Source organism: Dama dama, chromosome 18 (genome assembly GCF_033118175.1).
Source record: "Dama dama isolate Ldn47 chromosome 18, ASM3311817v1, whole genome shotgun sequence".
In the NCBI taxonomy this organism is placed as follows: Eukaryota; Metazoa; Chordata; class Mammalia; order Artiodactyla; family Cervidae; genus Dama; species Dama dama.
The window spans coordinates 44,946,291-45,018,379 of record NC_083698.1 but is presented as its reverse complement, the minus strand read 5'-3'; the positions used below and the strand labels follow the sequence as shown (position 1 = coordinate 45,018,379).

The 72,089-nt window shown below is 37.9% G+C and overlaps 1 protein-coding gene across 1 annotated transcript; it reads left to right on the top strand.

Annotated features, from left to right (window-relative positions):
* The first annotated feature begins 15,528 nt into the window (after positions 1-15,528).
* Positions 15,529-53,693, top strand: NAMPT (nicotinamide phosphoribosyltransferase). Its single transcript, XM_061165230.1, has 11 exons — positions 15,529-15,772; positions 25,418-25,574; positions 27,058-27,161; positions 29,222-29,350; positions 34,231-34,389; positions 34,869-35,005; positions 38,362-38,587; positions 40,097-40,216; positions 43,793-43,933; positions 46,491-46,625; positions 50,753-53,693. Exons 1-11 carry the CDS (start codon positions 15,716-15,718, stop codon positions 50,861-50,863), a joined length of 1,476 nt encoding a protein of 491 aa, XP_061021213.1. The 5' UTR covers positions 15,529-15,715; the 3' UTR covers positions 50,864-53,693.
* Positions 53,694-72,089: the final 18,396 nt, after the last annotated feature.

Here is a 72,089-nt window from a genome sequence, read left to right as displayed (position 1 = left end):
GGACACAGGAAGGAGAAATCCAGATAGTAGTCAAAACTCAGTATCAAGAAGGTCATCTCATAATTGTCTGTGTGTGCTAGTCACTCACTTGTGTCCAACTCTTTGCAACCCTATGGATTATAGCCCACCAGACTCCTCTGTCCATGGAATTTTCCAGGCAAGAATACTGGAGTGGGTTGCCATTCCCTTCTCTAGGGGATCTTCCTGACCCAGGGATCAAACCCAGGTCTCCTGCATTGCAGACAGATTCTTTACCATCTGAACTACCAGGGAAGCCCCATAATTGTCTAATCTCAAGCTTAAACTGCCCAAATTGGACTCATTAATTTGATACTCCAAAACTCTTTTTCTGAAGTTGTCCACAATTCCTTAATGGAACCACCCAGCAGCGAAAGCCAAAGTCTAAGAAAATCATCACTGATGCTACTCTTCTCCATGCAACCCTTAAGAATCTCCTCCTCTCTTGCACACACATCTTAAGTCTCAACAAGGCCTGTTAACTCTATTTCCAGATATCTCTGATCTGCCCATTTCTTTCTCTTTCCACTCCTGTCACCTTAGTCCAAGCTATTAATACTCCCACCTCTCACATAGACCACAGTGGTTGTTTAGCTGGGTTCCCCACTTACTCTCTTACCCCTTACAGTCGATTCTGCATATAGCAACCATTCAATGCCAAGTTGATGAGAAGAGTTGAAACAGCCAGTTGAGACCATAGGATCAAAGCCTCATGTCAAGGATGACAAAGCAAATAGACAGAGCATGAATTCCTAAACCATTACCTAATTTCAGCACTGCTTACTCTCAGAGAAAGAAGTAAACTTAAATATTATTTAGGCCATTGTATTTTTGTTTGTTTGCTTCTTATTACAGTCAACTAAACTGACTGCATCCTAATACAGATTTTATGTGAAATAATGTACTTGAACATAGGACACGGTTTTAAGAGAGGTAATGTCTGTCCAGTGTTTCTCTGTCCATGGTGGCCCCTGTACATGGGGTACCATCAGCCCACAGGGAACTGTAGCCTGTATACCCTGGGTTCTAAGAACAGCAGGTAAGCAGTGATTCACGGTGAGATGTTAGAAGAGCAAGGCCAAAGTACAGTTTCTGAAGGGACATGAAATGTACTTCAGAAGGAGGGAAAAATAGTTCTTGGGTTTCCCCCTAATATTGTTTGCCCCTAGTAGGCAGAGATTCTATCATATAATTCTCTGTAAGCCCAACAAGATCTTAAGTATAGTTATGAAATGTTAAATGTATGCTCAAGAAATATTAATGAAATTGAATAAAAGCCTTTCTAAGATGCAGACAAACCTTTGAGCCCAGGCTGAGCTTGGCCTCCCTCTTTGTCAGTGAAAATTATGAGTATTTAACTCAATTATAATGCCTATATTTAATATTAAACCTCTAGGCAAAAGGTATTGCATCTTTCTATATAGCAGCTAGAATAGTACTACAAGAAATGCAGTGCTTAATAAATGTTTGGGAATGATAGTGCTAACAATTTATTGCGCAGAAGCTCTTAATTTTTTGAAGTCTCGGCATTAATGCATTGAAAAGCATCTAGATGGTACCTGAAAGCTATTATTGACAATATAAGAGCCAATACTGTGTTAGATTCAGAATAATGATACAGTGAGCATGTAAGATAAGTGTAAAATTGGAGAGTAGATGAATAAATGTAGGTGAGAGAAGTCATTGTATAGTGATTACTCCTCATAGATATTAATTATCACTATGGAAAAAAGTATAAACATTTTCACTGTGCTTTGATCAGTTTTGTCCCACTCTTTCCAACCCCATGGACTGTAGCCTCTGCCAGGTTCCTCTGTCCATGGAATTCTCCAGGCAAGAATACTAGAGAGGGTTGCCATTTCCTATTCCAGGGATCTTCTATCACGGATCAAACCTTCATCTCTTAAGCCTCCTACATTAGCAGACGGGTTCTTTACCACTGTGCCACTTTTGCTACCCCACAATTTTTATGAGACTGCAAGGAAGTAAACACGGCCTTTTTTTTTGCTCTAAAGTAGCAAAGTTGGGGACGGTGGGGGAAGGATGGGAGGAAAGGTGGAAGAAACAGGACTTTAACCTGCATATCCTGTTCGGGTTGATTCTGAGTACCAGGAAGGCAACTAGGAATTCTTTTTACTTAAGATTGCCTCGAGCTATTGGAAGAAATTATGAAGAGAACTTTGGGAATGATAGAACTACCTGGAATGCTGACATTATTACCCCCTATTAAGAAAAGAGACAGAAGGGGCCAAGTCTAGGTACAAATTCCTTCATGCAGACAGAGAATGAATTCTCTCTGATACAGGAGCCCCCTGAGGTACCTGATACAAAGATTATCATCTTCACCCATGCAACGGTCATTTAAAAAAAAAATTATTGGCATGTAGTTGATACATGATGTTGTGTTAGGTTCAGGTGTACAACAGAGTGATTCAGTTATACATATAAATAAATTTATCCATTCTGTTTTCAGATTCTTTTCTCATATAGGTTATCACAGAACATTGAGTAGGGTTTCCTGCGCTATAGAGTAGGTCCTTGTTGCCTATCTGTCTTATATATAGTAGTGTGTGTATGTTAAACCCAAGCTCCTGACTTACTCCTCCCCCACTACATTTCCCCTTTGGTAACCATACGTTTGTTTTTGATACCTGTAAATCTGTTTCTGTTTTGTAAATAAGTTCATTTGTACCATTTTTAAAATTAGATTTCACATATGAGTGATATCATATGCTATTTGTCTTTCTCTTTCTGACTCATTTCACTTAGTCTGATAATCTCCAGGTCCATCCATTTGCTACAAATGGCATTATTTCTTTCTTATTATGGCTGAGTAATATACCATTGTATATGTGTACCACATCTTCTTCAGTCATCTGTTGATGGACAGTTAGGTTCCTTCCCTTTCTGGGCTATTGTGATCAGTGCTACAATGAACATTGGGGTGCACATATCTTTTCTATTATGGTTTTCTCCAGAAAGCAACACTTAGAACTGGACATGGAACAACAGACTGGTTCTAAATAGGAAAAGGAGTATGTCAAGGCTGTATATTGTCACCCTGCTTATTTAACTTATATGCAGAATACATCATGAGAAATGCTGGGCTGGAGGAAGCACAAGCTGGAATCAAGATTGCCAGGAGAAATATCAATGCCTCAGATATGCAGATGACACCACCCTTATGGCACAAAGTGAAGAAGAACTAAAGAGCCTCTTGATGAAAGTGAAAGAGGAGAGTGAAAATGTTGGCTTAAAGCTCAATATTCAGAAAACTAAGATCATGACATCTGGTCCCATCACTTCATGGGAAATAGATGGGGAAACAGTGGAAACAGTGGCTGACTTTATTTTTCTGGGTTCCAAAATCACTGCAGATGGTGATTGCAGCCATGAAATTAAAAGACGTTTACTCCTTGGAAGAAAAGTTATGACCAACCTAGACAGCATATTAAAAAACAGAGATATTACTTTGCCAACAAAGGTCCATCTAGTCAAGGCTATGATTTTTCCAGTAGTCATGTATGGATGTGAGAATTGGACTAAAAAGAAAGCTGAGTGTCGAAGAATTGATGCTTTTAAACTGTGGTGTTGGAGAAGACTCTTGAGAGTCCCTTGGACTGCAAGGAGATCCAACCAGTCCATCCTAAAGGAGATCAGTCCTGAGTGTTCATTGGAAGGACTGATGTTGAAGCTGAAACTCCAGTACTTTGGCCACCTGATGCAAAGAACTGACTCATTGGAAAAGACCCTGATGCTGGGAAAGATTGAAGGAGGGAGGAGAAGGAGATGACAGGGGATGAGATGGTTGGATGGCATCACCGACTCAATGGACATGAGTTTGAGTCAACTCCAGCAGTTGGCGATGGACAGGGAGGCCTGGCGTGCTGCAGTCCATGGGGTCGCAAAGAGTCGGACTCAACTGAGTGACTGAACTGAACTGAACTTTCTCCAGATATATGCCCAGGAGTGGGATTGCTGGATCATATGATAGTTCCATTTCTAACCCCCTTCTTCCTTGATGGTGGAGCTTTCTTCCTATCCAGAAACTGAATATGCCAACATTCTTACCTTTTTATTCTCCCTTGCAGCTAGAGCCTGGGCATATATACAACTCTGGCCAGGAAGGCCCACAGAACGTCTTTTGGAGGTTTCTGGGAAAGGTTTTCCCATCTAATAAGAGAGAGGTGCACACGAAACAAAACCCCATTTTCTCTTCTTCCTTCTGCATGTTTTTGAGTGAGGTCATGATAATTAGAGCTGTGGCAATCATCACGTGAACTTGTGTGACACAAACACTTCTTTAATAACATTGAGGATAATGGGGAGGGAGAGAAAGAGCTAGGAATCTCTATATTTTTGAGTTACTGAACCCACTCTAAAAAAACCTACCCCAAGACTTCCTGTTGCAGATGAAATTAAACCCCTATTTCTTAAGCCACCTTTAAAGCAATTGTGTGACTCCTGTAACCGAAAGTACCCTACCTGAGAAAAGTGAGGGGAGGTCTTTTTATTAAAACAGGATGGTACCATGCCAGCATCCTCTAGGTAAACCCTTGGAAAGTTGTTCCAAGTACTGAGATGGGAGGATGACGAAAGCCAGAATTCTTTTTAAAGGCATATTACAAGTTGTAATCATTAGTGGACCATAGCCTAACCCCATACTACCATTTATGGAAGTACAAAGCCATCACATGAGCACAACTACAGGACATGTGGCTGCAGAAGGGCAACAAGCAGGCTGGAAGAGGCTACTATTCATCAGAGCAAATAGTAGAGAGAATGACCCCCAAACCCAAGAGTGATCAGTGCATTGAAATGAGTCTCTTAGAAACCTTGGGAAGGGAGGAGCTGGGATAATTTGGAAGGGGAAGAGAAGACTGTAAATGGTAAACCATTTTGTTTCTTAAGTTGTTGATTATCCCACAAGGTTGGTGTGACTTGGAAAAACAAAAGGAAATCTAGAACAATGACTTCTCATACAAGTGTCCATTGTATCATAGGTGTGGCTCGGCAGAACAGAACATTTAAAAGTCTTGGCAAGAGCCATAGGCTTTAATTAAATTGGATTACTTTAATTAAATAACATAGAGACATGCTGCTCAGTTTTCAGGGTGGCACCCCTGTTCATTCTTACTGAGTCTAGATGAATTTGAAGAGCAGATCAATTTCCTTTTATGCAACTGAGAGTATGAAATATCTGTGGGGAATTCAGTCCATGTACCCAATTCAGAATTTTAGGTTTTAGAGCATATCACAATGAAAAATGGGGACAGACTCTTTGGGACTGATATTTGGCCCCAGGATTAACATCCTGGACAGTTCATTTAGCTCTTTAGTTCAAAGAGCCTCTTGATGAAAGTGAAAGAGAGAGAAAAAACTGTCTTAAAATTCAACATTAAGAAAACTAAAATCACGGCATCCAGTCCAATCACTTCATGGCAAATAGATGGGGAAACAATGGAAACAGTGACAGACTTTATTTTCTTGGGCTCCAAAATACTGCAGATGGTGACTGCAGCCATGAAATTAAAAGACATTTGCTGCCTCAAAGAAAAGGTATGACAAACCTAGACAGCGTATTAAAAAGCAGAGACATTACTTTTTCATTAAAGGCCCATCTAGTCAAAGCTATGGTTTTTCCAGTAGTCATGTATGGATGTGAGAGTTGGACCCTAAAGAAAGCTGAGCACCAAAGAATTGATGCTTTTGAACTGTGGTGTTGAAGAAAACTCTTGAGAGTCACGTGGATTGCAAGGAGATCAAATCAGTCAATCCTAAAGGAAATCAGTCTTGAATATTCATTGGAAGGACTGATGCTGAAGCTGAAACTCCAATACTTTGGCCACTTGATGCAAAAAACTAACTCATTGGAAAAGACTATGATGCTGGGAAGATTGAAGGCAGGAGGAGAAGGGGATGACAGAGGATGAGATGGTTGGATGGCATCTCTGAATCGATGGACACGAGCTTGAGTAAGCTCTGGGAGTTGGTGATGGACAGGGAAGCCTGGTGTGCTGCAGTCCATGGGGTCACAAAGAGTCAGACACGACTGAGCAACTGAACTGAACTAAACATCCTGGACAAAGATGGAGTCCAAAATGTTTCCTAGCCTCTGATTAACGGGTGCTGTAGGTGAATGGAAAATTCACCATTGGGGAAAAAAAAAAAAAATTCACCATTGGGAAAGAAAGAGGTAACTAGTCCAGACTCAGATAAACTTTAAGGTAGATAACAGGTGGTTTCTTCCTGTTCCAAGGCAGATGGAACTGTGAGATAATAGATTCGGACTTTCTTTGGAGAAAACACTCTCACTCTGGTGTCATGGGGAAAAACAAGAGGGATAATGGTTAAATGAAGAAAAGAAACTAAATTTGTTTTTACTGGTGTTACTAGCCAACATTTGTGAAATATAACCATTGGGTCTTACAGTGTATCTGGCTGAGCTGTCAGTGCCACGCAGACTAAACAAAGTAGAGATGGGAGGTGTAGATCTCTTTTTCTGGAAAAGGAAGTTGGTCTTTTTGGTTTAGTTTTAAAATGGAAGGTACTGAATTAGGTTTGTATGCTAAGAAGTCAGCAGAAAGGAGGCATTTGAAAGTTTAGAAGAGAGAAAGGGTGATGACTAACAGGAATGGGACCTAAGGAGATGGGGGGCAGGGTGGTGAGGGGGAAGGGGTTGGGTCCAGAGCACAGGTTAGGGAGATTAACCTGGGGTAGGAGAGGCACCTCTTTCCTTGAGCCTGGAGAAAAAAGAAAAGATGTGTGGAAGTTTATATCTGTCAGGATCAACCTAGTTATGCTTCAGTAAGAGCCTCCAAAATCATCACGGGTTTACAAAGAGAAAATGACTTCTCACTCCCACTACACATCCAGAACCTGTTCGCTCTGATTTGGTTCTGTGTCACTCACATTTCAGGATTTAGGCTTATGGCTCAGTGCCTGTCTAGAATCCTGCAGTATTTATGGCAGAAAGAAAAGAGAGAATGGCAACTACATCTGAGTTCTTAAAGCTTCTGCAGGGAAGTGGTGCACATCAACTCAGTCCACATTTCATGGCTAAAAACTCCTTTGGTCATGACTGAGTTTAATAGGATGAGAACAAAGAAGAGGGACTTTAAATAAGGGTGAACAATGCAATAACAAGGGGCTTTGAACATGGGCAAGTGATATAATCTACCACCCCATCCATCCTGCTTTTGTTGGTAATAGAAATAACTCCATTCAGTCAGTAACTATTTACTAAATCCCTGCTATGTGCCTGGCAGTACACATGGCTCAGAGAATAGACCTCTAAAATAAAACAGACCTCTTCTCTTAAAAGCTGTTATAGTATAGGGAGTTCCTACTGATGGCTTGGTTTTTCTTACATAGGGAACTCTATCATCTGCTGAGAGGGAGAGAGTTGTTTGGGGTTAAGGAGTTTGAGGAGAGAGGTAAACATTTCCAAAAATGCTGAGCAAAATGGGAAAGAATGCTGAATGGGAGGAATAAAAGGATTGTCAGGCAGCATCACATTGTCCTGTCCTGTTCATAGATTCATGGCGGTGTGATGTTTCCTACTGGTGCTCAGCAGCCTGAATACTCTAAGGGCAAAAACAGTAAGGTTCTGGGGGCCAGCTAGGAAATAAGGGAACCAGAGATGATATTGACAGTAGAAGGAATGGGCCAGATAAGGAGGAAAGTGAAGTCCTTTGGGGCAAATGCTGGGCAACAAAGCTCTAGGAGGAGGATTAGTGAGTGAACTAGAAAGGTAGGACATACTGACAGAGGAAACAAGGCTACAACTTAAGCTTTCACAGGTGGAGCTGTTCTTGGTACAGAAAAATTCCAGGGTGTGGACATTGGGTTGGAGCCAATTGATTTTTTTTTTTTTACGTTTTAGTGTGATGGCTAAATGGGCCTCTTTTTTTTTTTTTTTTTTTTTTTCAATTGGAGTATAGTTACTTTGCAATGTTGTGTTAGTTTCTGCTGTTCAGCAAAGTGACTCAGCAATGGGGCTGGTTGATCTTTATCCAGGCCTTCATTGTTCCCCAGAAATTGTTCCTGCACTTAAGAGTCATATCCATATGCAATTTTATCTTGATGTAACAATCCAATGCTTAATATACTGGGGATAATGAATTAACTACCTATATCATTCTATTTCCCCAACTCCAGAACCCAGTCATTTCATAGCTGCTTTGGAAAAGAACAAAGGAAAATGTGACATTTCCTTTTGAAGTCTTCATACTTCTTCGTACATAACTATGTATACATGCTGTGCTTAGTCACTCAGTCGTGTCCGACTCTTTGTGACCCCATGGACTGTAGCCTGCCAGGCTCATCTGTCCATGGGGATTGTCCAGGCAAGAATACTGGAGTGGGTTGCCATGCCCTCCTCCAGGGGATCTTCCCAACCCAGGGATCAAACTCAAGTCTCCAGCATTGCAGGCCGATGCCTAACCAATTGAGCCACCAGGGAAGCCTAGTGTTTATATATTCTTATTTAACTTAATCATATTGGAACTGATTCTTTCTCCTGCTTCCTACTCAATAGCAAAAAACTTCCTTTGACATCAAGTTTCTATAAATGTTCAGCAAATTCAACAACTATCCTTTCTTTTTTTAAAAAAAAGTTTTTATTGGAGTAGAGCTGATTTACGATATTGTATTAGCCTCAGGTGTACAGCGAAGTGAATCAGTTATCCATATACATATATTCACTCTTTTTTAGATTCTTTCCCCATATAGGTCATTACAGAGTATTGACTAGAGTTCTCTGTATTACACAGTAGGCCTTTATTAGTTATCTATTTTATCTATAGTAGTATGACTATGTCTATTCCAAACTCCCAATTTATCCCTCCCTCCTCCTTTTCCCCCAGTTACCATAAGTTTATTTTCTAAGTCTGTGACTCTATTGCTGTTTTGTAAATAGATTTCCTTGTACAAATTTTTTTTAAGAAACCACATATAAGTGATATCATATATTATTTGTGTTTGTCTGACTTCCTTCACTCAATATGATAATATCTAGGTCCTTCCATGTTGCTGCAAGTGGCATTATTTCATTCTTTTTTATGACTGAGTAACATTTGATTATATGTGTGTACCACATCTTCTTTATCCATTCCTCTGTCCGTGGACATTTAGGTTGCTTCTGTGTCTTGGCTATTATAAACAGTGCAGCAATGAATATTGAGGTACATGTATCCTTTCAAATTATGGATTTCTCCAGGTATATGCCCAAGATTGAGATTGCTAGATCATATGGCAGTTCTTTATGTAGTTTTTTAAGGAATATTCATGCTGTTCCCTTAGTAGTTGTACCAATTTACATTCCCATCAACACTGTAGGAGAGTTCCCTTTTCTTTACCCTCTCCAGCATTTATTATTCATAGATATTTTTGATGATGGCCATTCTAACTGGTAATAAGGTGGTACTTTATTGTAATTTTGATTTGCATTTCTCTAATAATTAGTGGTGCTGAGCTTTTTGGCTTTTTTTTTTTTTTTTTTTTGAGCTTTCATGGGCTTTTTGGCCATCTGTATGTCTTCTTTGGAGAAATGTGTACTTAGGTCTTCTGCCCATTTTTTGATTGGGCTGTTTGTTTTTTTTATTGAGCTGCATAAGATGTATAGTTTGGAGATGAATACTCTGTCACTTCATTTGTAAATATTTTCTCCCATTCTGTGGGTTGTCTTTTTATTTTATGGTTTCCTTTGCTGTACAAAACTTTTTAAGTTTAATTAGGTTCCATTTGTTTATTTTTGGTTTTATTTTTATTGTTCTAGGAGGTGGATCAAAAATGATATTGCTGCAATTTACATCAGAGAGTATTCTATTTTTTCCTCTAGGAGTTTGATAGTGTCCAGTATTACATTTAGGTCTTTAATCCATTTTGTGTTTATTTTTGTCTATGGTGTTAGAGAATGTTCTACTTTCATTCTTCTTAATGTAGCTTTCCATTTCTCCCAGCACCGCTTATTGAAGCGACTGTTTTTTTTTTTCTGCATTCTATATTCTCACTTCCTTTGTCATAGATTAGTTGACCATAGGTACATGGGTTTATCTCTGGATTTTCTCTCCTGTTACATTGGTCTATGTTTCTGTTTTTGTGCCAGTACCATAATGTTTTGATTACTATAGCTTTGTAATATAGTCTGAAATTGAGATACCTGATTCCTCCCACTCTGTTTTTCTTTTCAAGATTGCTTCGGCTATTTGGGTCTTTTGTGTTTCCATACAAATTCTGAAATTTTTTTGTCCTAACAACTATCCTTTCTCTAAGGAGAGCAAAATGGTGCTTATCTCCCAATCCTGTAAAGTAAAATGGGAACATGGAAATAGAAACATAAGAAAACAAAATGGGAAAAAGAGAGAGGAAATATTTTAAATGACTTCAACAAAACCTATCTTTAGTTTTCTTGAAGTACAACTTATATACAATAAAATTCATCACTTTTATGATGAATTCAATTAATTCATCACAGAATTCAATTAATTCTGACATATGTAAACCATTATATAATTATTACCACACATGTCATTTCCTTCACCCCAAAAAGTTTCCTTATGCCCCTTTGCAGTTGACTTCCTTTAGCCTCAGGCTCTGACAAGAACTGATCTCTCTTTCATACTAGTTTTGCCTTTCCTTGAGTTTTATATAAGTGGAATCATATAGCATGTAGCCTTTCAAATTTAACTTCAAGAAAACCTTATATATGAAAACAGCTGATAGGTTAAGAAAGGCAAGAAAAATAACAAATTTCACCAGTCCAAGTGCCTATTGACTTTAGCTTCATCCTAAGTAATAATTTCCAAGAAACAAATTGAGTTATACTAGTACTATTACTATGTACTAGTTATATTTTGCTAAAACTCATTAAAGATAAATACATAATAACTGACATAAAAATGCATATCTGATTACCACTAATATGCACCTCATATTGCCATCAGTGATAAACCTTTCTTAGGAAAGTGCTGCATGGAAGGATCTCAACAGTCTAATTCTAACAGTCTTATTCTCTCAATCACTGATTTTGGCCATTGAGTCTGAAAGTGACCATCAGCAAAATTTATAAGTAGTTATGATATCCAAATTCACACACGTAGTATTATAACATGTACACATTTTCCTTACTTTGCCCAGGCAAATAGTTGGTTACAAGAGTGTAGTACAGTCAGATCACAAGCATACAATAGAAAGTATACCAGAACACTTTGTAATGGAAGGTCTATGAACAATCCATGTATGTGTGTTAATTCTTCTTGTACGTGACTTACACTTACTCTTAACATTTCTATTCTTGTAGACTAAGACTCAGCAGCTTTGTGTGTGTCTTTATGTGATTGTAGCAGATCCAACAAACAGTCATTAAAGAGTGCTTCAGGAGTTGACAGCACTGATAATCAGATTCATGAAAACCCATGTGTTTCTGTAGATAATGCATTTTCCTTATGAAATTAGAACTCTGAGGTGTCCCCAAAGGGCCACAGAAGTTTGAATAAGAAAAGGTCTAAGTTTAATTTAAAATTTCATTTTTAACGTTTTTAACAACTGTTGTGGCTTGTAAGGCTGGAGAAAGTTATGAAGCGTGACAGATAACCATTGTCAGGAGTTCCAGGTGGGTGCGTCCTACACCTACTTCTCCACTGTTTTACTTAGGTGAACTCAGGTCTGATTAGAATACCTGAGGCAACTTTGAAATACACAAGTGTGCCAAGGCTGAATGGAGGGGTGTGTGGAAATAGGAGGGGTGCAGGAACACCCACCTTGATCAAATGCATGAGTTGCAGCCCTTTTATAACATTTAGAAGGAAATAAACAAGGAGCTGGATGCCCAATTTAACCTGCTTCGACTAGCTATTTGGTAGGAATAGTAGATTAATCCTGGGTTTTGAACAAAGTCAGGGGCCCATTTGAGTCTTTGTTTTTATCATTATTTGTCATGTTGTGGAGGCCTATGAGAAACAGTTTTTCAGATCTCCTATGCTACTTGTTTTGATTTAGGTCTTACCTGAATGGTCTAGTGGTTTTCCCCACTTTCTTCAATTTAAGTTTGAATTTGGCAATAAGGAGTTCATGATCTGAGCCACAGTCAGCTCCCAGTCTTGTTTTTGCTGACTGTATAGAGCTTCTCCATCTTTGGCTGCAAAGGACATAATCACTCTGATTTCGGTGTTGACCATCTAGAGATGAAAGAGATGGGAATACCAGAACACCTGACCTGCCTCTTGAGAAACCTATATGCAGGTCAGGAAGCAACAGTTAGAACTGGACATGGAACAACAGACTGGTTCTAAATAGGAAAAGGAGCACGTTAAGGCTGTATATTGTCACCCTGCTTATTTAACTTATATACACAGAACATCATGAGAAACGCTGGGCTGGAGGAAGCACAAGCTGGAATCAAGATTACCAGGAGAAATATCAATAAGCTCAGATATGCAGATGACACCACCCTTATGGCAGAAAGTGAAGAAGAACTAAAGAGCCTCTTGATGAAAGTGAAAGAGGAGAGTGAAAATGTTGGCTTAAAGCTCAACATTCAGAAAACTAAAATCATGGCCTCCAGTCCCATCACTTCATGGGAAATAGATGGGGAAACAGTAGCTGACTTTATTTTTCTGGGCTCCAAGATTGCTGCAGAAGGTGATTGCAGCCATGAAATTAAAAGATGCTTACTCCTTGGAAGGAAAGTTGTGACCAACCTAGATAGCATATTAAAAAGCAGAGACATTACTTTGCCAACAAAGGTCCATCTAGTCAAGGTCATGGTTTTTCCAGTAGTCATGTATGGATATGAGAGTTGGACTATAAAGAAAGCTGAATGCCAAAGAATTGATGCTTTTGAACTGTGGTGTTGGAGAAGATTCCTGAGAGTCCCTTGGACTGCAAGGAGATCCAACCAGTCCATCCTAAAGGAGATCAGTCATGCGTGTTCATTGGAGGGACTGATGCTGAAGCTGAAACTCCAGTACTTTGGCTACCTGATGTGGAGAGCTGACTCATTTGAAAAGACCCTGATGCTAGGAAAAATTGAGGGCAGGAGGAGAAGGGGACAACAGAGGATGAGATGGTTGGATGGCATCACTGACACAACGGACATGGGTTTGGGTGGACTCTGGGAGTTGGTGACAGACAGGGAGGCCTGGTATGCTGTGGTTCATGGGGTCGCAAAGAGTCGGACACAACTGAGTGACTGAATTGACTGACTGACTGATGCTACTTGATAAATATACTAAATGCTAGCTATTAAATTGTCTTTCAAGGAAAGCCACTTGAAAATGAAATCTCTACTTTGTATTTTGTGATAATGTCATAGTTCTAAATCCTAATTAACTAAAAATTGGTCCTGCTTAACCATGTAGTTACATATTTGTTGTTGTTTAGTCACTAAGTTGTGTCCACCTCTTTGTGACCCCAGGGACTGTAGCCAACCACGTTCCTCTGTCCATGGAATTTCCCAGGCAAGAATACTGGAGTGGGTTGCCGTTTCCTTCTCCAGGGGATCTTTCCGACCCAGGGACTGAACCCACATTTCCTGCATTAGCAGTCTGATACTGCTGATGCCTAATTCTACCTTAGACAAATGGAGATTTTTCTATTGGTAATATGACTTCATTTTCCTCTTATCCCGTGGAGACTGCGCTGTGTTCAAGTTGCTGCTGTGAGTGCAGGCCTTATGACTGTTTCTGCATTTAACAAGCAATGTTAATTGCATATTTACTTGCACTGATATTAAGCCTTTTCACCTTAAAACTGTAAATTCAATTCAAAGACTGAAGCTTAAATTTTATGCTACCATAAACAAAGCCCACTTTGTAATCAGAATTCTATTCCCCCCCACACACATACATAGAACAATGGTCAGTTATACATACATGGATTCCAGGAAGCTAGGCAAAAAGCATTTGTCATTTATATAAATAGGTTATAGAAATTTTAAATGAATGAAGGAAAAAAGATCCAAATTAAGAGCAAAACGGATCATTTTTCTTCTCTGAATTGTACTCTTTAATGTATTGATAACAATCTCCCCAAATAAAATTTTTAGTATTTTAATATTAATTTAGTTTTGAAAGTAATTTTCCCTAATAAACATGAGTTAGGTCAACCAAAAAAAGCCTCGTTTGTTTTAAACCTTGTTGTTGAAATAATTCTAAATGCATTAGTATTATTCATTACCTTGGTGAGTGCCTAGGGATATCTCACCAGTCTGTAATCTTTGCCTTTACTGAATCTCCCTATAGATGTAGGCGATTGTCAGGAATCTATACTAACTCCGAGACATAGTCTGGACTGAAGTTGGTTTTAATTGAAGAGACCTCAGTGTTCGGACGATGAATCTCTCTCAATTCACAGCCTCTACCCCCATCCTCCATAAAATGAGACTTCCACTAACTTGAATGACAATTGCAAAGTTCATGTACCAGTTTTTATTAAGCTGGTTTTCCCCTGGTAACCTGTGTCTTGTAAAACCTAAATCTTAAAAAAAAAAAAAAAAAACTATTAATCATGGGGACAAAGGAAATCAGTTTTACGCAAAAATGCAACCGCGTATGAGAACTACGCAAACGGATGGTCCACGTTTGGCTGAAGTCATCCGACGTCGTTTCATTTGCTTTTGTATTTCCAGGTTGCCAACCCGTTTCCCAAAATTGAGCGATTACAGCGATGACACAAGTCTCGCACCCTGTCAAAGATTATGGCCCGTTGCCGATTACTCCTCGGCAAACTAGACTTAATGGGTCTTGTCCTCTGATTTATCTGTCAGGACTAAATTCAACACCCGAATTTGGGCGCAGGCTATTTTCTCGGGAAAAGTCAAAACACCCTCAAAGGATCAAAGAGCTCATTCACAGAGGTGGAGGAAAGTGGAGTCGATTCCTCAGGTTAAGCAGACCCCTCAGCCCTTATTCCTCAGCAAGCTCTTCAGATTTTCAAGAGGGTTAGGTGGACCAGGAGAGACGGAGGGATGAAGGCAAAAGGCTCGATCCTGAATCCGAGCCAGAGACAAAGGTGAGGAACTGCGCGAGGGGGACGGGGAGACGGACAGAGGGAGGCTCCTCAGCCCCCAGCCAGTGGCGTGACTTCAGGAGGACTCAGAAAACCGGCCAGGACTGGGTAAGGATAGGAAGGTGCCAGCGGGGCGGGCGAACCGGCTAATCGCAGGAGTGGCGAGGCTGGGAACGCCCCCCACCCCGGCCCCGCCCCCGCCCCGCTGCCTAGGGCCGGGAAATGAAAGCCAAGCGGGCGCATGGGTCACGGGCCGGGGCGGCCCCTCAGCCTCCGGCTTCCCGGTGTGGGCGTCTCCGAGAAAAGCGCGTGCCTCACGTCTTCCCCACGCCCCCCCCCCGCCCCCTGCGATCTGCGCACGCGCGCCCTCACCCCGCCCCTCGCGTCCCCAGCGGAGCGATGGGACAGGGGCGGGCAGCCGGGGTGAGGAGGCCGCCGGGAGTCCCTAGATTGCCAGCGCGCTCCGCCTCCGCCGCCGCTCCACCGCCGCCGCTTCCCTCGCCGCGTCACGGCTCCCGGGACCTCCCTCCTCTGGCCCCGCCTACTCGCTCCTTTTCCCCCTCCTCTTACCCTCCCCCTCCGACCGATCGGTGACTTAAGCAACGGAGCGCGGCGAAGCCCATTTTTCTCCTTCCTCGGAGCCGCGCCGGGCACTCCGCGGCGCGCGGCCCCCACACTCCCGCCCGAGATGAATGCTGCGGCAGAAACCGAGTTCAATATCCTCTTGGCCACCGACTCATACAAGGTAGAGGCTCGGGGAGGAAGAGGGTGCGTCGGGGACCAGCGCGAGGCTGCGGGGCGGGGGCGGCCGGGCTGGGGTCGTGGCGCTGGGGAAGCCCCGAGGGAAGGCGCGGCGGCGGCGGCGGGCGGGATGGGGCAGGTGAGGCTGGCGCCGCAGTTGGGGAGGAGGCTGATGGAGCAGGGATGGAGGGATGGACGGCAGGAGGCGGGGCCTGGGGGGTGCGTGGTGGGGCGGTGCGGCGAGGGGTTGAGGCGGGCCCGAACCGGTTCCCCGCACTCGCCGCCCGGGGCTCGGGGCAGCTCAGCGGGCCGACGGCCCGGGCGTCACTGGGTGAGCTCACGCCTTCCCCAGGAGTGCGGCCTTTTGGCCCTGGGCCCGGCAGGGCCGGCCTTGGTTAGGGCTTGCCTGAGGAGAGCAGGTCAGTTAGGTAACGGCCCCTGGGATTCCGCCGTGGAAAGAGGGAGTCAGGTTTGAAAAGTGGGGTTTCCCCCGCGGAGCTGAGTCAAGCAAGCTCACCCCTTAGTCGGCAGATGTGTCCCTCCTCGAGGAAGGGGTGGGCGAGGTCTAGTAGGGCTGCCGGAGCAGCCAGCCACGTTCCTCTGCCGGGGTGGCCCCGGTGCGGAGGACCCTTATCTATCTGTTCCGGGGAGCCCTGCTCGACTTCCCCGTCCCATTCCATTGGGCTCGGTTTCAAACTCCTTTGCCTCTGGTGATCACTCACACTCCTCATCCCCTGTTGCAAAGGCCGATCTGCCTTTATTCCATTAGAACCACTTTGTGATTTCTGTGAAAAGGAAAGTGAAACACAAGAAGTTTAAAAAACTGTAGCTAACCTAGAGAACTTGTTGAGAGGACACAGCGTTCTGTTACTATGGCTATTGGACGCTTGCTTGTATAGGTGTCCCGATCATTTTATTTGAAACTCACATACATAAATAAAGGGAAGAGTGATTAAAGGGAAATTTGAGAAATATCCCCTCCCTCAGTTTCCACATTATACGAAGTAAACTGGATTATACTTTGCTAACAAGCTTTGTTATCCAGGACACCTAAAAAATGACATGTCACTCTGAAAACACCACTTTCACAAAATAAGTTTCAGTTTTTACTTGAGCAGCATGGTAGTTTGGAGTATAGCGATTAAAGCATAATGTTTTCAGATTTGTTGTTGTTGTTGCTTTTAGTTTTTTCTCTTAAATATTCCAGTAAAGTATTTTGGAGAATCCCATTTTACTTAAGTTCTCTGTTGAAATTTTTTTCCTAGCTGGTTTAAGATTCTACTTTTGATAATTAAGGTGGGTTATTATTTAAAGTAGAACCAAGTTTCGTTAAGGAGTGGTCTTTTAAATGGAACTTAAAAATGGAAATCTACACAGTTGCAAGGAGATCATAGTGCTATCTGGGATGGTTGACTTGTGCTACTCTTGTGGTTACTTAGTTCATGGTATTTTGAGTGTTTTTAATAGTGATTTTAGAAGGGTGTCATTCACAGTTTTCTAAAACTCTATCCCCTTAACTAAATCTTTAAAATAATTTTCAAGTTTTTTAATGTATTAATAACAAGAAAGGAAACTTTTAACTTTTAAAAACAAAACAGTGTGCAAGCTTCTTTAGTTTGTGGCTCCTCTAGCTATTATATATAAGGAATGTAAAATTGCTTTAACATCAGTTTCCTGGGATGAAAGGTAAGAGTGGTTACCCTAAAGTTTTCTAATCTGCTAGCTAGGCATACTTAACAGCACTATTAGAATTTGTACCTATTTAATAAAGTTTATTCCTGTCCATTTCAAGTCAGACTGGTTGGTGTATTTATCCCCTTCCTACTATAAAACCTTTTAAGAAGATTATCATCTTAGTAACTAACATATTTCATTTCCCACTCTCCCTCCCAAGAAAACCCTCAAGAGGATTCAATTAGGTTAATGTTTTATTATACCAGTGGTTTGCAGCAGTCAGTAAAATAAATTGTGTATTTTACACTTGGCAATTTAGTTTTTAAGTTTCATTTTCCTTACATTTTTGGTGGTACTTATAGCCTGTTTATCATTTTTGGTTTTTTTATTTTCTTGGATGAAGAAGAGACAGCAAGGGTAATCTTGAGTCTAGAAACAGTGAAATTACACTTTTATTTGGAAATTACCTGAGAAGATTATTTACACATCATTATCAGTACTTACATACTGTTGGCCAGTTAAAGTAGGGAGCTAGCAGCTTTGGTTGTATTGGTGGAATAGAACAAAACAAACCAAATTGTTGATTTGGTTTTTTGGGGGGGGGGGGGAGCGGGGTGCGGGGACTGAAGTAAGGATAATTGACTGTCTGGGCACCCTAGAAAGGTATTTTGCAAGTAGATAGAATAATGTCCAAGCACATGACAACATGCAGAAATATTGTTTTTGCTTGTATCCTTTCCAGAAAGTTCAGGACAATTTGGACTAAAGGGGCATTTAAAATATATATTCATTTCTGTAATCTCTTACTTCATTATACATAATGATGAACGAAGGAAATAGATGAATGTGGTTGTTTCTTCTGTTTTCATCCTGGGTTCTTGTTACAAATGAAAAGGACACTTAATCCTAAGTGCTAACCACTTATATTTTCAAAATGGTTTAAAGCAAAATTATCTACTGGGTTATATTTACATTGTGCTAATAAGCCAGCTAAGGAAAGGTGCATTGGGGCTGGCCTTAGCCATTGCCGTGCTTAAAAAAGTATTTGGAACATTTTTTTGTAAAGGAAACAAGTCATTTTTTTTCCCACTTATTTCTGGGATAGCCATTGATCAGTTTCCAACTAAATGAATCAATAAAAGATTCACTTCTACTCCATTCTTCTTCCCCTTCTATATAGATAATGTCTGTAACAAACTATAGCAGAGAGTAGTTTTAACATTTCTGAACATTCTACCTGTTAGCAGGTTGAAATGGAAGAAGTTGTCAATTCAGACTTAGTTGGAAAAAATAAAAATGCAGCACAAGAAAGAAATCTGTAAGCAATGTGCAGTTTAAGCCACGTCAGACACATAAGTTATGAAATGTGCTGTCCAGTGTGGGTTGCTTCTCAAAAGATCATTTTAAACTGGTTATCTTGAACTTGGCACATTTTCATTCATTAATTTAATAAATATTACAGACCCATTGGGTATTATAATGGGTCCAATCACTTCATGATAAATAGATGGGGAAGCAATGGAACAGTGACAGACTTTATTTTGGGGGGCTCCAAAATCACTGTAGATGGTGACTGCAGCCATGAAATTAAAAGACACTTGCTCCTTGGAAGAAAAGTTATGACCAACCTAGACAGCATATTAAATAAGCAGAGACATTACTTTGCCAACAAATGTCCGTCTAGTCAAAGCTATAGTTTTTCCAGTAGTCATATGTATGGATGTGAGAGTTGGACTATAATGAAAGCTGAGCGCCAAAGAATTGATGCTTTTGAACTGTGGTGTTGGAGAAGACTCTTGAGAGTCCCTTGGACTGAAATGAGGTCCAACCAGTCCATCCTAAAAGAAATCAGTCCTGAATATTCATTGAAAGGACTGATGCCAAAGCTGAAACTCCAATGCTTTGGCCACCTGATGCGAAGAACTGACTCAGTTGAAAAGACCCTGATCCTGGCAAAGATTTAAGGCAGGAGGAGAAGGGGACGACAGAGGATCACATGGTTGGATGGCATCACAGACTCAATGGACATGAGTTTGTGTAAGCTCCGGGAGTTAGTGATGAACAGGGGGGCCTGGCGTGCTTCAGTCCATGGAGTCGCAAAGAATCGGATAGGACTGAGCAACTGAGGTATTATAAAAGACAAAAGATGTCCATTACAACCTGAGATGGGTGAAAGTTGATTTTAGAAAAGTTTCAAAAGGCTGTATGATTTATGTATGGTGATTAAGCACCCAAGGTAACTTTTTGAAAAACAGCTTTGCTTCCTCATTAGTGGCAGAATAACAAATCTTATTTGGGCATTTTGGGGTTAAAAGATTTGGGGCCAGATGACAGTCATTCTTATGGGTAAGTTAGTCCTACCTCAGACTTGAGCTACCCAGTGTCTTCCTCTGAGTTGTTCCCTGTTTTTCAAAGTTGCTTCTCCTTCACCAATTCTGGACACTTAAGTATGGTTAAAACAGCTCCAGCGGCAGCCTCAGCCCTGTGAGAAGTGTGGTCCTGCTGCAGTTTGTATGTCAGAGAGCACCTGTGCATTCTTAGGATAGAGTTTTTCCAGTAAGTTTTATATTATGAATTACAGGAAAAACCCAGGCAACAGAAATAAAATCCTATATGTAAATCATGAATATACTTCATAGAAAGACTGGATAAGGCCAGTAATAATTGTAGAGTATCTTGCAAAACAAAAATACTAGAAACTGATAGCCTTTTTGTCAGTTTATGAAATCTCTCTTAAAGGTGTGCCAAGAAAAGGTGCAAGTTGCTAGAAATTCTACCAGATTCCAGGGAAGAGGCAACATAATGATAATGGCCATTTTACAATTTCTCCCCTTCACTAAAATAATATAATCCCCAAATCCTTAAATTGTATTTTGATGTTAGTAGAGCTTCCAAAGCCAAATAGTAATGAATCATTTTCTGGAGCAACAGAAGGACAGGGCTTGAGAAATCCTGAATAATATTGAAAAGAAGAAAGAATTCGTTATGATTTTTGCTGTTTCTGGCTCCTTACCTTTGAAAAGGTAGAGAGTCTTAGCCAATAATAAATGCCTCTTATGAGTGCCCTTAGATATTACACAGGTAACATAGCTTAGTTTGTGACTTTGAGTCTGTTACTCCATATGCTCTTATATACACATGGTGGTGTTGAAATGTTGGCTTGTGATTATTTCTTAGTGATTATAACTGAAAGTAGGTTAGTAGTAGTTACCTTTGGTCATGTGATACCAATGTGGGAGGAAAGCTCTTGGAAATATATTATGTCAACCTTATAGGAAATCTAGAGAAGCTCAGGAGAAAAGTATACTTTGCTGTCACAGAAAAACTCTATGCAACTGAAATACTTCTCATATTTCTCTTGAACTGTTATACATGGTTAATTGACACTGGGAGTGCAGTTTTTAGAAGCTTATTTTTTCATGTAGTAAAATCAACCATATAACTGAAATTCAGATTTATTAGAAGAGCTACATTTTCCCCTGTGTCTCTGTTCTTCATCACATATATTTATGTGCTGGCGGGATTCTGTTAGTTGCAGGAAGGCTATGTCAGTTTAGGAAACATTTTTAGGGGTAGTCTCTGTGGAGGATATTAAGAGAAATTTGTTATTTTCTCATCTTATAAATAATTTTAAATTTATTGTACAGCCATGTTTTCAAGTGGTGGAAGTTCAAAGCAGTGCTGAAAAACAATATGATTTAAGAGCTCTCTTTTGGCGGGTCACTTAATTTTGAATATTATGAAGCTTTTTGTTAGTGTTTACTTACCATACTTAAAACTAAGCTCTTGATTTCCCTACCCAGTCCTTCCATGCCTTTCCTCGTCTCAGCAAATGGCACCATTATTCACTCAGTTGCTCAAGTGAAAAATCTAGGAGACATCATTAAATTCTCCCCCTCTTTATTCCCAAATCTAATCTGTCAGCCTGCTTCTTCAAAAATATTGAGTCATCTCTCACCTAATCTGAGTTTTGGCAATACCCTGTTAACTGATGCTCCTGCATCCACTCAGTAACCCTGTAATCTACTCTCCACCTCTGCCAGGCTGATCCTTGTTAAATGTGAATCAGATCATAATCACTCTAGCCTAAAGCATACTAGTGGCTTCCCCACTTGAGGTAGCCTGTGAGTCTTAACGTGATTTTGTCCCTGCATCTCTCTGACTTCATGTACTTCCTCCTCCTCATTCTCTAAGCACCAACCACAGTGGTCTTCATTTCTTTTCTGACCCTGAAGTCAAAATATTTCCTATTTCCTTGTCATTTTGATCTTGTTCACATGTCACTATCTCAGGAGAAGCCTTCCTGGGCTCCTATTGAGTTTCCCATGCCTCTTCTAGGCCATCATTTTAATTTTTCATAGCATCTATCTAGCTCTGAAATTATTTTATGACCTTTCAGCCCTCACTAGCCCAGTGAGACTAGGGACTATGTCAGTCTATTTTACTTCCCCATGCTTAGCATCTGAACCAGTGCCTAATTAAAATTACACAGCAGGTAGAGTATATATTTGTGAATGAACTGTTTATTAAATAAAAATTTATTGATAGGAGTTTCTGCTATATCATCTCATTTTCTGATAAAAGTTCCAAGAGGCTCAGGATGACAAGTTTAGCAGAAAGTAGAATGAAGAGGACAGTAAACTTAGCACAACTAAAATTAGCTATTTTAGAAGCTATATTTACCAAGAAGCTCTGTTAAAAAAATTTTTTTCCCATTTAAACAATGTATATGCCAGTATATAAACAGATCTGAATATACTATTGTATTTTATTCTTCTTCAAATATATTGGGTGTTAGTAAGTGGTTGATAGTAAATTGTTTCATAGTTAATTGCCAGAGAGTTTGCTGACTCTTTAGCTGAATTCTAAAACAGTTCTCTTAAGTTTCTCCAAAGATTTTAGAAGTCATACTTCATTTCTAACTAAGCCTAGACAACTTTGTATTTTTAATGTTTGTTTTCAGAGAGACATTCTGAATACTTCTGCAAAGGTTTTAAGTACCATAATTAAAGAAAACAACTGAAGTAAAGCTTTAAAATTATATAAACATATTTCATTATTGTCCATAACAAGAACTGTATTTGTAGGATGGAAAATCTTTAGTACACTTTTAGACCAAGGTAGAATTAAATAGCTTAGGTACATTTCCATTTAGCTTTTGATTGCTTGGTCTACTCAGAAGAAGAAAGTAATTCATTTGCCTTCTGATACTTTTAAATCTGATACAGAAAAAGTAAACTTTTAAAGGTGCTCCATTAAGTATGTGAACTGTGAAGAAAGTCCTACTAACTATTGAGTCACAACTGTGAATCTTTGTTCAAATTTTACTTCATCAGAGCTGACTTTTCTCCCACCTCACTGCTTATTCCCACTAAGGAAATTGGAGTTATTTAGATTGTAAACTGGACATTTTCATTTTTATATACATCTTGTGTACATTTTCAAGTGGTGATATCTTTTTCTAACCAGTTTCTTAAGTAGTAATCATTTATTACTGTGATTATCCTGCCTATGTATACATATGCATGTTTTTGCACTTTAATGAATCAGCTAATAGACTTAATTGCTCTGGATTCTGTATTAGCTTGGAGAAGGAAATGGCAATCCACTGCAGTATTCTTGCCTAGAGAATCCTGTGGTCAGAGGAGCCTGGTGGGCTGCTGTCCATAGGGATGCACAGAGTCGAACACAACTGAAGCGCCTTAGCATGCATGCATGCATTGGAGAAGGAAATGGCAACCCACTCCAGTGTTCTTGCCTGGAGAATCCCAGGGACAGAGGAGCCTGGTGGGCTGCCATCTATGGGGTCACACAGAGTCGGACACGACTGAAGCGACTTAGCAGCAGCAGCAGCTGTATTAGCTACTTCACTGAACTACTTTTTAAATCTTAAATTTACACTGGCATCAGCCCCTGAGTTCTAACTTTAGAAAACTGACATGTACTTCTAGGTTTTTTTGTTTTTGTTTTGGCCTCGCCATGCAGCATGCAGGCTTTCCTGATGGCTCAGACGGTGAAGAATCTGCCTGCAGTGCAGGAGACCCAGGTTCAATCCCCAGTTTGGGAAGATCCCTGGAGAAGGAAATGGCACCACACTCCAGTTTCTTGCCTGGAGAAGTCCGTGGATTGCAGAGGCAGACGTGACTGAGTGACTGAAACACGCAGCACGAGTTCCCCATCAGGGGTCAAGCCCAGGCCTCCTGTGGTGGAAGCACCGAGTCGGAACCACTGCACCGCTGGGGAGGGCCCTATGCTAGGTTTTGATGAAGCTTCCATATACCTTGTAATATATAGATAATTGTCTGTGTGTGTTCAGTCCAACTCTTTGAGACCCCATGAGCCTGCCAGGCTCCTCTATCCATGGAATTTTCTAGGTAGGAATACTGGAGCGGGTTGCCATTTCCATCTCCAGGGGATCTTCCTGATCCGGGGATCTAACCTGCGTCTCTTGCAGCTCCTGCATTGGCAAGGGGTTTCTTTATATCACTGCATCACCTGGGAAGCATAGATGAGCAAAACAGAAAGTTCCCAGGCAACAGACCACATATTAACAATAAAGATTCACCTCCAAGATTACCTGTAAGCAGCATCAGGGGGTTATTAGACAGGGTTGTGAGTTGCTTCAATTAGAAAGGAAACATATTTTAAACATTTGTGACTTTTTTTTCTCTGTGTATTCATTTTAGAGTTTTTGTGTTAAGCCACAAAGATTCTTTAGGTTAAAGCCAAGTTTTACTTGGATTGAGATTGTGGAGCCAAACAGGGAAAACATTAGTTTTCCTGAAACTTGAGATCAGAAGTAAACAGGGAAAATGGTTTATGTCCACAGCAGTCGTCCATGAAACTCATCTGCAAAGATTTATTACACCATTACCCTGACTCACCACCCTATCCGTAAGCTTTAAGGCATTATTATTCCTATTTTTTCAAATGGGAAAATAGACACTATTCTTCCAGTGGTTTTTTATTGGTAAAATATTGTAACCATATTAAAATGTAATAAATTCAGATTATAATGAACACAGAAAACAAAAACAAATTTTCAACAGTGGCTCTTACCCAAATTCATGGAAAAGAAATTTGTAATAATACCTCTTCATATCATTAAATTCACAAGGATTTAATGTTGCAATTGTATAGACATTTATTTCGCAATTCAGAGGTGGTTTGAGAAAAGATTACAGAATAGGGTATTTTTTCCCACTGCTGCTGCTGTTGCTTTCATCCAGGTTTCACAGTGTCACTATGAAGACTAGAAGAGATCATTTCCAGTACCTCGTTATACAGATGGAGAGCCTTAAGAAGTCATTGACTGTTGACTTGTTGAGCTTTCCACACTTAAATAGTAACAGTACCAAATTCTGCTTTCAGTTCATTCTTTTATGTTGTATGTCCCCCCAGGCAGCTGCTTCCCTTTCCCAAATGAAGACTGTTCACCAAGAGTAAACGAGATACCTTTTTTTTGTATTTTTCTCCCCAAGTGTCCAGTTCTATAGAGGCTGTGTACTTCCTTAAATCAAGTCTGTTTGTAAAAATTATACTCGCCTGTGATTTTTAATTTAAGATACTGAAGTATTAAAAGTATCTTAATAATAACGGGGCTTCCCTGGTGGCTCAGTGCTACAGGACCCACCTGCCAATGCAGGAGATATGGATTCAGTCCCTGGACGGAGAAGATCCCCTGGAGAAGGAAATGGCAACCCACTCCAGTATTCTTGCCTGGGAAATCCATGGACAGAGGAGCCTGGCGGGCTACAGTCCATGGGGCTGCAAAAGAGCCGGACGTGACTTGGCAACTAAACAACAGCAATAAGCACGATACTTACTGTTTATCTTTTGTCTCCAGAAAAGGAGCTCATCAATAGCAAATCAGTATATTTTAACTAGTTTTTTACATACTTTCAAGTTCTTTTTGTTGTAATTTACATTTTGTTCTTCTGGTATTTTCTAATTGAAGTATTTCTCTTTCATATAGGTTACTCACTATAAACAGTACCCACCCAACACAAGCAAAGTTTATTCCTACTTTGAATGCCGTGAAAAGAAGACAGAAAACTCGAAAATAAGGAAGGTGAAATATGAGGAAACAGTATTTTATGGATTGCAGTACATTCTTCATAAGTATTTAAAAGGTATTACTTTTCCTAATATGTTTAAAATACATATTTTAACCTTTTATATACCTCTTTTTTTTTCATATACCTCTTCATAGTTGTTCTCTTATACTGTCATATTTTATTATTTGAACTAACTTTTTGAAGAGTCTAATTTTGATATTAATTATATTAGGGGTTCTTTTGAAATTTTTAGAAATCTGTTAATTTGAAAGCATTAAATTTTAGTTTGTATGTACTTGATATTCTAAATATGAGAGAGATTTTCTGAAACTAATAAGTTTGGGAATAATTTTAGAGAAGTGAATAATTTTCTGAGAGTAGTCTGGTTTGTTGGTAGACTTCAGTCACTAATTCAAAATAAAGGATTTGTGACTGACCTGGAAACTCATTTTGAGTTGTGATGGCAGTTATAATTAGAATATCTTTATGCTAGTGAGTTTTACCTTAAAGGCCTATTTTTCAAAACTACTTGTAACTGTAGACTTAGTCTCAAATTCATTTTAAAGAAGCAGAATCCCCAAAATAATTTCTGTACTTTATTACTTAGAAGTCCATTTGGAGGGTGGGGAAATAGTTCCCAAGGTTTCTATACATTTTGGAAAGCTTCATTTTTACCTTTTCAAATAAAAGTAACCTCAGAATTGAATACAGATTAAGTTGAATTTTATGCAGATAATTTTTTCTGTAACATTGGCAGTTTTAAGATCAGATAGTTAAGATATGTTATGCTATTGAAAATATACTTGGATATCAAAAGTACTTCATTGCAACACAATTACCCAAGATATTTTAAATAAGTTTACTAGTGATCTTATTTAGAGAGTTACTAAAGACTAATGTTACACTTCAATTTCCTTCAGCTTAAAAGCTTTATAAAGTGTCATTTATTATTAATTACAGCTAAAATGTATGGTTTGTTATAGGCCAGCATTCTAAGAACTTTTATTCAGATGTCATAACTCATTCAGTTCTCACAACCACGCTATAAGTAGGTATTATCCTCATTTTATAGATGAAGTTAGCTAAAGGTGTATTGGGGGGGCAACAACTTAGGAACTGTGAAAATTATTGGATTGTCAGCCTCCAAAGATATACTTTATGAATAAAGTAAACAGGTTCACCTGGAAACCACATATCAAAGGCTTACTCTCAAATCTGAAGACTGTATAAATTAACACAGTTTTTTAAAAATCTCCGTAGAAGTGAATTTGTTACTGTGAGTTAAAATATATATACATACACACATATAATAATCTCTTCTACTGCAAATTTGTTTTTCACATAATAAATGAACTTTTATGCTTCTGCTTATGAGTGGTTGGAAGTGCAGATTCCTTTTCTGACTCTGCTCTTGACTCTAGGTAAATCATTTAACCTCTCAGTTCTTGTCTTTTAATCCATAGAATGTGTGAAATAGCTAGAGACATTAATCCTATGACAACTCAGCAATTCACAGCATGCCTTCAGAAATGTAAACAGGAGATATTTATTTTTTTAGGTAAAGTAGTGACCAAAGAGAAGATCCAAGAAGCCAAAGAGGTATACAGAGAGCATTTCCAAGATGATGTCTTTAACGAAAAGGGATGGAACTACATTCTTGAGGTAAAAAATATGTATTTTTGATCTGTGTATTTGGTTTTTTAGTTCAAAATTTTTTTGCCATGGAATTTGAATAGAAGATTAGGCTATACAGTTGATCTTTGAAAACCAGGTTTTAGTTGCACGGGTCCACTTCTGTGTGGAGTTTCTTTCGGTAGTAAATACTACGGTACTGCACAGCCTGCAGTTGGTAAATCTGCAGATGCAGAACCACAGATACAGAGGAACTGCCGTTACAGATGCTGACTGTAAGGAATACCTGGGGTTTTTACTGTTGGCAGGGGGTGCCTCTAACCCCCACATTGTTCAAGGATCAGCTGTAATTACAGCTCTTGTCTGTCTGGGAACCTATAACTGATATCTATTTAGATATTCTTGTGAGAAGTTAAAGGTACGTTTGTTTTTCCTGATGATTAGTATCAAGAATCTATAGCATGTCTAAGCAATTTGATACAATATGTATTACAGTTTAAAATAACTAGCAAATCAGAAAGGTGATTTAATCCTTTATCTGAAAATATATTATGATTAAGAAAGAGCATGGGGCAACTTGAAAATTTAAGCCTATTTTCTGGACTGTAGAATACCTAAGAAAATAGATGGTGTGAATCTATTACTACACAATTCTAGGACATTTCCTTTACTGAATAGTTAGAATGGTTTGGTACAGATCTGTGAAATGAATTTTCATTCTTTATTATACTGTAATATTCCTGTCTAACACATTTGGATTCCTTGCTTAAACTTTTGGGCATCCAAAGACATGGAAATTGAGTTATAAGTTGAATTGTCCCCTGGCTGTTTTCTTTATTACATAGCTAGGTGGGGAATGGGATCTACTGACATCTTTCCATGTTAATTATCTCTAAAATGAATGTCTTTTTCATTGTAAACTACCAAACACAAAGTGATAAATGCTTTAACTTTCATGCCTATATTGTAATACTGAATTTTACTAATTTTGGCTCCTTGAAGAAGTTGGGTAAGCACTCTGCTAGTTTTCCATATCTTAAGTAAAGTCAGTAAAATCTGTTGGCCAACTGCCACATTTAACTCATTTGATTTGTTTTGAGGATAACAGTTATGGTTAAGTTAGATGCTGTGCTCAGTAATATAATTCTCAGTCATCAAGGTGGTAAATCTTTTCATTTTATATTCAGAGAATCTTAGGGATTCATAGATTCTCTACAAATAATCTTGTGTAATCCTATTTTATAAGCGTAGAGTCTGAGACGTCTAGAATCGTGAATTTTTTTTTTTATCTAGTTATCTTGTCCCAAATCACATAAACTGTTAGGATTTCTGAAACAATCTACCTTACTAGCCAAAAGTAAACCACAGCTTTTAACTTTAAAAAAGGGGAGGCTTAATTAAGTATCTAGTAACATGTCGTGTAGCCACTATCAGTTCAGTTCAGTCGCTCAGTTGTGTCCGACTCTTTGCGACCTGTATCCTCAGCCTAATCTGGGAGAGACTTGTTGCACTTGGATGTTGATTGCGAGAGTTCTAGAAACTATACTTAACAGTTAGCCTGTCTACTACCAAAATAGTGTCAGGTCTACTACCAGTATAGAGAAAACCTATTCAAGATTCTTCTACTGGCAGAGAGTTCCTTTCTCTTTTAGTTTGTTCATTTAATTTTGCTCTCTAACAGCAGCTCATTATTTTATCTTCCAGTCATTAGCCTTTCTTTTATGGAAAAGAAGACTACTTAGAAGAAATATAGTGCTCTTAGAATATGTTGGAATAAACTCTTTGAAGGGGAAAGAAGAGGAAAACAACTTTGTTTTGGAATTATCTTCAAGTGATAAATTTTCTTAGCAAAAGTACTTTGATAGCATAAAATTCTAAAAATTAGTAATACTAAACTGTTAATCATAATAGTTAATTTTATTTCAGGAGGATAAGCATATTCTGACCATATTACTAGCAATATAGTAAGATCTACGATTGTAATTTCTCTGACAGTAAGTTTAGCTTCTGTAAAACATAAAGAACCTTATTTAAACAGGTAATGGTGTACCATCTGTTGAATGAATAATTTCACTATTGTCTTTTACCAGAAATATGATGGGCATCTTCCAATAGAAGTAAAAGCTGTTCCTGAGGGCTCTGTCATTCCTAGAGGAAATGTTCTCTTCACAGTGGAAAACACAGATCCGGAATGTTACTGGCTTACAAACTGGATTGAGGTGAGTTGTTTTTTGTTTTGCTTTTCATTCTTAACATTAATTTTAGACGTAAAAACCATTCAGCTGGGATTCTAGTTTAAAAATTGCTACTAATAAAATTATGTAACCTCCTACCACCTCCTAAAGCTTTTCAGGCCTCAGTTTCCTCACCTGTAAAATGACAGTTGGACTAAATAATCTTTAAATTACCTTCCAGTAAAATCTAATCTTAAAGAATCATTACAGTTAAAGTTCAGCTGGCTTCCATCTTATTTGTTGCAATCCTAAATATACACCACCATAGAGAAAGATTACAAAAACAGCACAGGTACATCTTTAGTAACTTGAGACATTTTAGTAATCGTTTTCTTTATTCCTATCTAATCAGTTTAGGGCCTAGACTCTACCACCTGGTATTTCTCATCTAAATACATTCAAGGTTCACTATAGAAATTTCACCCTGTTATCTGAGACGTGTTTACTTGGTGCTTTGTATGCTCTATCTCACTAGTTTATTCATTAAACTAATTTGTTGTTATAAAATAATACATTTGGGATTCATTTATAAAGACTAGGAACAGTTTAGAAAAACTTTTAATAGCCTAACAGGCTCTGAAACAATGAACAATTAACTAAAATAAAGATTTTAAATAGTTTACTGCTATGTGTTAAAACTGAATTGTGAACTCAGAGTAAAAGGAAACATATTAATAATTCTCATACTCCTTTACTGACAGATACTTTATTTTGAGGGGATGGAATTATAAAAAAGAATAGAAGAGTTATTAAAGAACCACATCATCTAGTGTATCTTTGACCTTCAGTGCCAAAAGATCCCAAACAGATAAATCTTACTTTGAAAATCATCATTTGTGAATCACCTTTTTTCACTTTTTTTCATTTTAGTTTTCTAGTTGAGGATTTAGTCAATAAGCACTCTTCCCCCGTGTTGAATGGGAGCCTCATAAAGCAGGTGTTTGTGGGCACAGAACTAGCTCCAAGTCTACCTTGCTTTTCAAGTATGTTTTCCTTTAGAAAGTGAAAAATACTAGCCTTGAAAAAAATTTTAAGTACCTGTTATAATTATCATTATTTAGATGTATTTCACTAAAAAAAAAATAAAAGTTGATGTTTTTATAAATTGTGGACATCTTAGTAGTAGTTTGTTAGCAAACATAAAGATATTTTTAAAGATTATTAAATGTAAAATCCAATATGAGATTTAGATTTTGAAGGGAAAAAAGTTCCCTGTTTTCATCTGCTTATCAAGTTTACCTTCTATTCTAATATATATTATTTAAATAATTTCAGTCCTTGGTATGTATTTTTATCCAAGGCACAAAAAATACATGGTCTGAAACAATTCTTTTCTGAAAAATCCTATGGTTTTTTTTTTTTTAATTGTGTTTAAATACCATGTCTTCAGAAAACACTTTCTCACGATGACTTTGCCTCTTCTGTGGGTTAGAGGATAGAGGAGGTTCATCTTTCTCTTAGCCATCTCCCACCCAAGTTTACTACCTTGTAAATGCAATCTGTTACCAAATCCAAAAAGCTTGTTATTTAAAAACTTGAGGTTTTCTTCAGGAAATCCTTAATTTAAAACATTTAAAATAATAGTGCTTAGTAGTATTCTTTCTATTTCTCCCTCCCAGTATGTGCAAAGTTTTTTTGTGGTGTTTATTTTTTGGCCTCACTGCACAGTTTGCAGGATCTTAGTTCCCCAACCAGGAGTTGAACCAGAGCAGTCAAAGTGCCAAGTCCTAACCACTGGACCACCAGGGAATTCCTTGTGCAGAGTTATTAATAACATTCTTTTATTCACCATACACTGAATTTTAAAACCCACTAGAATTATTGAATTGCTTTATCAATTTTAATATCAGTGCTAGAAGAAATCTTAGTCCTCAAATCAGATTTCAAAATGTATTTAGGAGAGCTTAAGAGTTCTTCAGAGGTATCTCAGACTTAAGAGGGGCTGAAGAATGAGCATGTTGGGCTAAACGTAACAGTTTCCTCCAACCAAAAAAACAAAACACCTCTTTGCTGTTAAAAATCAAAGGTGACTTTATAAACTATTACACTGATCAAATGCCCTCATTTCACAGATGAGGAAATTGAGCCCTGAAGGGTGAAGGGACTAGTTAACAAAGTAGGTCCAGTACCCTTTCTACTATACCATACCGTGTCTCATTTTTTGAAATTCTTTATTCTGCACAGTAATGATATAATAAACAGTTCTTAAATAAAACTTTCAGGTTCTTTTACTTTAGTCTTAGTTTTCAGCTAAAAATTTTATCTTGATTTGTGTGGGCAAATTGCTGTTTTGGAGAAGTTTCCAACAAGGCCTACTTTATTAGACCTTGGATTAACCCAAACTAACTTGCCTTTTTTTCCCTTGCTTACATCTACAGTGATCTTTTTTAAAGGGGAGTGATTTTATTAAGAGTATAATTTAAGCTGATTTTGTTGGACTATGGAAAGGAAATGGTGATGTGAAGGATCACTATGTCTCATAGTTATTTCTCTCCTTCCCTGGCATTTTTCGAGGGGTAAGGTCAATCTTCTACCTTTATAACTCAACTAGAGTTTTTCACATTATGTTTTCTATCTTTCTCATACTCCTAGATAATATCATTCTAAGTTAAATTAAAATTATGAGTGGATTGAATTAAATCAGCAAATGAATATTGATTACTAGTTATATACCCCAGAAATGCTGGGCACAGATATTAGAGTAAGGTATCTGTTACTTAATGGCCTTTGGAGGAGGAGCAATTTATTCTTAACTAAACAATAATACAAGTAAGAATGCTAAATTGGTAGCAGAAGTAGTGAATTCTGTGTATGGGGGAAAAAAAAAACTTTCCTGTTTCATGAAGGTATTCTTCATGAAAGAATGAAGAGTTGAGGTATTCTTAGGATGGCAAGTAGCTCAAGGGAGACTATAGCAAAAAAGTGGAATATATCATAAGCAATAAACCTTTAGATGGTAAATAAGGCAAGATTGCAGAAGGCCTCAGATTTCAACATGAATTGGCCTTCTTCCTCTGTGGAATAGATAGCCATTAAAGGATTTTAAGGAATGACACAATCTGAATAAAATTCTGCTTTAGAAGGATAACCAGTGGCAGTATAAAGAGGAAGAGAAGCTAAAGATTAATCAGAAGTAGGATACTCATAGGCTGGGGCAGTGGAATCACTGAAATTATGAAAGAAGAATTTCAGAAGCAGAATGCCTAGGTAAGAGGTGATTTGTCATAGAGTTCAAATTAGGAGTTGCATCAGTTTTCTACTGTTACATAACAAACTACCCCCCCCACCCCCTCAAAAAAAGGCTGTTATTCCTCATGATTCTGCAGTTGACTGAATGGTTCTCTGCTGATCTTGCTTGTACTTACATGTCTGCATTCAGGGAGGGGTTCAGCTCAGATAAGGGACAGTCTAAAATGGCCTTACTCCCATGTCTGGACCTCAGCTTAGGCAGCTGGGACTGCTGGACCTCTTTTCTTAACTTAGGCTTCTTTACAACAGGGCAGTCTCAAGGTTCTAAGAAAATGAGAGTAGAAGCTATAAAACCTCTTAAAACAGAAGCTTGGAAGTTATAGATATGGCTTCTGCTACATTCTGTTGGTCAAAAGCAAATCATAGGAACATCCCAGAATCAGGGATGAAGAGATAGATTACACCTCTTGATGGAAGAAGCTGCACAGAAGTTAATCACAACAGTCTTGAACGCTGCAGTTTTTGTTTTTAGGGGACTGAGTTGGGAAGTCCAAGAATAAATAATCTTTTTATTTTTACTTATTTTATTTATTGGTCACTTCCCTGGTATTCAGTAAAAGCTTGTTTTGTAAACTTTAGAAAGTAAGTAGCTTTTTGATTGAGCACGGACTTGTCATCTTAGCAGCTCTTTCTAAAACTTGAAGCTGCTGTAATAGCAGGCTATCTGGTTTACAAAAAGAATAGGAAATTATGATCCTAGGATGGAGGAGTGAATTCCTAAGTCATAAAAATTAATGTAGTTGCTGTGATTAGCCGTTTTTTGTAGTTGCCTGGAAGCTAAGGAAAAGGGGAGAAAACCAAGAGACAGTTCTTATCAGGAAGTAGCAAGTCTTAGCATTAGAACGTAGCAATTCTTTCATTTCCTCATTTGGAAAACTATATAATAGGAACTGAATTACAAAATAGGGACCTCAGAAGTAAACAGTGTATGCAGAAATGTTTCATGTGCCTCTTTTATAATGACTTTTGATAAATGCCAAGGACATAAAACATAACTCAGTGAATAGAATTGTCTAGTACTAAAGTATCTCACATATATAACCTACCAGTAGTCATATTAGATCCAAGGAAAAATTAGATCCAGTACTAGAGGAGTGAAAAAATAACTTCTCTAGATGTACACTATTCAAGGTGCAGTCTGTGGACCAGTGCTGGTCCATGAACTCTTCGATGCAAGTCTGCATGAAATAAAGAAATCAAGGATAAGCATTTAGAAACTTTTATGGCAATTGCCTTAGCATCCAAGTGTGAATATAGTTTGTAAAACTATTGATCCATGATAGATTGAAAATAAAGAAATACATCGGTCCTTCATCACAGATAGTTTTCATAAATATTTGCTTCTTTGGAGCTTTGGATGGAAAAATAGATAATCCAACATTCTCTACTGTTTAGGGTCTAGTTTGCTTATCGCTCATTTTGCGGCTTTGAGAGCTGAGCTCGGCACTGTATCTGAAATACATGTGGTAGGCTTCCCACCATACAGCTGAAATGTCCAATTTGTATTTCTACTAGTATGGAAGTCCAGGACATACCTCCAGAGAAAGCTAGGATTTTCCTCAGAAAGAATCCAATTTTTTATGTATTAATGTTTGTGGTTAATTTTATTACTACAGACTATTCTTGTTCAGTCCTGGTATCCAATCACAGTGGCCACAAATTCTAGAGAGCAGAAGAAAATACTGGCCAAATACTTGTTAGAAACGTCTGGTAACTTAGATGGTCTGGAATACAAGTTACATGATTTTGGCTACAGAGGAGTCTCTTCCCAAGAGGTAAGAAACTGAAGGGAACCTCAATTAATAAAATAAACATTGTTGGTTAGGTTACTAGTGTACAGTTTTAGGAAGTTATTTTGGAAGTAGGTCACATTTTGAAATTCCAGAAATTCAGTCAAGGATATTAAATACCTAATATTTGTCAGCCTCTGTTAAAGATACCTGAAATAATAGTCTTCAGTAAACATCTCTGTCCTTTACATATTTGATGGATGGATGTACAGATGACTAAATATATGTAATAAACATGGCAGATGTCAGATAATACTACAGAGAAGCACAAGACAGTAGTGGGAAAGAGGATGATGGGAAGTACGGGTAGATCACTATTAATTAAGTAGGTCTCTTTGAGGAGGTAACAGTTGACTTCTCTTTAAAAATAATTGAAGACAGTAACTCCTTTGGGGGCTATGGTCTGTACTTCAAGTATAGGTCTTTTTCTTTTTTTGGATTTTGGTTTATGGTTTATTTTGCAGACTGCTGGCATAGGAGCATCTGCTCATTTGGTTAACTTCAAAGGAACAGATACAGTAGCAGGAATTGCTTTAATAAAAAAATACTATGGAACAAAAGATCCTGTTCCAGGCTATTCTGTTCCAGCAGCAGAACACAGGTAAAATTTCTGTTTTCATCCTTTTATTATCTCACATTGGTTTTCCATAAATAAGCTTCTTCATTTTTGTAACTCAGTCATGTTTTGTTTAACTACACAGCTAGGTACTACAGTAAATCTTCTTTATACTCTGTATAAAAACTGTTATCTGGGAGGTAGACAAAACTTTTAACTGTCCTAATAGAAACAATTTAGGAGTTCTTTTTCTAACTTTTATATTGCTCTATACATTTTATTGTTTAAAAAGTTTTAGCTTCTCTATTGCCATATGCAGATAGGTCGTATACTTGAAGTCTAGAAGCACTCATTGTGAAACCTGGTCAGTGTTGTCGCTCTCCCTGCTCTTCTACATAACTTCACTTATCTTTGCTCTGGAAATTATGTTCTGAACCCAGTACCCTCAATTGTAGAGGAGCAAGTTATCCCTTTTGATGAAAGGAAGAGTATTCACATTCTTCTTATGTTTCCTTGTCTGGTTTTACTAAACCATTCAAGTTAAACTAGAAGACATTATAATCCAGGCTACAGCTGCTCTGGTTCTAGAGTTAATTTTACTGAAAGTTAGGAGTTTTTAAAATGTTTGCCAATCGTTATTGCTGATTCATACAACAAAAATAATGTAATCAGTTTGGGAGAGGAGGCTTATTAAATTCTACTTACTTGAATATTGCACAGTGCTAAAACCAGCAATGAGTAAAGCTGAGCTTTGATCCTAGCAATCTACTGGATCCTGCAAGGGATGAAAAGATATAAAGAATTAATCCTATCTTTTGGATAAAAAAAAAAGTACACTAGCAACATTCTGCTCTGTTAAAGTGCTCTTAAACTGATACAGTTAAAGTACTGCAGCAGTGCAAAGGAAGGAAGAGAGTAGGTCATATTCCACTGGTAGGATCAAGAAAGGCTTCATAGAGATGGTGTATAAATAGTGACTTCTTGAATGATTGGTAAAATTTAATGGCAGACATTAGGGGATTCTTTATTCTCTGAATAAATATTTATTACATATCGTGTGTTAAGCATTGTCATGAAAGAGGCAAATATGGATGTGCTTAAGGCATAAGGACTGAAATGTATTTTGTACGGAGATTTTGTAAGGAATGTCAGGTGGGCTGGAAAGACAGGTTAATAAGTAAAACCCCTCAAATGTATTTTCACATTGAATGTGCTGGGTTATTCTAATTCCATTTTCAAATGAGGTTGGGCATTGAAGTTTTTGAGCAAAGTAGTGGTGTCAGAGAAATGTAGAATGATCACTTTGATAGTGGGCTATCTTATGAATTTAAAAACAGAGAAAAATGAGAAGTTAGGATTTATAGGAAACTGTTGCAATACTTTTGAGAGATGATGAGGTTCAGAACCAAGTGGCTAAATAAATGGAAAGAAGGGGATAAACATGGGCAGTGGCTTGGGAGATGAAATTGCTAAAATGATGATTTGAACTGGGGCTCAGTAGAAAGTGGATTGAGCTAACATTTACTAGCATTGCTCTCTTAGTAGGGACTTGAATATTTTCACATATAAGTTTCAAAACTAGTGAAATTAGGAAAATAAGAGTGACATTAACAGCTCAAGATTTAAGGGTTGCAGTATTTTAATTTTTGGTCTTAGATACATGTACACCTTTTAAAAACTTACTAATACAGTACACCTAGATGAGACTGTTTATTAATAGTTTTGTTTCAAAGTAATAACATCATGAGTGTGATACTATAAATCTGAGAATAAAGATATTTTCTTCAGGACTTTCATGTTAATACAAGGTGAAAATCTACTGTATTTTTATAGCCTCATAATATTTATTACATCTACAAATCTAACTCCTTAATATATCAGCTGTTCTTAAATATACAAGTCTTTTTAAACAACAGCATAGTATAGTGAAAAGAGCTCTAGACTGAAAGTTGGGAAATATGAGTGACCTTACAGCTGACATACTGGGTGGCCTTGGGCAAGTCATTTCTCTCTCTGTTCTTCATTTCCTCCATCCAAGCCAACAAAAGGAGGAACAAAAATTTTTGCATTTCCAACATCAGAAGGTCATTGAGGAAAAATGAACTAACATCTAAGATAACTTTAAAATAAGAAAATGCAAAGCTCTCCAGTGCTAGTATTCTTTGAGCTTAATTCTCTCCCTTACAGAGAAGACCATAGCAATTCTTGATTTGAAGAAAGGGCTTTCTTTATCCATGTCTTAATTTTCCGTTCAACCTGCAGATGCTTGCATGAAGTGGAGAGTAGGCATCATAGCTACTTTGTTCACTATAAAATAAATTTTATATAAATATGCTCTCTCTCCATTTCAGTAGTTCTGGATAGCGAGGTCTATATCCCTGAAGTATATATCCTCTGTTGTCCCCAGCATATCTTTGACAGCTTGAGAGAAGTTGTTTACTTTAGTTCTTTAGAGGAAAAAAGAAAACAGTTTCAAAAAGAGTATGACACTCTAAATAGTTTGGAGATGAGTGGATTGTTACACTTTCCATTATTTTACTTTGGAAAATGAAGTAGAGGCAAAAATTAATAAATTAGGGAGAAAGTAAAATTACTGGGCATGAGAAAATTGTAACAATTCTAAAATTCATTATTAGGTTCTCATTAAGAATTTGTTATTTATATTATATATTAGTTAACCAGCAAGTACTTTAGTTAAATGCTGTTAATCTGTTCAAAAAGAACCACCATTATTGAGGACAGTATAAAAATCACTGTAATCATTCTTGCCTAATAGAAACTCTCACACTATTTCCCATCTTAATTATGTTTAGTTCAAACTAAATATTGTAATTCTTACTTCCTGGGCATATGTTAGTTAATAGATTATGTTGAGTATATCTATGCATGATACAGTATAAGTAATTGCCTAAGTAATTGTCTTTTAGGTGTAAGGTTTGGAGAGTAAGAAAGATAAAATATATGTCCTTATTATTATTGGTATATGGTTTTGAAAATTCACAAAAGGGAACTGCATTGCTTAGTGAAATAATGGGAGGATGTGTTCATTCTTTCTAACATCTCAGCATAATGTATAGAGTGTATTTAACAGGTGCTTTTTTAGCTCACTCATTTTAGGTTCAGAAATACTAAAAAAGAAAATAACATAGTTTATCCTTTGGTTGAATATGACTTAAGAGTTTGAATAACTATTGGAGAGACTATAAGTAGTCTTAAAAATTGGCCAAAGGGTGGTTTGGTTTGGCTCAGATATTCAACTAACCTCTTGATGTGCATTCATTAAACTAAATCACTCAACTTCTCTGCAGTGTTGATGGTGTAGTATAGTAAACATGAGATATAATTCAGGAACAGATAATGTGTCTACCTAAGTAAATCTGTATTTTCATTTTGTTTTCTAGTACCATAACAGCTTGGGGGAAGGACCATGAAAAAGATGCTTTTGAACATATAGTAACACAATTTTCATCAGTGCCTGTATCTGTGGTCAGCGATAGCTATGACATTTATAATGCGTGTGAGAAAACATGGGGTGAAGATCTAAGACATTTAATAGTATCAAGAAGTACAGAGGCACCACTAATAATCAGACCTGATTCTGGAAATCCTCTTGACACTGTATTAAAGGTAAATTTTAATACATAACTTGATTATTAAAAGTGCCAGTAGACCAGCTACATCAACACTACTTTTAACTTCATTCATATACACACCATTTCAGAACTATCTGGACCAGTCCCCTTATTTTAGAGGTGCAGCCCAGAGAGAGTAATAGATTTGCCCAAGGTCACACATTAATAACAGAGGAACTATTTCCAGAGGGAAGGGTCATTTATTAATATGTAGCTATCAAATAGACAAGTACTGTTGACTATTGAATAGATATTTTCTTTTCTACTTACCTTCAAGATTAATAAATACCATTACCATTTTAACCAGTCCTGTGATTTGGTTACCAAGTTTGTGGTTTCTTTCTCTGCCTTTATCACAAGTTATTGCTGTACCTTTGAAGGTTTTAGTGCAAAAGAAGTATGTGCAAGGTAATGTGGAACAAAAGTAATTCGAAAATACTTTTCAAGTAGAGATTCTTTAGTGATACTACCAGTCCTCAATGTAGCCTTGCTGTCTTTTTTTTCTTCCTTTTTTAAATCTTTAGGACTTGGTTTACCTTCTTTGAAAAGCACTAATAGAAACAGGTTATTGATGCTTACTACTAGAAAAATAGTGTTACATGCTTTGCTTAATTGTGTCATTGAATCTCCAAAAACCTTATGGTCCATATTACAACTCTTTTTTATAGACAAAGAAACCAGCTTAGATTAAAATTCACTTCCTCAATTTCAGACAACCTGTAATAAAATAAGCCAAGTAGCCAACATAGGTCTTTATGACTATCACCGTCTCTCTTTACCACAGTTTCCCAGCTGATGATTAGGTGATGAATTACTCTTTAAAACAGTGGGGTGTAGAATCAAGGAGGTCTTTTCCTATCCTAAGTAATAGACCAGTCTGATGGTTTTATCTTAGCCTGAAATGTGAACTGATTTGGTTTTAGCAAACTGAACAGGTTTCATGTTTTTTCTGTTACCTAATAAAAATATACAAACCTAGTTTCAAGAATCAACTGAGTTATCATATGGAATTTTGTCATTGTTAGAATATTAAACCAGCTTATTTAGGAAAAGGGAGTGTTTGTTGGGTAAAACCTTTGAATCTCTGAGGAAGCTTTGTGATAAATCTTCAGTCAGTGTTGAAGTATTTCAGCTGCTACCAGACTTTCAATAGTTAGTGAATGAGTTGCACAACTTGCATATTAAACAATTTGGCTTAAAAAAAAAATTGTTGTCATTGTTAAGTGAGAAAGACTTCAGAAAATTCAGCTGGATTCATGTTTCAGTTACATCAAATTAAATTATTGGCACAAGCAGAAAAAAAATCCAAGTCAAAAGTGTTATCATAAGTTTTTTAAATGATGTTTTATATACCTTTTAAAAATATTATATTTACCATTGTAAGTTTCTAATGTTAAAGGATTTTTTTCCTGAATCTAATTTGAAAAATGTGAGGGAAAAATACGTTTTTACACTCTTTTTCAGTCTTAGTTATTTTGTGTTGGATGTGTATTTTTCCAAACAGGTTTTGGATATTTTAGGTAAGAAGTTCCCTGTTACTGAGAACTCGAAGGGCTACAAGTTGCTACCACCTTATCTTAGAGTTATTCAGGGAGATGGAGTAGATATTAATACCTTACAAGAGGTATGTATTTTACATTAAAAAGTTTCAATAAGGTAATTCTTATAATTAAACTGTTTACTAATTTGATAACAATAACATTAATAATTTAAGTACAATTGTTATTCTTTTAGTAAGATAATGTATGTCTTTTCTGTTAAATGCTTAAAATTTATGGATAATAGTAACTTAAAATATAGACGTACCAGCCAAACCACACTCCCAGTCCTCATTGGCCACCGTGGATGATGAGCCCAAAGAAGTGTCACTAGGAAACAAGAAAATGCCGAAGAGTACTCTTTATATGTAAAACAAAAAGTCTTAACACTGCACAAATAGGTCTCAGTTTCAATAGATTGGAACTTCACATACTCTAATAATGTGAAACCTGAATGATACTAGTCTTTTTGATACTGTGCTTTTTCAGATTTATAGAATGGTTTGTTACCTCCTCTAAATTTAGCATTGACTGTTATCACTATTATTGTTAGAGTTAGCCAATCAGTGTAAGTTTTATATTATCTTAAACCTTTTTCCTCTTTTGTTTCTCAAATAAGTTTCTAAAGAACTATAATTTTAATACTTAAAGTACTCCATAACAAGACTATCACTGATACCATGATGTAGATTGTCAACTATTATAAAGCACTGATATTTTAATGTATACTAGTTTCAGATGATATCCACTTGTATAACTCAAGTTACCAAAAGAATTTTCTGTTTGAAAGGGTTGGTGTGAAGGGTTAGAGGAAGGTCAGTACTCCAGTTATGAACAGTTTGTTTTCTAAAGATTCATTTAAAAGAAATAACTATTGCATATAACTCTTGAGTACTCCTGTGGTGATATGTATTTAGAGTTCCAAATGACGTCTGAAATAGATCTCTTAAAATAACAGAAATGAGGTTTCTTCCACCAGCTCTTCCAAACCGCCTTGCCTAAGATAAGTGGAAACTTCCCCAGCTCTTCTAAGACATTTGCTGTTGGGGCATTAGGGGCTTTGATGTACAAAGGAAGAAATAGAAGAAAAGTCTGCAGCAAAGAGGAGGAACTGAATATAGAAATCTCAGTTGGCATATTTAATTGCTGTTGTCTTCTAGCTCAGGTGAATTGAAGGTTTCTGACTTGGTGTCAGTTAAGAACTAGTACCCAAGCCTCCGTTTTAGCAGGTCCCTTTCAGATGAAGAAACCTGGGCAAGGTACTGTATGACAGAGTATCTACTAGCCCAGTGCTCTTCCCATTGCTTATCCCTGTCCATCCTTGTTCTTAGGGGCAGCTCTTTAAGTTCGGTTGTTCCATTGGGTATTTGAACTTCTCTTTAAAAACTGAAGCTCTTTGGCTTTTCTTTTCTTTTTTTTTTTTTTCATTTTTCTAAATAAAGTTTGAAAATGTACATGCATTTTTAAAGTTGAGAATCAGTTCAGAACTTGAACCTTTTTTCAAAAAATAACTCCATAAACAAAAAGTTAAATCCCAAGACACATATTCTTTGGCATTGGTAAAACCTTAAACAGAATGGTCAGAGAATGAGTAGTTTGTGTTAATACATGCACTCATTACCTAAAGGATAATACCTGCTCTCTCTTCATATAAGAGAGTCAAAATAAGTTTTTAGAAGCAAGGAAAGGAATTTATATAGACTTTTTGTCTAGTCAGGTTTCCTTGTGTAAAATTTTTTTAAAGTAATATTTCCTCTAATTCTATAGAATCCAGTAACATTAATAGAAAAATTCACATAAACTTTAAATTGTCTAAATTTCACAACTTGTGATGGTGAAGCTATATGGGAAGAACACCTTAAAGAAATTGGTCCTAAATGACAGAATATGACATTAGGTGGTACTGTTTTTTTGTGAATTCCTCATTCTTGTGTTTGAGATGTACCTAAAATCAGGTGACAGGTCTGAAACTATTTTCTCTGTATTTTACCCAGATCTCCTTACCCTCCGTCTGTCTGTCTCCGTGTCTTTTACTCCCTTTTTCTCTTCTACTCCTTGTGTTTCTTCTCTGTTGAAATTCACTTATTAATTTCACATTGTTTTATAAGGTTTTCATTATTGTTTTAGTTATACTTGGTTTACAGTTAGTTCAGTGAAAAAATTCAGAGCCCTTGAGTGTTTTGAGTTCAAGTGTAATAATAAAAAGACAAGAGAATTACTTTAAAATAAATTGCATATGTCTCCATCTTGATTACTGACATACAGCAGGGGAGTTAGACTGAGATTTAAAAAGAAAGTTGCATTTCTAAATGTGGATTTGTTAAAGATGTAGGTCCTTGAAGTTTAATTTTGTATCTTAAAATGTTGAAAATGGGGCTTCCCTGGTGGCTCAGTGGTAAAGAATCTGCCTGCCACAATGCAGGAGACGTGGGTTCAAGACCTGGATCAGGAAGATCCCCTGGAGAAGGAAATGGCAACCTACTCCAGTATTATTGCCTGGGAAATCCCATGGACAGAAAAACCTGTTGGGCTGCTGTTCATGGGTCAAGCATGACTTAGTGAATAAACAACAGCAACTGTTCCTCATTTAGATAAGAGGTCAGTTTGAGACTCTTGGTATTGGGAAGTATATAACAGATCTGTATGAATAATTCACATAAACCTATTAAACTTGATTTTGATTTTCTAATCACTTCTGAAAATTCTGTTTAAATTTAAAAACCCCATACTTTCTAATTACTTCCTTTTGACTGGTATGAAATTAAAAGAATGGTTATTAAACTTTATCTGCTACCTTCTACCATAAAAGTGATTGAGTATGTTACATAAGAAGACAGACACTAGTTAACTAAGTCCTGCCTGGGAAAAAGAAATGCAAATGAGATTGATAACAGAGTAATAAATTAATGTAAATTTTAAATTATGTGTCCCTTGAAAGAAATAGTCTAGTTGTTAGAAGTCTGTGTTTACATTGGTCTGACTTTTTAGATAATCATTCTGCCAAAAAATGATCCAGTGATAAATCTTAGCTCCCAGTCAGTTCATAGTTTTGCTTATGGCACTAAAGTACCAGCCAGGGTCAGAGGACTGCCAGTGCCTCAACTCTTAAATTAGAGGGAGTATTTTACACTTTTTTTTAAATCACTAATATCTGTTGATTTTAAGCGCCCCATTACATGACTTGCACTGTGACATGTGACAACATGTATTGAAATTTATTAATGATGAGTCGAGTCATAGAATCTAGTAATTTGGGGCAAATGTCTGGGCCTCATTGCTTGTGCTACTGGCATCTGGGCAATAAATTAAAGATGTAGATGAGAGTTTACTCAAGTAACCTTGTCTATTGATAGCCATTTTTTTCTACCTCTCATTCCCTTTATTCCCCCAACCTAAACCACAATCACCGATAACAGTACAAATTCAGGAACTTTGAATGAAATCCCCTCTTTCTACACTTATTCCTTGGGCTTCCCTCTTTGAGGTGGGTGGGTCTTTTAAAAGAAAAAAAGTGGGATGTAACTTCATGTAGGCCTTATTCTTAGCCCATTATTTACTGTGTTATAAACAGCGTTAGATGGTTTATTCATCAGTGTGGCCCATGGGAAAATAACTTCTTTCCACTTCCAAATTACCTGACTTTTTTCTATTTTCTTCTTTAGATTGTGGAAGGCATGAAGCAAAAAAAATGGAGTATTGAAAATGTTTCCTTCGGTTCTGGTGGAGCCTTGCTACAGAAGTTAACAAGAGATCTCTTGAATTGTTCCTTCAAATGTAGTTATGTTGTAACCAATGGCCTTGGGGTATGTCCTACAACTTCTGCTCTTGTGTTGTTGCTATCTTCTTTATGTGTAGGCCTAGAATATGCCTAGAATGTATGTATTGAATGCAGTAGTCGAAGGATAATATGGTCCTAAACTGTTACTGTATTGTACCCCTGACAATACTCAGAAACAGGGGAAAAATAAGAGATAGTAGGTGATAATTTGACTTCAGAAAAGAAGAAAGATTTAGAAAAAAGAGGAAAAGTGAGAGATAATTTGAGAGAGATGATGCAGGTCAATTCATTTCTACTACTTTAGTATATACCTTTGAATCAAGAAGTTGAGCAAATTTGAGTGAGAATGTCAGCTCACCTGGGCTTCCCAGGTGGTGCTAGTGGTAAAGAACCTGTCTGCCAATACAGAAGATACAAGAGACTCGGGTTTGATCCCTGGGTCGGGGAGATCCCCTGGAGGAGGGCATGGCAACCCACTGCAGTATTCTTGCCTGGAGAATCCCCATGGACAGAGGAGCCTGGCAGACTACAGTCCGTGGGGTCACAAAGAGTCAGACATGACTGAAGCGACTTTGCATGCACACACAATCACATCAGCTCACCTAGCCATCATGCATTAAAGATAAGCAAATATGTAAACACTGTCAATGTTTTAGGAAGGTGAACTATGAGGTTCGAGTTGTGACACTAGAATCATTTTCTGGTAGTCTTAGAAGGGGGAACCCAAGATGCAGGCAGCTTAACAACCAACTCCCTAGTAGCTCTTCACAAGCTCTTGGGAGTCACTGTATCAAAGGGTGTGTTCAGTTCAGTTGCTAAGTCGTGTCTGACTCTTTGCGACCCCATGGACTTCAGTACACCAGGCTTCCCTGTCCATCACCAACTCCCAGAGCTTACTCAAACTCATGTCCATCGAGTCAGTGATGCCATCTCATCCTCTGTTGTCCCCTTCTCCCCCGCCTTCAGTCTTTCCAGCATCAGGGTCTTTTCCAGTGAATCAGTTCTTCGCATCAGGTGGCCAAAGTTTTGGAGTTTCAGCTTCAACATCAGTCCTTCCAATGATATTCAGGACTGATTTCCTCTAGGATGGACTGATTGGATCTCCGTGCTGTCCAAGGGACTCTCAAGAGTCTTCTCCAACACCACAGTTCAAAAGCATCAATTCTTCAGCGTTCAGCTTTCTTTATAGTTCAACTCTTACAACCATACATGACTACTGGAAAAACCATAGCTTTGACTAGACAGACCTTTGTTGGCAAAGTAATGTGTCTGCTTTTTAATATGCTGCCTAGGTTGGTCATAACTTTTCTTCCAAGGAGTAAACGTCTTTTAATTTCATGGCTGCAGTCACCATCTGCAGTGATTTTGGAGCCCAAAAAAATAAAGTCTGTCACTGTTTCCATTGTTTCCCCATCTATTTGCCATGAAGTGATGGGACCAGATGCCATGATCTTAGTTTTCTGAATGTTGAGCTTTAAGCCAACTTTTTCACTCTCCTCCTTCACTTTGATCAAGAGGCTCTTTAGTTCTTCTTCACTTTCTGCCATAAGGGTGGTGTCATCTGCATATCTGAGGTTATTGATATTTCTCCCAGCAATCTTGATTCCAGCTTGTGCTTCCTCCAGCCCAGCATTTCTCATGATGTACTGTGCATATAAGTTAAATAAGCAGGCTGACAGTATGCAGCCTTGACCTACTCCTTTCCCAATTTGGAACCCAGTCTGTTGTTCCATGTCCAGTTCTAACTGTTGCTTCTTGACTGCATACAGGTTTCTCAGGAGGCAGGTCAGGTGTTCTGGTATTCCCATCTCTTGAAGAATTTTCCACAGTTTGTTGTGATCCACACAAAGGCTTTGGCATAGTCAATAAAGCAGAAGTAGATATTTTTCTGGAACTCTCTTGCTTTTTCGATGATGTGTGTAGGGGATCCTAAAGACACATGGGTTGGTTCCCTACCTTAGTTCACCTCCATCATTCTTTGGCGAGTTCTAGGTTTGCTTCTTCCACTTCTTCAGTTGCCTTCTACCTTTCTGATCCTAAAGCACTGTGCTCTAGGTCTCTAGGTTCTCAAGGTTGTCTTTGCTTCTTATGGTAACAAGATATCACTAACAGAATAAAAAGTAACAAAAGGGAAAATTATGAAGTGGGCAAGCCTTTACTGTAGTAATATCCTACTACCCTTGCCACAGATTATAGAGTTGACATGGATTTATTTTTCAGTAACATGCATGTGCTATACTTAAGTCAGTTTAAGAGCAATGCATAATAGAAAAGGGGATACTTTAAGGGTCACATTGTTGACCTCAGAGACTTACTACAGATGGAGTTGTTAGTATTCTGCACTAGTAAGAAAGGATTTCAAAGACTTGGATTTGGTTCATACCTTTTTCCTGACAGAGGACTCTCTCCTCCACAACAGGCTAGAGTTATATTTCTTAAGAGCTAGATGCAGCTTGGCTTAGTTACACCTGCAAAGTACCTTTAAATTTATATAAATTTGATATATACTTTTTTTAATGTGAGTTGAGTGAACATTTCTGATGATTAGTCTTCTATTTCTCTAACTTTAATTTGGATTCCAGATTAACGTCTTCAAGGATCCAGTGGCTGATCCCAACAAAAGGTCCAAAAAGGGCCGATTATCTTTACATAGGACACCAGCAGGAAATTTTGTTACACTTGAGGAAGGAAAAGGAGACCTTGAAGAATATGGTCATGTATGTATCTATGCTGATTGGGGTTTGTTTTGTTTTTTAAACAGTAATAAGTTCACTTTTCAAATTAAGAAAGGAGGCTCTTGTGTTTAAAATTATTTTCAGAAAAGTTCTTTTCTTGGAGGACAAGGGTTTTATTGTAAAATGTTTACAATTGCTGACCTAGCCTACCAAAATAAGATGAAAAATAAGAAATGGCTAGATAATAAATATGAGACCTTTATATTGAGTGAAATATTTTATAAGGAAAAAAAATGCTGTTCCATATAGTTACCAGAAGAGAGTGATTGATGAGCTTCAATAAGTGTGTGTACTTGATCTTACTCCTATTGCCAGTTAGCAGTGAATCATTTCTGAACAGGAATGGTTAGGAATACTTAAAGGATGCTGGTCTTAGACTATTCATAGCTGTTTATGTTACAGTAAAACCGTGGTAATTTTAGTAGATAAAAGAAGGGCTTTCCAAATTCCAAAATGTTGTTAAAGATGATTCCATTTTTTCAAAACAATAGAATCCAGTTCAGATGGTTTTCTTTAGTCTCATTTAATTCTCACCGCAACATCTATGGGCTAAAAATGCAAATTATATCATCTTAATACTGTAAGATATAAAAACAGTGAGGCTTGACTCAGATTATAACTAATAAATGAACCAAGTTTTCTGATTTAAGTCAACCAAGCTAGAAATATTCATAGTATGCTTAGTCTGTATGCTCATTGACTTAGAAAATTACACTTATATTCAACTTCTCGTTTTTATTAGTAAGCCACTGGATTGAACAAGAAAATACTCCTTTTTAGAAGGGAACTACTCATAATTGATAAAAATTATAAAAATTTTATTTTTATTGATTATATAAAATTGATTATATTTTTTAACTTTTGAATATTATACTACATATATTCTGCTTATGCTACTTTTATATTAAGATTTTAAGCCATAATTATTACAGTAAGAGTTTTCTGTTATCTTTAATGAGAAATATGGACAAGTTCCTAAAACTTTTAGAATTAGATTTGTTTATATATAGCCTATTACACAGCCTTCATTTAACTCTTCTACTACCGAGACTTTGCTGTATTAGTTTACCCCAGATGGACAAAAATTACTTTAGACATGGTCATAACTGTGACTAAAACAAGGCATCGGTTTTAATAGTATGTGGATGATACTCTAGAACGTTTGAGTCAGTAAGCCATTTATAATCATCTAGACATTTTGATTTAATAGGAACTACCCTTCCTCAATAGATTATGAATTTAACTTTGAAAATTTAAATATAAAGAAAATGCCACAGCAAGAGCAGTGTGATTGGAAACAACACAGGGATAGGTAAGATTGTTTCAAGATGGTGGAGTAGGAAGACCATGAACTCAACTCCTCTTATGGGCATGCCAAAATTATAACTATTTACAGAACAAATATTGATGAGAAAGAGCAGAATCTACCAGGAAAGATCTACAACTAAAGCCTAAAGAAGGAACTATGACAAGACAAGAGGGGCAGAATCACCATATAGTCAAGACCCATATCCCCAGGTGGGCAACCCATAGGAGAATATTTACAGAGGTTCTTCCAAAGAAAGAAGGGGTCTGAGCCCCACCTCAGCCTCTCCAACCTGGGGGGCCTTGCATTCCAGAGAGCCCCAAAAGAATCACATTCAAAGAGGACGACGCCAAGACACACAGTAATTAAAATGGCAAAAATTAAAGAGAATATTAAAAGCAGTGCAGGAAAAGGAACAACTTACATACATGGGAACTGTCATAAGGTTGTAATCTGACTTTTCAGCAGAAATTCTGCTGGTGAGATGGATGGTACAATGTATTTAAAGTGATGACAGAGTAAAACCTACAACCAAGAATATTCTTACCTGATAAGACTTTCACTTAGATTTGATGAAGAGATCAAAAGGTGAACTGAACTTCTAAGCAGGGGAGAAAAATGCTGTAACTAGAAACATAATAATTACAAAAGGAAAAACCTTGTCAGTAAAGGCAAATGTATATTAAAGGTAGCAAATCAACTGTGTTTACTGAGGAAGTTTAGAAGACAGTAAAGTCATCTACATCTGCAGTAAGCAGTTCAGTGATACACAAAATGAGATGTAAAATACGTCAAAAGCAGTGATGAACCTAAATGTAAGACATGATTCCATGAAACTCCTAGAAAAGAACATGTAAAACACTCCTCAATGTAAATCATAGAAATGTTTTCTTAGATCAGTCTCCTAAGGCAAAATCAATAAAAGCAAAAATATACAAATGCAATCTAATCAAAAGCTTTTGTACAGCAAAGGAAACCTACCAAAACAAAAAGACAACCTACAGAATGGGAAAGTATTTGCAAATATGACCAACAATATCCAAAATACCCAAGGAGCTCATATAACTTAATATCAAAAAGCAGTCAAAAAATGGGCAGAAGAACTGAATAGACATTTTTTCCAAAGAAGTTATACAGATGGCTAACAACCATGTGAAAAGATGCTCAACATCGCTGACTGTTAGAGAAATGCACACCAGAACCACAAAAAGGTATCACCTCACACCTGTCAGAGTAACAGCTGTCATCCAAAAGTCTACACATAACAACTGTTGGACAGGATTTGGAGAAAAGAGAACCCTCATACACTGTTGGTGGGAATGTTAACAGATACAGCCACTATGGAGATACCTCCAAAAACTTAAAATAGAACTATGATATGATTTAGCAATTCCATTTCTGGGTATATATCCAAAGAAAATGAAAACACTTACTTGAAATGTGCATGAAATAATAAACCCACACATGAAATAATCGCACCATTATTTACAATAATCCAAAATATGGAAGCAGCCTAAGTGTCCGTCAACAAATGAATGGGTAAAGAAAATGTGGCGTGTGCACACACACAATGAAATATTACTCAGCAGTTAAAAGTGAAATTTTGTCACGTGAAACAACATCAATGGACCTGGAGGGTATCATGCTATGTGAAATAAGTCGGAGAAAGACAAATACTGAATGTTATTACTTGTACATGGAATCTAAAAAATAAATGAATGTAATGAAACAGAAGCAGTGTCACAGATACAGACAACAAATTAGTGTTTGTGGGGAAAGGGAAGCAGGGAGGGGTGAGGCAGGGGGTAGGAGGTACAAACTTACATGTACAAAATAAATGAGGTGCAAAGACATACTGTACAGCACAGGGAATATAGCCAATATTTCATAATAATTTTAAATGTTTATAATCTAAAATAGTAAATCATTACATTATATACCTGAAACTAATATTGTAAGTCAACTATATTTCAATAGAAAAAGGATAAAAAGGAAACAACATAGTGACAGAAATACTAGATAATGTTATATGCTCACCTTCAGATGAGATGAAAAACTCTGGCACAGTAGATTACTTCTATGGATTTTTCAAGAAAAAACTAGAGGCAGATAATTCCTTACTAAGACAGGAATGCTTTGCCAGACCCAAAGGGAATTTAGTCCTAATTCTCTTAATTTGTCTTTGTTATTCTTGCGTAAATCAAATGGATTGCATGTTATCAGTGACTTCTGGAATACACACAGTCTTTAAAATCAGTGACTATGTATTAATCAAGAAATCAATATTTACTAATATTTCTGTTTGGGTTTGGTTTCTTGTTTTTAGGGTTGACTTTTGTTTGTTTAAGGCAAAAACTTCTGATTAGTAAGTTTAGTAAATTCCAGGTTGATAAGTTTAATCGGTGTTGAGTCTCTTGGCTTAGGAACAGGGACGGTCTGGCAGGCTTTCCTTGCTGATCTGTCCGTCATGATTATCAGCGATTGCCATAGTGCTTCTGGGCAGCCAAAGCAGTAAGCATCTACTAGATTTGTTTTGCCGTTAAGGAAGACTGTTTTAAGAATGTAATACTTGAATCATTCCTTTTCAGAAAGTTAAACATGTCTACATTCCATTTTAGATCCGGGTCTTGCCTCCTCTGCCTGCTCCGTCAGCATCCTTTGTATATAAAATCATTTCATAATTTGAACATTATCAGCATCTCTGTATTTGACTATTCAGTCTAATCCATCTAATCATTACTGAAAAATTTTGTTTGATAGCCTAACATAACCATTAAATTTCAATATTGTTATATTTGTGCAGGATCTTCTTCACACTGTCTTCAAGAATGGGAAGGTGACAAAAAGCTATTCTTTTGATGAAGTAAGAAAAAATGCACAGCTGAATATCGAACTGGAAGCAGCACCTCATTAGGATTTGTTTTATGACTGGGTGTGTGTGTGTGTGCCTGCGTATGCGTGTGTGTGTGTTTACGTGCATGCACACACGTGTACCCCTGTGTGTGTGAGTATGTAATACATAATGTTTATTGTACAGATGTGTGGGGGTTGTGTTTTATGATACATTACAGCCAAATTATTTGTTGGTTTATGGACATACTGCCCTTTTCATTTTTTCTTTTTTCCAGTGTTTAGGTGATCTTAAATTAGGAAATGCTCTTAACCATGTAAAAGATAATTGCTGAAGCAAGCTTTTTAGGGCCCTTTGCCAATAGATAGTAATTCAATCTGGTATTGATCTTTTCACAACCAAACAAGAAACTTTTATATATAACTGAAGATCACATAAAAACAGATTTGCATAAAATTATCATGATTGCTTTATGTTTATATTTAACTTGTATTTTTGTACAAACAGATTGTGTAAGATATATTTAAAGTTTCAGTGATTTAACAGTCTTTCCAACTTTTCATGATTTTTATGAGCACAGACTTTCAAGAAAATACTTGAAAATACATTGCCTTTTGTCCATTAATCAGCAAATAAAACATGGCCTTAACAAAGTTGTTTGTGTTATTGTACAGTTTGAAATTATGTCAGGACATACCCAACAGAATTACTAAACCTCACTGCCCCTTGTAGACTATGTATTAATCATTCTACATTAAAGAAAATAATGGTTCTTACTGGAATGTCTAGGCACTGTACAGTGATTATACAAGTTGGTCATTGTATCGTACCAGTGAAATGCCAAATTGACAGGCCTGTACTGCAGTTTTATATGTCAGATATCGCCTGTGGCTCTGCACCTCAAGATTTTAAGGCGATTTTTAGAGAGAATTTCTGCTTACACTATAGAATATATACATAAATGTAAAATATTGACAAATACGGAAGTAGTTATTTTAAAGTAATTACACTTCTGAATTTATTTTTCCTATTCTATAGTTGCTATGACTGAAATGAATTAGTGGAATGGGTAGTGAGTGTACTTATTTTAGATGTTTTGATTGTTGTATTTTTCATTAAGTTTTTCAAAGATTAAATCAGATATTCAATTTTATGGACATCACTTACTAATTTTAAACTGAATCACTCAATAAATAATGCTCAAGCAAGTACTTGAAGATAAATTATCCCAATTTAAATGAAGATAAATTATCCCAAAGGAAAAATAAGATGACATGAGTTTGAAAAGAAGAATCTGAACCCACAGTGGTAATTTGGCTGAATTCGAAGTGTTCAACATTGACATGTTCTAGAGTGATTAAACTGCTCGATTCTGAGTCAGTCATCACACCTGACTAGAGACCAGGGTTTTGTAGATTCCTTTCTGTTATAAGACTGTGACTAGCAGGCCAAATTCAGACTATTTTTTTGTGAATGCATATTGTCTATGACTGCTTTCTCTCAACAACAGTAGAAGTTGAATCATTGCAATAGTGATCCTACAGCCCACAAAGCCTGAAATGTTTATTATCCGGCCCTTTATAGAAAAGTATGTTAACCCCTGTTGCAAGAAAAAGAGTGTGCCTTGATATGTAGAGTTTTTCTCTTTTGTCTTCTCTTTTTTCATTTAAGAGTCTGATATTAGAAGACTATTTAGAAAAGCTTTAACAATACGAAGTTAAAGTAAAGTTTTACAAATTGAAAAGCCATATATTATTTGTCCTAAACAGTTACATGAGAAGGTATTTTATCACTAGAGTAATCTAATTAGAGATGAGTTATCTTTATTAAGCATCTTTTATAGGTATTATTAAAAAGAAGATGGGTTTTAGAGATGATTCTAACCACTTGTCTAATGAGAACAGTAGCCATCAGCCACACTCCTAGGAAAAGTTCACCCTGTAATCCCATCCCTGGTAGGAAATAACTTTAAAGTGATTATTGTTTTTTTAAATGTATCCAAGTGAAGAGTGATAGTAAGAAAAACACATCGTTCTTGATAAATTGTGCTAAGGGGCTTATAGCAAAGGGAAGGAAACTTACCAATAACAACTTTGATAACCACTCATAATTCTGATTTTATTAAACATTGGAATTACACTATAGACAGTCTTTGTACACTGAATTTCAGCAATTGCAGAGTATCTAGAGGGGTTTTATTTTAGTACTTTTCACTGAATGCTAAATTCTGTACATTTGTATATGGTCAATGATTGGGGGGATGGAATGATTAATTGTGTTAGTTTTCAACCACTTGGAATTGATTAATCCCAAATCTCCATCACGTAAGCACTTAGTATTTTGGCCATCTCCATTCTGAGAAGCACCTGGCTAACTTGGATACCAAGTAGAGCTCTATTGTGTCACCCATAAATCAGCCTAATCTTTCAGACAAAAGCAAATAGCATGTATGAGTTTGCTCTAAATCATTAGATTTGCAGGTAGCAATTAATCCCCCTCAATTCATAATATCATGAAGTATTTGTATTTTAAATAGAAGATAGGAGTTCTGCAATAAGACTCTTTATTCGTACTCTATACTTAAAATGGTTTTAATGATTATCCCTTATTTCTTTTCTTGAAATAAATTGTTATGAAAATTTTATAAGGAAATCCATCTTGGAAAACTAGAAAGAGAAAACGGCAAGGTAATTATTGTTCTGTTTGCCATAATTTAGAATTCAAACTTAAACAAGTATTTTGTAGTTTTACATTCCTTTTTAACCCATTCAGTGGAGAATGTCAGCTTTTCTCCCAAGTTGTATGTTAAATCAATCTAATATGTATTCAGCATCAAAGATAAACATGTAATAAACATGGAAATAAAGTTTAGCTCTATTAGTGAAATGTTAAATTTGACTGTGTGCTTCAAATAATGGCATTTCCAGGGTTATCTTTTTTAGTTATTCTTCCAGTTCAAAGAATTAAGAGAATGAAAGAGGGAGAAATTTCTAGGATGATTCTTACTTTCAATCTTGTGTAGCATATGGCAGTGCATTTTAGTAAAGACACTGGAGGGAAATCAGATTGGGGACCAAAGAGCACAATTCATCAGATAAGATTTGAGATGCCTGCTCAGACATTTAAATGTGGGTTTTAGGTAGTTGGAGAGACAGATTTGGACATGAATGTGATGTATAGATGGTCAATGGAGACATAAGCGGATATGTCTCTAGGCAGAGTGTAGAGTATAGCAAAAACAAACCACAGGCTATAGGCCAAATCCAGCCCACCATCTGTTTTCTAAATAAAGTTTTATTGGAACACAACTACATCAATTAATTATTGTTCATGGCTGTTTTCATTCCACAATGGCAGAGTTGATTAGTTGTGACAGACTTTATGCCCTGCAAAACCTAAAATATGGGCCCTTAAAACAAAAAATGCATGAATCTCCGCTATAAAGAAAAGAGGGCTTAGGGCAAAAGCATAAGTATTCTCAATAGTTAAGTGGCAGATAAGCCAGCAAAGGAGACTGACAAGCAGTAGCTAAAGAGGTTAAAGCCAGGAGGAGAAAGTCATGAAAGCCCAGGGGAGGGGCATTTTCCTGCACAAGTGTTCAGTACTACTGAGAGATCACATTCAGTGAGGGATGTGAAAGCAGCTATTGGATTTGACCTCCTGGTAGCAATAGGCAGCTTAGAGACATTCTCTCCCAGTAGTAGAGGAGGTAGAGGTCAGAAGGAAGCTACCTTACACAACTCCTGAGTGCTGGATGTGTAGAGGAGGAGCAAATGAGGCAACAGCATGTCTTCCTTTCCCTTTGTAGCTACTACTTTATCTCTGAGAAGGATGTGGGAAAGCAGGAAAAGTTGAAGACCAGAGAGTTAAAGAGATCAGTATGGTATTGGGTTCCAAAAAAGGTGGAGGACCATGGAGTCCAAAGCACAGGTGAAATGATTGACTATGAGTGTTTGTAATCTAGAAGATAAAGGAGAAGAAGCCAGGCTGTATGCAGGCTTTGGTTTTCTCTGAAATTTGAGGCCAGAGCAGATTAAAATGTATGTTTTAAAACAATTCTTATGGAGAGTCAAGTGGCCAGAGGTACCAGAGAACTATAGAATGGTGACAACTTGCAGTGAAATCTGCCGCTTGTGGTTTTACTTTTGTTCCTCTCCTTAGTAACACCCTGATGCCTAGGTACAGAGAGAGAAAATAGAGAGATGTGGGATTTTTCCAGGTAAGTCTAATAGAACAAAGAACAATAATTGAATAATTACTAAAATTGAGTTGTTGAAAAATGGGCCTGTGGTATCTAAATGGAATAGGTTAAGGATGTGAAGGCAACATACAGTGTCGTGAAGACAGCAGAGTCTGATGGCGCTCTGATCTACTGGGAGTTGTTAAGCAAGTCGGGAAGGACAAAAAACCCTCGCCTGATCTGAGGAGCAAGTTTATGGTGTGTACAGTCTTAAGGAATGGCCTTGCAGTAGCTAAGTGAGAGAAAGATTACTGGAGACAAAAGCAAGGTCACAAAACCTAGAGATAAGTGGGTTCGATGGGTGGACATTATAATTATCCAGAGTTGTAGTGGAGAGGAAAACTAAGTCAGTTGCCAATGTGCTCACAGAACAAAGGGAAGGGGCCAGGAGGTCAGCAGGAGGCAGCAACAAGGAGGGGTGTGAACCTCAAAGGGTCAGGCAGTAGAGACCACTGACTGACCCAGGCAAGCCTGCAAGAGGAGGAGCTCAGCCTCTTGGAAGGGCTCAGACAGGTGTGGACAAGTGAAAAATTAAGAAGTGCTCTGTGTGTTGCCAGAGTCAATGTCATTTACCAGGTGCTCAAGCAATATTTGAGTTAGTGAATGGACAGAAGGAAAAAATAATCTAGATTTTGAATTTCTTGGTTTTAGTAGCTTGCCACAACATCCCTTTCACTGCCACTAGTCCCAAGTGTTCCAACCTTTAAATACATTTCTTGAATTTTTGTTGTTTTTAATGTTTTAAGATTTACATTTTTAAAGAAACCATCTGAAGCATTCCACACCAGTTAAAATCAGTCACCTCTTATTCAGGTTCTTCCCACCTCATTTTTTATTTTATTCAGAAGTTTCTCTAATTTGTTACCCCCAGAGACAAGTCTATCTTAATTGGTTCACAGTTCTTCATTCCATTAAATTGTATTAAAATACGTATTTGTTCTTCAGCAATGAGAAATACATTCTTGAATGGAATTTTAGAATCATTTGAATTAACAACTTTACCAAAATTTTAAATTTTGAACTAACATGAAAATGAGTCCTTGGTAATTAGGAATTTTCCTTGCATCCTCTCACATGGGCTGGTTGACCCCTCACCTCACTGGTATATAGAATTTTGGGTGACTTAATGGGTATATTAACAAGGGACCTGAGGCTTTTACCACTCTTCAGGGCTCATGCTCTCTTGGTGAGTAGAGTAAGCTGCCAATTGACTTCTACCAGTTTATAGCATAATCTCTGCAGAAAAATATAATTTTGGTTTACACTGATAAATGTTCACCCCAGGAAAAAGAAGCATCTTTAGTTGACAACAAAATATAATTAAACATCCTGTTCTCCTGAGGGCTTCCCTCATAGCTCAGCTGGTAAAGAAATCTGCAATGCAAGAGACCGGGGTTCGATTCCTGGGTTGGGAAGATCCCCAGGAGAAGGAAATGGCAACCCATTCCAGTATTCTTGCCTGGAGAATGGACATGGACAGAGGAGCCTGGCAGGCTATAGTCCGTAGGGTCGCAAGAGTCAGACACGACTTAGTGACTAAACCACCACCATCACCGTTATCCTGACTGACTTTTTTTTTTTTTTTTAATTCTTTAATTGCCTTCTGAGCTGTTACTTCTTTGAGTTAAGCTAGAGAAGATGTTCCCTAGTTTTTACCCACATGGATCAGCTATTGTACTGAGGTGCTGTCCCGAGGGACTGACTTCAAGTTTAATTCATTTAGGTCTTCCTGAATAGCCTGAAGATTTCTACCAGATCTCTTAGCCTGGGGAAAAAAACAACGCTTATCTTCAACCTCTCCCTTTCTATTCCTTTCTCCTCAGCCAATAAAGAAACATGTTCCTATTTCTCCCATCCTTTCAGAAAAAAAGGAACTCTCTTAATAACAGCACCACCTGTTTCCCTCTCCCATTCACATCCAGACTGTGTACATTTCCTCTCCATTTACCGCCTCACTTCCTGTTCATCTCCCATCCGGTTCCCATCCCTCATTAAATAAAACAGAGGCCTCTTGATTGTCAAACAAATATGTTTAGTTATCTTATCAGGGGATCTCTCTCATATTTGCCACTGTTAATAATTCATTCCTTGAAACTGCTTCATCTTGTATGTTGTAACACCTTGGGTTCCTTCTCTCTCTGGGGCTCTTGACACATTTACCTTTTCAGTGTTGCCACATACCACACCGTTTCCCTACTTCTCTCCTTGCTTATGCTGCCTCTGGCTTACTCGTTTTAGGTGCTAGGTGATAATGCCCCCCAAGAATCAGGCAACGATTCTGTCATCTGCCATTCTCACCCCATGCCATGTGCCCTCCCTCTGGCTTCCATAGATACTGAGTGTATTTTGAAAACAGCTCTTAAGATGGATAACTTTTTCAAAGTATGCTCATATATTAATGTCTTTTTTGGAAAATCCTTAACAGTAAATTCATGAAGTAAAATGTTTCATCAAAGTATAGGTTAAAAAACTTAACATGTAAAGAGGCTAAATTGACTATACTACCCAAAGCAATCTATAGATTCAATGCAATCCCTATCAAGCTACCAATGGTATTTTTCACAGAACTAGAACAAATAATTTCACAATTTGTATGGAAATACAAAAAACCTCAAATAGCCAAAGTAATCTTGAGAAAGAAGAATGGAACTGGAGGAATCAACCTGCCTGACTTCAGGCTCTACTACAAAGCCACAGTCATCAAGAGAGTATGGTACTGGCACAAAGACAGAAATATAGATCAATGGAACAGAATAGAAAGCCCAGAGATAAATCCACAAACCTATGGACACCTTATCTTCGACAAAGGAGGCAAGAATATACAATGGAAAAAAAGACAACCTCTTTAACAAGTGGTGCTGGGAAAACTGGTCAACCACTTGTAAAAGAACGAAACTAGAACACTTTCTGACACCATACACAAAAATAAACTCAAAATGGGTTAAAGACCTAAATGTAAGACCAGAGACTATAAAACTCCTAGAGGAGAACATAGGCAAAACACTCTCTGACATAAATCACAGCAGGATCCTCTATGACCCACCTCCCAGAATATTGGAAATAAAAGCAAAAATAAACAAATGGGACCTAATGAAACTTAAAAGCTTTTGCACAACAAAGGAAACTATAAGCAAGGTGAAAAGACAGCCCTCAGATTGGGAGAAAATAATAGCAAATGAAGCAACAGACAAAGGATTAATCTCAAAAATATACAAGCAACTCCTGCGGCTCAATTCCAGAAAAATAAATGACCCAATCAAAAAATGGGCCAAAGAACTAAACAGACATTTCTCCAAAGAAGACATACAGATGGCTAACAAACACATGAAAAGATGCTCAACATCACTCATTATCAGAGAAATGTAAATCAAAACCACAATGAGGTACCATTACACGCCAGTCAGGATGGCTGCTATCCAAAAGTCTACAAGCAATAAATGCTGGAGAGGGTGTGGAGAAAAGGGAACCCTCTTACACTGTTGGTGGGAATGCAAACTAGTACAGCCGCTATGGAGAACAGTGTGGAGATTCCTTAAAAAACTGGAAATAGAACTGCCATATGACCCAGCAATCCCACTTCTGGGCATACACACCGAGGAAGCCAGATCTGAAAGAGACACGTGCACCCCAGTGTTCATCACAGCACTGTTTATAATAGCCAGGACATGGAAGCAACCTAGATGCCCATCAGCAGACGAATGGATAAGGAAGCTGTGGTACATATACACCATGGAATAGTACTCAGCCATCAAAAAGAATTCATTTGAATTAGTTCTAATGAAATGGATGAAACTGGAGCCCATTATACAGAGTGAAGTAAGCCAGAAAGATAAAGACTAATACAGTATACTAACACATATATATGGAATTTAGAAAGATGGTAACGATAACCCTATATGCAAAACAGAAAAAGAAACACAGATGTACAGAACAGACTTTTGGACTCTGTGGGAGAAGGCGAGGGTGGGATGTTCTGAGAGAACAGCATTGAAACATGTATATTATCTATGGTGAAACAGATCACCAGCCCAGGTTGGATGCATGAGACAAGTGCTCGGGCCTGGTGCACTGGGAAGACCCAGGGGGATCGGGTAGAGAGGGAGGTGGGAGGGGGAATCAGGATGGGGAATACATGTAAATCCATGGCTGATTCATGTCAATGTATGGCAAAAACCACTACAATATTGCAAGTAGCCTCCAACTAATAAATGGAAAAAAAAAAAAAACTTAACATGTAAAGAGGATAAATTATTGGCCTAAGATTTCCTTGTATGTACTTAAGTAGTTCATAACCTTCCTTGGATCTTGGACCCCTGAGAATGTACTCTGAGCTATGGACCTTCTTCAGAGAAAAACTCTTATTTGCAAATAAAACTGTCTATATATAACTTAAAAGGGGGTTGCTACACACACTCCGCACTGACTCCTAGTTACAAGCAGACCTCAAAGACACTGCAGGTTCTGTCCTGCTGCTGCTAAGTCGCTTCAGTCGTGTCTGACTCTGTGCAACCCCATAGACGGCAGCCCACCAGGCTCCACCATCCCTGGGATTCGCCAGGCAAGAACACTGCAGTGGGTTGCCATTTCCTTCTCCAGGCATGAAAGTGAAAAGTGAAGTCGCTCCATCATGTCTGACTCTTAGCAACGCCATGGACTGCAGCCCACCAGGCTCCTCCATCCATGGGATTTTCCAGGCAAGAGTACTGGAGTGGGGTGCCATTGCCTTCTCCATCCTAGACCACTTCAAAATAAACATCACGATAAAGTGAGTCATGTGAAGTTTTGACTTTCCCAGTACCTATAAAAGTTAGGTTCACACTATACTATCATCAATTAAGTATGCAATAGCATGTCTAAAAAGACAAGGTACATACCTTAATTTTAAAATATTTTATTTTTAATAAATTCTAAGCATCATTAACCATGCAGGGTTGCCACAAACCTTTAATTTGTAAAAAAAAAAATAATAATAATAATAATAATAAAGCAAGTGCAATAAAATGAGGCTGCCTGTAATTGCAGGCCAGAGATTAAGGGTGCACTCTACCAAATGCCTTTCCTTCTTTATTTGAGCTTCTAGTGGTACTGTTAAAAATTTTAAGATTTTAATCACTGTAAATTGTTCTTAGAACAAGGCAGAGTAATTAAATACAATGTTAATTCAGCTCTCAATGGTTCTACAGACTTCATTGATGCAGATCCCAAAACTGGTGGCTATTTTAAATGCCTTTTTTACAGATGGAGAAACAGAATTTTCTGTGTAAACCAACGACACCAAAATTTTGACAAATGCTCTCGGTATTTTTATAACTAGACGATTCTGTTTCCAGAAATGTAAACAGACTAGGTAATTCTGACCACTGTCCCACTGAAAACAACAAAAATGAACAGGTAACTTTTTTTTTTTTGGTATTGAACTAACAGGACAATAAGAAATTACTAGGTCAAAATCCAAGTAAAAGGAGACCTGGAATAGAGAGTCAAGCCCTGAAGGTACCTTTGTCCTTGGGTATCTATCAAGCCTGTGGACTGTGAGCTTCAGTTTGTAGGGCCTGACAGGAAATGTGAATAGAAATCAAAGACACTCTACAAAGCAAACAGCTACTTCAGGATGATGAACTAGCAGTAAACCAACCCCCACACCAAGAGGGCCCTGCAAGAAAAACTGCTTTAGTTCTAGGCAGATCGAGTTTAAAAAAACCTCTAGGAAGGTGTCACTGCAAGCTAGCCCATGCACCTAGTTGCAATCCAAATTCATACCCCTACGTGTTACAGAAACTTCAAGCTGTAAATTTAGATTAAATTGGACTGGTAGAATTCTCTAAATGCCTGACAATGCAAATTCTCTTCTGAAAGGATCCAATTTCATCCTAAGCCTCAAAGAATTCCCAAAATAATGTTCTAAGGAAAATGAGCTACGCACAAAGAAATCACACAAGGAAACAGGACACCATGAATGACAGTGACAGAAAAAGAATCCAGAAGTTTTAGATATGGAAATTACGGGCTATTATAAAACATGCATGTTTTCTTTAATGAAATTGCTTGAAAATACCTGCATGGAATAGTAAAGTTTTTTAATGACAAACGTGAAAAAGAGATTAACAGAATTTGTTTAAATAAAAAACACAGAACCTAAAATTATCAGATTAGACAGCCGCAGAGGGAACCAAAGGGAAGACAGAAGAAAGAAGACAGAATTATTCAGAATGCAACACAAAACAAATGGACAAAATCAGAAAGAAGCAACATGAAAGAGGGAAAGGGCCTAACATGTCTAAGCAGAGCTATAAAACAAGAAAAAAAAAAATGGGGTAGAAGCTATATTTCAAGAAATTAGGGTTCAGGATTTACCTGAACTGATAAGAAGCAACAAGTGAAAAGTTAAAGAAGCTCAATGAATCCCAGGCAAGACAAATTTTTAAAAACCACAGAGAGACATGTTATAGTGAAGCTGCAAATAGCACAGAAAGTGTCTTAAAAAGCAAAAAACAAAAAAAGCAGCCAAAGAAAAAAAGATTGTGGGAATTCCCTGGCGATCCAGTGGTTACATCTCTGTGCTCCCTCTGCCAAGGGCCCAGGTTGAATCCCTGGTCAGGGAACTAAGATCCCGGCAAACCAAGCTACATGGCCAAAAACAAAAAACATGCATTCTAAGGACAGAGACCAACAACTGGACTCTGAGCAGTGGAAGCCAAGACACAACACACTGACCTAAAAGGAAATAATTGCCAACCTGGAACCCTACTCCCATAAAAAAACATTTTTTCGAGATAAAAATAAAGACATTTTCAGATCACCTACCACTGAAATATTGCCACTAGCATACCTTCACTAAAGAAAATTCTAGGAGATAAAAGAATGAAGAGCAATAGAAGTAATAAATACATATGGGACGACTAAACAAAACTGATTATATGAAAAAACAATGATAATGTCTAACAAATTTAAATTGAACAATATTTAAAGTCTACAGGTATAGCCTAACTCAGGAGCTAGGTAAATGGAATTCAAAGTGTTCTAAGGCACTTGAATTGTCAGAATGAGATTAAACTTATTGACAGTTTTTAGACTTTGGTTAAATATGTTGAATTAATAGGAACAGGAACAAGGTGTGTTACTTTCAAACAGGAAAAGATCAAAATTTTTCAAAAGTTGGCCAAAAATGACGGAAAAGGAAACAAAAACAAGTAGGGCAAACAGAAAAATAATGGGATGTATGCTACATACATTCAATATATGTAACATGTATGTCAATGGTACATAAATATCCTACACAGACATACAGTGAAAAGAATTTATTTAATACAACTATTTGCTACTTAGAAGAGACATGTCTAAAATATGCCAAAAGGATGAAAATATTTTTGAAATGAACAAATTTACTGAAAATAACTGCTGCTATTTTCCTTTAAATCAGAGGACTTGTTTGCTGGGGATTTCTGAACAAGGCAGGCTGAAACTACACATTGCATCACTGGTTCCCAGGAGGTGCCAACAAAGTGTGGCACTCACAAGGAACAGAGCTTCCAGCTCTGGGCTCAGAGCTTTATTAACCAGGCTTTGGAGATAGTATGTGCCTCTGGCAAACAGCCATCTCCCTTCAGATAATGGTGATGCCCAAGAAGCCACATTTAGGATTGTCAGGGGACACTTAACTGCAGGAAAAGATGTATCTGAGAAATAGTGCCTCCTGTTCCTTTTTTTTCCTGAAGCTTTTAGCTTCCAGTTCTTGTATTTTTTACCTCCACACTCTATATCTTTAAGCAGGGTTTACATGCATTCCCTTTTGTATCAGTAGGTGGAGTAGGAAAGGGATAGACTGAGAATTACCTGTGGGGCTTTTCTAAAACATATTGATACATTTATTCCTGAACATATGATACATTCTTTGATATGACAGCAAAAGGGGTCTGTGTAGTTGGAATAGACCACTAGAGAATTCATAAATACCCATCATCTCTGGTAGAGAATCACTGTTCTGTATAAATCACTACTCAAATCCTGATGTGGGATTTTACTCCTAAGTGCTTTATAAACCTTATCACCTCCATCCTAAAACTTCACCAGCAGCACCCTCCCTTCTGCTTAGAGAACAAGGCACCGTGAAAGATGGCCAAGAATGGTTCCATTAGTTTTACACAACTTGTCACTACCCTAGCCTTCCTGAGGAAAGAAAGGTCACAGTATTTTTCCTACAGGGAAGAACGAGGGGAATGACTTAGCTCTGGGAAAAAGACACATTTCAAACTATTTCCAGGCTCTGCAAATCTAGTAACATGTCAAAACATGTCCTTTCACAAACAAATGGGACCTAATCAAACTTAGAAGCCTTTGCACAGCAATGGAAACAATAAACAAAACAAAAAGACAACCTATGGAAAGGGAGAAAATATTTTCACATGATGTGACCGAAAAGGGCTTAATTTCCAAAAATATACAAACAGCTCACACAACTCAACAACAAAAAACCAAACAACCCAATCAAACAATGGACAGAAGACCTAAGTAGACATTTCTCCAAAGAAGGCGTACAGATGGCCAATAGACACATGAAATTATGCTCGACATTGTTAATTATTAGAGAAGTGAAATTCAAAACAACAATGAGGACTTCCCTGGTGGTCCCATGGTTAGGACTCTGAGGTCCCACTGCAGGGACCACAGGTTTGATCCCTGGTTGGGGAACAAAGATCCTTCATATTGCATGTTGTCAAATAAAAAAGACAATGAGGTACCCCCTTCACACCAGTCAGAATAGCCATCATTAAAAAGTCTACAAATAATAAAATGCTGGAGAGGATGTGGAGAAAAGGGAACCCACTACACTGTTGGTGACAAGGTAAGCTGGTGAAGCTACAGGGCAAAACAGTATGGAGGTTCTTTAAGAAAGTAAAAAGAGAGTTACCATATGATCCAGCAATCCCACTCCTGGGCATATATCTGGACAAAACTCTAATTCAAAAAGATACATATATCCCAGTATTCACAGCCGCACTATTTACAACAGCCAAGACATGAAAACAACCTAAATGTCCATCAACAGATGAATGGATAAAGATGATGTTTCTGTGTGTATATATATAAATACATACATATGTACACACAGTGGATATTACTCAGCTATAAAAAAGACTGAAAGAATGCCATTTGTAGTCGCATGGATAGACCTAGAGATGAACATACTAAGTGAAATAAATCAGACCAAGAAAGAGAAATACCATATGATATCACTTATATGTGGAACCTAAAAATATGATAGAAATGAACTAATTTACAGAACAGAACCAGACTCACTGACATAGAAAGCAAATTTATTGTTACCAAAGGGTAAAGAGGGTCAGGGAGGGAAAAATTAGGAGCTTGGGATTAGCAGATACGAACTACTATATATAAAACAGATAAACAAGATCCCACTGCATAGCACCAGAAACTATACTCAGTATCTTGTAATAAACCATAACAGAAGAGAATCTGAAAAAGGATACATATATATAAAACAATCACTTTGTTGTACACCTGAAACTAACAACAGTGTAAATTAGCTATACTTCAAATTTTAAAAAAATTTCCTTTCCTCTTCTCTTCACATGTGATAACCTGGAAAAAAAAAAATAAACCTTGAAGGAGCCTTCTAGCAACAATTTCCATGTCCAAAAAGAGTTCTGAGTCTATATGTTTCTGTGTTATCTATGGTCACCATCAGGGGCAAGTATTATTGTTGTGATCAAGAAATAACAACAAGCATTTTTAATAAACAGAATTACAAGTGCTGACCTCGTCAGCCAAGACCATGGGGTGCCCAGGACTCTTCTGGAAATGAATTTTCCCAAATGCTGGAGGAGGGTGAGATGAGCTTTCTGCTATCATGGGTCACTAGCCCATTGAAAAACCTGAGGATCACAAAACTCAAAAGCAATTTAATTTAGCACTGTGTACATTTGTATACATGTGTGTGTGTGTGTACACAGAGAGGGAGAAACACGTCATTCCTCTCCCTCTCAGCTAGTTTTGAAACTAGGAACCGAAAACAAAATAATATATATACCACCAACCTAGATAGCATATTGAAAAGCAGAGACATTACTTTGTCAACAAAGGTCTGTCTAGTCAAGGCTATGGTTTTTCCAGTGGTCATGTATGGATGTGAGAGTTGGCCTATAAAGAAAGTTGAGCGCCAAAGAACTGATGCTTTTGAACTGTGGTGTTGGAGAAGACTCTTGAGAGTTCCTTGGACTGCAAGGAGATCCAACCAGTCATCCTAAAGGAAATCAGTCCTGAATATTCATTGGAAGGACTGATGCTGAAGCTGAAACTCCAATACTTTGGCCACCTCATGCAAAGAGCTGACTCATTTGAAAAGACCCTGATGCTGGGAAAGATTGAGGGCAGGAGGAAAACGGGACGACAGAGGATGAGACGGTTGGATGGCATCACCGACTCAATGGATCTGAGTTTGGGTAAACTCCGGGAGTTGGTGATGGACAGGGAGGCCTGGCGTGCTGCAGTTCATGGGGTCGCAAAGAATGGGACACGACTGAGCGACTGAACTGAACTGAACAGTTGAAAAGCTAACTCAATCCCATGTTATATTCAGGGACACATTAAATTTTAATAGGTAAAAAATAGAAGTCACTGGATAAAACTACTACTTTGGTGGACCTTCATCTGTTTCTGCACCGAATGCTATGCTCTGTGAGGGCTGGAACAAGGCCTGACCTTTTAGCTGCACAGGCCTCAGGCCTAAGCTGGAGCCTCGCCCCTGGAAGACATTCCCCAGGTACCTGCTGAGCAAATGGCACTTCCTAATCCTATTTACAATGCCCACGTCTCCCTCCCACCACCCCTCACCATCCTGCCTTATCTCATCCTCCACCTGCCTCTTCTTTCCCTACCCCCAGGTCCTTATTATCTACAGCCAAATACCGGTGCTTTTCAACTGGTCAACAATTCAAGTAGCCCTCATTCACCTGCTTCTTGTGGGGAACTCCAGACTAGAACTTCCATCTGCTTTAGGCAAAAAATGGTCAAATTAAACTGTTCTCCAACAGAACTCCAAAGTACTACAAGTGGTACAAAGACCTCCTCAGGAATTCACAGGTCAGAAGGCCTGAACTCCCAGGGTACTCAGAACTCCCTAAACAAAATATCTGATTCTCCAGATCATAATTTTTACTTGTTTGTTTCTACATTTTGACCACAATCTTTAGTAAGAAACACATTTCACACACTACATACATATGTTACTGAAACCCTGACTTGGTGCAATCTTCTTACACTGCTGCATCTGTTGTTTGGGCCTATTCTAGTCTACTGTTTTGGGAATGCTGGTTCTAGGCCACAAAATTGGATGTCTTGAACCACTAGTGGTCATGATCTGCAGTTAGAAACCACTAGCCTAAATTGACCCAGTACAGCAGCACCCACCCTGGTCTTATACTCACAAGACCATAGCTCTCCAGAAAGCCCCACATCATGCCACTCCCGAGCCACACTCAGCAATAGCCTATGGTTCACACTCCAACCATAACCAGATAAGCTTCAGGAATGCGGTGAGTAAACAGACTTTCTGACTGTGCTACTTCCCACATAAATCAAAAAATGAACAATTATGCTTGCTAACTCTGTGCTAGGCATGCTAGGTACTTCGCATGACTGGCCTTCCTTAATCCCCTCAACAGCTCTCTGTAGCAGGCATCATCCCCACTTTGGAGCCAAAAACATCTGATAAAAACAAATAGAAAGTAACAAGCTAGTGAGGAAGAGAGTCAGACTTCCAGCCAGGGCTGTGTGACTTCACAGGCCACCAGGCTGATCTTCCTGGCCGCACTGCAACAGCCATAAGAAAAAGTCTTTCCTTCTTTTCCTCACCCCTGTGCCTGTCCACAATGCAGCATCTCACTCCAGATATGGCCTGCTGTCACTTCCTCCAAGGAAGCCACTGTTTGCCAAACTCTAGACATACAACAGGCATTTTATTTTCCACAAGGTTCTACAGTACCTGGTCATCGTGTGTGCAGTGTGTGTGGAGTATGGGTGTGTGTGAATGTGTGTGTGCCTATTGCTCTTCTGCTGTCAAAACTACACACAGGCTTTCTGTAAAGAGGCGCTGCAGGCCTCAGAGCTGTACATCAGGCTCCACGATTCTCTTTTTCTGGTGCCTCATCTGACCCAGCTACTTGAGAATGATGAGCTAGAGCATTTCCAGCTATTTTTAGTTCCTTCTGACGCTGACCTAGGCTATTCACTGAGGAGCCGGCAGGAGCTGGAAAGGGCTGTATCAGCCTCATCAAAACAACTTCTCAGGCAGCTGACTACCTGCAGTGCTGGGACAAGGGGTGAAAATAAGTCCAATGTGCACAGCTTTCCAAGTGGGGAAGGAAAGAGCAGGCAATCCAGGATGTCCATCAGCAGTCCAGACCGCCACTGAGCCAGCTCAGGCTGTGGGCAACAAGAGAGCAAAGACCAGGGAGGAGGAGGAGGTGGGGGCACCCTAACAAATCTACAACCAGCCAACCCCCAAGAGCAAAACACCATGAAAAGAGCCAGAGGTGGGCTCTCTACCCTGACCACCTCCTTGAGCTTTACTCAAAGGTTTTCCAGTATACGTGGTACCGTGGGATACTGGGAACAACCTGCCTGGACTATGCACTTGGAGAAATATCCCACACTCACACTCAGTAAAGGGGACTCAGTCTGCTAGACACAGACTGACTCCTTTGGTTGGAAGGTGTCCTTCTTCAGACTGGAATACTCAAAGCCATCCACCTGCCCAGGTGACAATTCAGCACATATCCTGATCCAATGTCACTTTGAAAAACTTTCTAGATCTACTGCTTTAAGAATACACAGAGAGTATAGGTATACAGAGATATGTGGAACATATATGTGAACATGTAGAATATTCAGAAGGAGAGAGATTATATTTGACACTTTTACTCTAAGAGACCCACATTAGGAATGATAATAAGCACTTTAGAGAAAAACTACCTTTTGGTTCCTTATGAATGGACACATTTGCTCAAAGAACTCCAACCCAAAAGAACATATCAGGCCTTTTTGAATCATTTGATCTTGATTTAGGTAGACTAAAAAGAACTAGTTTCTCAGCCTTTCTCTGTTTTTCAGGGTACTATGCGAAAGATAACAGAATTCTGCAGTATTTTTCTAAATACTTCATTTGTGAGTTTCTCTACCTTTTATTTCTACTTTTGATTTATATTGTTCTTCCATAGCTTCTATCATTTTCTTATTTCATTTTAGCTTGTTTTAAATTTAGGTTATGGCTTTCATCTTCTTTGTGAGCATATCCTTCTTATGTGCTTTCCTCATTGGAAGGAATGTTACTCTTCTCTATTTTTTCTTATAAGAACTTTGTATGAACATGAACCACCGTCTTTTCCTGTTGCTCTACTTAAGTAAAATGAATTTTCCTTTTATTTTTGCAAAGGGTAGATGCCAATAATTTTTTAACTTCATATCTCTAAAGTTCATTTTGTTTTATAATAACAAATATATGGCCTTAATACTTTCTAAAATATGTTCCAATTTGCCCTCACTCATTTTTCTGCATGCCCTCTTTCCTTTGTCCCTATTTTCCTTTTTCTGCTCAGTTTTGATCCTACTTCCAGTACTTTTTCCTCATGGCAGTATTAAGAAGGCTTAGCAGAAAACAAACATGCAGCAGTGATTCATGTAGCCCATAAAGCCTAATATATTTACTTTAGAAAACAATTTGCCAACCTCTTCTCTAGAGCAGCTTTTTCTCTGGAGGGTACCTTCACATTCTATACAGTCGAGGTGATGCTGTCAATCATGGTGCACCATCACAGCAACGAGATGGGACCCGAGCAGGTGGTAATATATGGGCTCCTTCCTAGAGGTAAATGCAGACATTAGAAGAGAGATCTTTCTGTCAGGTTGCTTAGCTATGGGTGTGCTCTATTAGGGTATTTGCCTATAGGTTCGTGACTCTCAGGCTGCTTGTGGACATTGCTCTTAGCCACATGGAGGAAGCCTGTGTCCAATGAGAGAAAAAGAGGCTCAGATTGTGAAGGAAGCCGGGGTGGCTAACAGACCCTCTAAATCAAACTGACACAGATGCATGTCTGGACTTCCCAGTTTCATGAGCCAATAAATTCACTCTTCTGCTTGAGCTCATTTGAGGTTGATTCTGATATTGCAACCTGAAAAGCCGCAGACTAACACAGTTGCATACATGAAGACACATGTATTAATACATGGCTATTTAAAGGATTTTTCTGAAATTACTCCCTACTCTGTTTTTTCTTGGGGTTTTTGTTTGTTGTTTTTAGCTAAGAAAAGGATTATAGACAAAAGTCATAAGAGCTTAACAATGGATGAAAGAGAAATAAATTACTTTGGGAACAGTAGAATTCCTTAGTTAAGAGTTTGTAAATTAGCCTCAATGCTTTAAAAGTATGCTTATGGTTTATAACTAAAACGAAGAGAAGTAATTGGGTTAGTGAGAATAACTAACATCACAAGGGCCAGTGCTGACAGAGTTTAAAAATGTAAAAGACCATTTTGTGAAATGGAGCTTATCAGAATCATCAGTGGAGTTTTTTGGGGTTTTTTTGTGTAAAGAAAAAAAAAAAAAAACATTTGAAAGGCTATAGCAAAGACCTACTGTGGTAACCCTGACACACATAAAAGTTTGAGAATGACTGCTCTAATATAGTCACCTTAATGTTTAAAAATTATGTGTACTTTATATTTGCTGACCTTATGGCTTTTCTAAATGATAAGGTTCAAATTTATTTCTGTCATCTCTAAACACACAGTCATATCACCACCAGGTAGTTTCACCAATGCTACATAACAAGTTTTCAGTTGATCACACATAGTAGTAATAAAGATTTGGGTAAATTTGTTAGATTTATTTAATACCAAGGTCAGATCCCAAACAAAAATTAACAATCACTAGGGTATCAGAAAGCCATAGAGCTTTCTTACGATCACAGACTCGTAAAGAAGATTTATGATACTAGCAGAGCAATAGTCTCTTTATCTTGAATAAGAGAGTGAACAAAAATCTGACCCAGATAAATAATTTAGGCTTGGCTTTAATTAGCTTCTGATGCAATTCTCTGGATTCTAAAATCATTTATGTGTAAACATGACAGATGCCAAGCCCTTGGGCTCTTGAAAGCAACTGCTCTTGAGCCTTCATTAGAGTGGCTGAGAAGACCACTATATGCACTCTTAGACACTAGAGTGACAACAAGAAGCCCAGGATGACTACAGACTCACCTGCAAACCCCAAGGATGAAACAACACTTAGCAGTTGCATGGAACCGTCAGTGCTACCAAGTGGGGGCCTCTGGGTCAAGTCCACGACGGAGGACCCCTTCCGTTCTACTGGTAAGTGCACTATAATCTGTCCACAGAGCTCTTTTGTTCTCCATGCCAGAAGAGAGACGTGTGAGGGCCAGCCAGGAAGAAGCAAACTGCTATAATTTTTTGTGATGTTTTTTTAATATATAAAATAACTCTTTTTCTGTACCTTTCTCTTCAAGTCTCTGAAATCAAAGAGAGCTAGTTCTTGATATGGATGGAGGGGTGGATCAAAAGATTGTCAATCATCCTGTGTTGTGCTTCATCTGTTCCAAAACAGTGAATGCACTGCTCCCTGGTTTGATCTTCTAAGAACTCAACTTGGCCATTTCCCAGGCATCTCAACAAGCTGCCCAACAATCAGATCTTGGGCCACAGGTTGGTAGTAATTCTTTGAATAATTCTTTCCCACACATCCTGTCCCCAGCCACTTCCTAGAAGCTCAGGGTGACTTGCAATCAAGAGTTTTTCACTTACTTCCAGTGTTGATTCTGTCTAGAAAAAGAACTCCTGCCATGCCCTTAGTAGTAGCAGCAGTAGTTATTAGCAAAATAAAAAAAAGACAAATACTATCACCTTTGATTTCATAACAATCCTGTGAGGGGAAGCAAGTACTATGATCTTCACTCTGTGGATTAAAAGATAGATTCGGAAAAATGAAGCTAGACAGGAAGAGAGCAGAGCCTTGAAATTACAGTTTTTTAGCTATAACTCAGGTCAAGGGTGTGGATCCTCATGTTCAAAGAAGGTACATCACCTACTCAAGTTATCTCAACTAATTAGACATAGATCCTGAAACTGATTGGTTAAATAACTAGGAGAACCAGAGAAAATGCCTCTCAAATGTGAAGAGGAATCTGAACCTGAGGGGCTGGTGTTGCTTCCAAGGGCTTCCCATGGGAGATGCAATGGCTTTGCTCTGTCACACTCTAGCCAGCTTACTGCTGACAGACTGGAGAAGTGGATTTTCAGCTGACATAAGAAAACAGTATCTAATATGCCTCAGGAGGAGAGATGCTTATGCAGAGCCTAAAAATGTAGGCCCTTCAAGGAGACCCAAGCCACCTGTGTACTTGAAAACATCTTAGGACTCCTCCAGTCCCAAGGTTTCTATAAGTCCCTGGAAAAGTGGGGAGGAAGAAGAGGCTCCGAAAGCAGGAGTCGTGATTGAGTGAGGACGATGGCTGCATTTTTACTCTGGGTAGTGAGCCACAGAATAAAGAACTGATTTCCCTTTATTTTCTGAAGATGAAGAAGACGAAGATGCAGGATAATAGAGAACAGAGTGGGAATTAATACAACTGGAACTGGAGACACAAAAGAAAGGGATAAGCAAGCGAGCAGGGAGGACAAGGAAAAAAAGGAACATGCAGTATTACCTCAGAGGGAACCCTTTGAAAGGACACTGCATCTCAAACCCAATATCGGCTGATAAACTCAACTTCAAGTAATCCATGGAAAAGAAAGGAATCACCTAATTGAAAAAATTTAAAAACCTATTTTTAGTCCATTTCTTCATCCCTTCCATACAGAAATATTTAGCCATGCATTGCAACTGCTGTTATGGGCTGGCTGAATTGTGTTCTCCAAAAAAGATACATTGAAATCCTAACTCCTAGAACAGTCAGGGTGTGACCCTACTTGGAAATGGGTCTTTACAGTAATCAAGTTAAAATGAGATCATCGGGGTGG

Coding starts and splice junctions, on each gene's coding strand:
- NAMPT (XM_061165230.1), top strand. CDS start 15,716: ATGAATGCTGCGGCAGAAACCGAGTTCAATATCCTCTTGGCCACCGAC. Junction 34,390..34,868: donor GAGGAGTCTCTTCCCAAGAG/GTAAGAAACTGA, acceptor TTTATTTTGCAG/ACTGCTGGCATAGGAGCATC. Junction 40,217..43,792: donor ATATTAATACCTTACAAGAG/GTATGTATTTTA, acceptor TTTCTTCTTTAG/ATTGTGGAAGGCATGAAGCA.